Here is a 60,948-nt window from a genome sequence, read left to right on the forward strand (position 1 = left end):
AAGAACTGGAAGAGCTTGAAGGGGCTCGAGACCCCATATGTACAACAATGTCAAGCAACCAGAGCTTCCAGGGACTAAGCCACTACCTAAAGACTATACATGGACTGACCCTGGACTCTGACCTCATAGGTAGCAATGAATATCCTAGTAAGAGCACCAGTGGAAGGGGAAGCCCTGGGTCCTGCTAAGACTGAACCCCCAGTGAACTAGACTGGTGGGGGGAGGGTGGCAATGGGGGGAGGGTTGGGAGGGGAACACCCATAAGGAAGGGGAGGGGGGAGGGGGATGTTTGCCCGGATACCGGGAAAGGGAATAACACTCGAAATGTATATAAGAAATACTCAAGTTAATAAAAAAAAATTGTTTTTATTTATCTGTGTGCAGGTAGGGACATGCATGAGTTCAGGTCCTGGCAGAGCCCAGGAGAAGGTATCAAACTCCCTAGGGCTGGACTTCCAGGCAGTGTGAACCTTCTGAAGTGGGCACTCATGACCACTAAGCCATCTTTCCAGCACCAAAAATGATATATCCTTGCACAGGTCTGTTGCTATGGTCAGTCCCGTGCATCCTTTTCCTGAGGGTTCCAGAGATATAAGGTGCTAAAACTGCCTTGTGTATGAACTTCGGGTGATTGACCACATAGAATCAAGGCAGGGCACACAGTCAGCTCTTTATGAACTAGAGAAGGAACCAAGCTCCAGTGTGGAAACCATGCTGACCAGGAGTTATGGTCAAAGACTGTATAAAGTTGCACATTACAAGGTGTAGTCCAAGGGTGAAACACAATAAAGATAGAACTTGGATTTAATAGATGTTTGTATGCCATGCTCCCCACTAAGATACATTCATGATAGTGCACACAGTTTAAATCACACTAACTTATGAAAATACACTTTCAAGAGAACATGTTCAGAGATGTAATGTGTGAATCCCGGTGCCAGGACCAAGTCTCCGACCCTTTATCCTGTTTTGTCCTAACTCTGCTCTTACACAAACGAAGGGTATTTCTCCATTGCTACTTTTTGTTTGAGACAAAGCTGCTCACATGCCTTCCTTGATTTTAACACTCTAGTCATTTGTTTTGTTACTGAGTATCAGGAGGACAGGACTTCAGGAAACAGCAAGGACTAACTGCATTAGTGCACAGAGACTGTTAAGTATCGTTGATTGAAGACAAGCAGATCACAACTCGAAGTGACTAAGATATTCTCTTCTCTGAGCCAACATCCTAGAACTCCATTCAGTGCCTTGAGTGGGTGAAAATATGTTACGGTACCATGCTGTCAGATCTCTGGACAGGACATTCTGCTCGCCTGTCCCTGACCAAATGCCCACAACTGTCACAAGGCATGCATATGGATGTCATTCAGATACTTAAGGACAAATGAAGTACTGTGAGGAAGAAAGCAGAGTGGCTGGAAATGTTTTCATTCCTTTCTAAGGTTAAACTTCCACTCCCATGTTTAAGATGTACTATAGATGGCCCATGGCTTCACCACGAGGTAAGCTCTTCCCTTCTGCGGAGTCCTCAGAACATCGTCGGACACACTTGTTACTGCGGTGAATATGTTAAACAGGTAATGTCTCTACTCCAACACTTCTTGAAAAACGTATCCTCAGGTGGGGAAGACAAAAATCAAAGAAGCAAAAAGCCAAATGTAAACATACTCACCAGGACGTGATGATGAAAACTCAAATCACCAATAGGGGATTATGGGAAACCAGTATCTATCATGCAGCCTTCAAAATCTCACGATGACATGGAATGCATACATTACATTGGAATGCAAGCTTTCAAACATTATCAAGAGAAGTTCAATTGGATATAAACACACTTGCCTGCCTAGAAACAGTTTGGGGAGATATACACTAAAATGTTTCCAGTTGCAGGATTAAGACATATTTATTTTGCATTATGCTGAATGTTTTGTAGAGACTACTTTATAATTCCATTATTGAAACAATTTCTAAGCTAAAAAAAAAAAATCAAACCAGCTTCCCCCAAGCTGTTGCTTCTTTCTGAAAAATAAGCATTAAACTCCAAAACAAAACAAACAAACAACAAATTGTCTCCAACAATCTTGCCGGAAACACAAGAATTGACTCAATGTCCTCAGTGTGTACTTTCCAATCGGCCGATCTAATGATCAGTACAAAAGTATCACTGTAGGGATGAGAAGCCACAAGCCAAGTATCTTTGAAAGAAACATAGTGGGGAATGTCTAGCACACTTTAGATATGAGTGCCCCACAGGCTCATGTTTTAAAAGCTTGGTTAACAGTCCATGGTGCTACTGATAGGTGACAAAAATGAAGGAGGGAAGCCTCAAGGGGTGGATATGGTGTGAGTCTTGCTGGCAGAGGTAACTGCCGCCTGGTTATCAGCATGTGGGGCTTCCCTGGGCCTGTCACTACTGTACCGCCACAACCCTCAGGTAGCGCAGGAGGTCTTCCTTCTGTTGAGAACAGTGGGCAGCTCTCCACGTGTACATGGGCAGCAAGCTCACACCACAAAAGCCTGGTGTTACTAAAGGACAGGACTACTAGAAATTCCACTTCACTTCGGTGACACACCTGAATTCTTACTAAATTTGAGACAGACCATATACCAGTATCTAATGGCCTTTATATTTTCAGAAATTTGGGGAACCTCAACTGACAGCAGTGCAAAGGATAGTCAGAGCCTTTTCAATTTTCATAAGCACTTGGTGCCTGAAGTGGATGGCAACAGCAAGGTTCTACCTGCTTTTCAACGGCCAAGTAATCATCTGATTATCCATACAAAACCTTCTAAAATAATTAAGGATTACTAATTTCCAGTATGATGTCCAGCTTTAGGTAGAACTTCTCATTCATTTGAACTGAATTTCAATACACACAATATACCTACAATAGACACTTGGGGGGTTGGTTTTGTTTTAGATGGTTTTAGATACAGATTTTCTAAAGATGTCTCAGCCTGTGAATTCTCAGCAATCCTCCTGCCTGAGCTTCCACAAGTGCTGGGAAGAGATACCATATTCAACTTAATAGTACCTGCTGTTAACCTGCATAGAATCAATTTACTCCCTAGTTTCCATCCAAGTTATTGCTTGGGTTATTTCAGGTACCAAAGTAAATAAATCAAGCAAGGAAAACCAACTACTGAAAACGAGTAGCAGTTGGTGAAGGCCTACACATGGCCAGACATGTTTGTAGTTCAGACTAATTACAGTCCTGTAATTAGTCTCAGCCTTTTAGACATCTTAACTGATCTGCCCAGGGTCATAGTCAACATCAGTGCTGGAATTCACCCTGAGATCCTGTGTGCCCTTGTTTCTGTTTAAGGCTGTGCCTGATTCGGATGACTGTGCACGTTTTAATTCGAATCAACTAGGCTTTGAGTCACCATGACCGAACGCTCACAGCAGTGGCTTCCTGCTGTAGCTTTGCTTGTCCCTAGTATACACACAGTTTGTCTGTGCTCTAGGGTCCCTCTGGGGATTGGAGTATGAGATGTATCCTTCTGTACATCAGCCCCAGTGAGAACTTGTTATCCTAGACTGGGGCCAGACACCCAGCCCTTGCCTCTTCATGTAAGCAGATAAAAAGAAGGAATAAGGACATAGGCACAACTTTTAAAGACTAGTTCCTAAAGCCTCTCCGATCAGTAGCCAGAACTGATAGCGTGCTGCAAGACAGGCTAGGGAAGTAGTTTTACGTTCTGGACGGCTCTGTGCCCAACTACTAACCACACTTCTAAAGGGAAGAAGAAACATTAGAAGACAAGAGAGCCTCTGTCACAATGGACTTAATCTGCCAGGAACAGAAACAGTAACTTAGACCCTTTAAGTACATATAATTGCTACTAAAATGGCAATCTGATATTTTCCTGGACATCTATTTTTGTGAGAACCAGAGTAACAAGCCCTGACATAGCCAACACTAAACATTAGCAGATGCTTACAATCCTCTCAGACTAGAGGGCTCTACTGGCTTTTTGACAGCCTGCCCAATCCATTCCCTTCCTTCCACCTCCACAGGTAGTCACACTTCTGAATGTCTTTTTCACTGGTAGCAAACAGCCAACCACTTTAAAAAGCTGTGCACTGGGAATGTACACCATCTTGACAAGTTACATTCATTCCACCCAGAACAGATCAAGTGCATTCCTTCTCACCACCCAATCATCTGCCATCTTCTAAGATGCCACACTTTCTCCAGTTTCTTCTTCATGGCACCTTCTAACAATTCTTCTGAAGTGCAAACAATCCAATTGTGAGTTCCCTTGCACACCCTGTATAGGTACACAAGGCATATACTGAGAACCTTTTGGTCATAATGTTGCATGCCCCTGACTTCCTTAGATGCCACCTACTTGAATAACTTTGACTTCTTTAAAGTACCTTCCCATTTCACAACACTGAACACTTGATATTTCACGACTTTTACCTTTGCTCAAAGCACAAAGCAACTGTCACGGTAAGTGATGATGGTGTTTTGTTTATGCCTTTTACCATTTTCCTAATGGCATGGTCCTACCATCAATGGACTTTTCTTTTACGACATTATTGGAAATGTCACTAAGGGCTATAAGTGCTTTAAATCTTACGTATGAATAAACAGCTACTCATTTGAGTACTTAAAAATAAAACAGCTATAACTCCATTGACCAGAAGGCACATTCCAAGCGAATGAGTTTAAAGTTCCTCCCAAGAGTAATTTAAGGAATTGCCTATTTAATCTACTCTTGCACTTCTCTGGATGTAGATCACACACAGCAAGGATTCTCTGTATTTCACATGTACCACTGCTACAGAATAAATACATTAGCTTTATCTAAAAATGTTTCATTAAGAAAACTGTTTGGCTAGCTATGGTAGCACTTAAACCTAGCCACAGGAGGCAAAGGCACAAGGATCTGTAAGTCAGAGGCTAGATCCATCTACACAGCAGGTTCTGGGTCAGCATAGGCTACACAGTGAGAGCCTATCTCCAAACACACAGATACACACATACACACATACACACAGACACACAGACAGACAGACAGACAGACACACACACACACACACACACACACACACACACACACACACACAGAGACTTTTTTAAAAACTAAGCAGTATAGCTAAGCTTCTCATTCTAGCACTTGGGAGGCTGAAAAGCAGTCAGATTCTGAGCTACATAGCAAGACCTTGCATGGTTTTGTTGTGGTGGTGGTGGTTGTTGTTTTTAAAGGACTAAGGGAAAGCCCTGCCCCTAATGAATAAAGAGGGGAAAGCAAAACAAAAACCCTGTGAAAAGAGTGTGGGGGATGGGGCACACGAGGAGCACTTCCTGTGAGGAGTCATTCAAAGTGCCATTTCACCATGCCAGAGTCACCAGGTTAAGGAAGCACATCAACTAGATGCTTCCACCACCACAATTCCAACATTCCTATTGATTACCAGTATATCATACTACGTCAGCACAGCTAAACCACAGAGACACTGTTCTTGAACCAAACTATGCATGTCCAGTTAGCTCTACCTGAACTTAAGAAAAAACTAGCAGGGAAACAACTACTGGTCATTTATACAGAATTTTATATCAGAACTGGGGTTAAGTGTGAAAAGACATCCACGATGTTTGTAAAAGAGATCAGAGTATTTGAGAAATCATAAAACACAATGAAAATACCAGTAAATAAAGACACTGCAGAATTAAATAAAAGACTGAAACAGAAGGGCACATGTATGTGTCAAAATAATTTAATTTTCCCTGTACATTTCTGTTCACATGAGAAATCCCAATACACATTTATAATATTTACCTGTCAGGAAACATTCAAGTGAATTCAGATGGCAAAGTAGAATTCAATCACTAGTGAAATGTTTAAAAATATATATTAAAGAAAAATGTCTTTATAAGATAAAAATAATCTTCCACAATGCAATGAATTGCAGATCACTGAAATTTTAACTCTAGATTATTTCAGTTCAGTTTTTGGTTCCAGAATCTAGAGACAGTTTAAAAAAAAAAAAAAGAATGAACAGAATTCCTATCTATTTCTACGCTTCTCTTTCTTGTTTCGACTACTAGATACACTGTCTAAAGATGCTGCTGCTGAAGGTGCTCTTGCATGACCAGTAGCCTTTAGATGATCAAACAGTTTATTCCGGGATGGAAACTCACTGTGGCAAGTTGCACAGCTGATGAGGACATCACTCTGAGGAGAAAGCACATCAGAGCACATGGTAAGCTGATAAAAGTGTTTCATGATTCAATGTCAAGGTTAAACATCAAACCCGACAGCTACCAAAAGGTGGATTCCTCAGAAGATAAATCACCAAGCATTATCAACTCTGAAGGCCCAGAGACTGACTGTCAACAGCTTTCACTGCACGGACTACAAGAGTCTGCTTCACAACTGATCTTCACATTTAACACAAGTAACTCTTATCCCCAAGGTCTTTCTAAGGTTATAGTCATAGAAAATCAAATAGCAACTTTCCCAGTATCCAATATTTCCAATTTGCATATATTGCTATAGAATTTATATTTATAACTAGGTAGAGAGACAGAATTCCATACAAATTCCAGTTCTTTCTTGGAAAGCTCATGGACAGAGACGAACACTGTTGAGACATGGACAAGGCCACCGCAGAGCCTGTGAGTGTGGTCTGACTTACCACTGGTTGTGGCTCAGCAGGTACTTTGACAGATTTCTTCACATCTTTGGTTTTCTTTCCTTTGGATTTAGGAACACTGGAAAATAAATTATTTTATATAATACAAAACTAAAAAACTTTCTAGCTGTCATCTACTTCTAAAAATATTCAAAAGATTAAATGTATGAGTCAAACTGATTTGTTCATTTTAATAACTAATTTAGTTAATTTTCACATGTCAACAAAGAGCTTTAAAAAATACCTGAGAGATAAAAATTAAATTTGGCACAAAACTAAAGAATTTACTTAAAGCAAAAGCTAAAGTGATGCCCATAAACCCTCTTACGTATTTATTTATTTATGTTTTATGAAGAGAAGAGCACTTCACACTCCCTTTACAGCCAGTGCTGATCACACTAGTACATGACACTGAGTGCCCTATAATATTAACATCATTGTTTTTTCCTCCAGCCTATTGTTTTTGTAGAAGTTATTTTAGTTTTTAAAAGATATTATCGGGGTTGGGGATTTAGCTCATTGGTGGAGCGCTTGCCTAGGAAGTGCAAGGCCCTGGGTTCGGTCCCCAGCTCCGAAAAAAAAGAACCAAAAAAAAAAAAAAAAAAAGATTTTATCACACTATACCCAGGCTAGCCTGGGGCTACTATGTAGACCAGGTTGCCCAGAATTCACGACAACCCTGAGTCAACCTCCTGAAGGCTAGGATTTCTGGTGTTAGCTACCATGCCCAACTAACAACTTCCTGAATCTGATCAAGTCTATAGCAAACATCCAACAGTTGCACAGAAAAGTGAAAATAAAAACATTATAACACACTTTTCATAAAATTAATTCATTATGTACTAGGAAATTTGCTTTTATTAAAAATGGTTATCTGAGTGACTATGAAAAATTACAATGTGTGAAAATGTCATAAAACAAACTCATTTTATATGCTAGCAAAGAAATTAATAATACAAAAACAATGTCCTTCTGCTAATCTGGTGTTCTCCTAGTATCCTTCAAACCACAACCACAACACAGGCCACTGATGTCAGGCCCCTCCTACTCTGCTGGAATCCTGAACATTCTCTCAACCGCCTTCCTGTGAGTTCTAATTTGCTCTCTGCTGTGTGACATGCGCTCAGATTACAAGCAGGCATGGTGCACTTCATTAAAAACAAAGTGAGGGGTCCCACACCCCCGGATCCCGGCCTGCAGCAGCTCTCTGCTCCCAGACCCCGTGAGAGAGAGACCCAACCGCCTGGTCAGGTGGGCACTCCTGAGGCTGCAGAGCGGAAGAGACCACCAACACTGCCCACCCTGCCCACATCCCTGGCCCAAGAGGAATCTGTATAAGGCCTCTGGGCTCCCGTGGGGGAGGGCCCAGGAGCGGCAGGACCTCTGCCTGAGACACCGCCGGAACCTGAAGGAAACAGACCGGATAAACAGTTCTCTACACCCAAATCCCGTGGGAGGGAGAGCTAAACCTTCAGAGAGGCAGACAAGCCTGGGAAACCAGAAGAGACTGCTCTCTGCACACACATCTCGGACGCCAGAGGAAAACACCAAAGGCCATCTGGAACCCTGGTGCACTGAAGCTCCCGGAAACGGCTGCACAGATCTTCCTGGTTGCTGCCGCTGCAGAGAGCCCGCGGGCAGCACCCCACGAGCGAACTTGAGGCTCGGGACCACAGGTAAGACCAACTTTTCTGTTGCAAGAAAGCTGCCTGATGAACTCAAGACACAGGCCCACAGGAACAGCTGAAGACCTGTAGAGAGGAAAAACTACACGCCCGAAAGCAGAACACTCTGTCCCCATAACTGACTGAAAGAGAGGAAAACAGGTCTACAGCACTCCTGACACACAGGCTTATAGGACAGTCTAGCCACTGTCAGAAATAGCAGAACAAAGTAACACTAGAGATAATCTGATGGCGAGAGGCAAGCGCAGGAACCCAAGCAACAGAAACCAAGACTACATGGCATCATCGGAGCCCAATTCTCCCACCAAAACAAACATGGAATATCCAAACACACCAGAAAAGCAAGATCTAGTTTCAAAATCATATTTGATCATGATGCTGGAGGACTTCAAGAAAGACGTGAAGAACTCCCTTAGGGAAACACAGGAAAACATTAATAAACAAGTAGAAGCCTACAGAGAGGAATCGCAAAAATCCCTGAAAGAATTCCAGGAAAACACAATCAAACAGTTGAAGGAATTAAAAATGGATATAGAAGCAATCAAGAAAGAACACATGGAAACAACCCTGGATATAGAAAACCAAAAGAAGAGACAAGGAGCTGTAGATACAAGCTTCACCAACAGAATACAAGAGATGGAAGAGAGAATCTCAGGAGCAGAAGATTCCATAGAAATCATTGACTCAACTGTCAAAGATAATGTAAAGCGGAAAAAAGCTACTGGTCCGAAACATACAGGAAATCCAGGACTCAATGAGAAGATCAAACCTAAGGATAATAGGTATAGAAGAGAGTGAAGACTCCCAGCTCAAAGGACCAGTAAATATCTTCAACAAAATCATAGAAGAAAACTTCCCTAACCTAAAAAAAGAGATACCCATAGGCATACAAGAAGCCTACAGAACTCCAAATAGATTGGACCAGAAAAGAAACACCTCCCGTCACATAATAGTCAAAACACCAAACGCACAAAATAAAGGAAGAATATTAAAAGCAGTAAGGGAAAAAGGTCAAGTAACATATAAAGGCAGACCTATCAGAATCACACCAGACTTCACGCCAGAAACTATGAAGGCTAGAAGATCCTGGACTGCTGTAATACAGACCCTAAGAGAACAAAAATGCCAGCCCAGGTTACTGTATCCTGCAAAACTCCGAATTAACATAGATGGAGAAACCAAGATATTCCATGACAAAACCAAATTTACACAATATCTTTCTACAAATCCAGCACTACAAAGGATAATAAATGGTAAAGCCCAACATAAGGAGGCAAGCTATACCCTAGAAGAAGCAAGAAACTAATCGTCTTGGCAACAAAACAAAGAGAATGAAAGCACAAAAACATAACCTCACATCCAAATATGAATATAACGGGAAGCAATAATCACTATTCCTTAATATCTCTCAACATCAATGGCCTCAACTCCCCAATAAAAAGACATAGATTAACAAACTGGATACGCAACAAGGACCCTGCATTCTGCTGCCTACAGGAAACACACCTCAGAGACAAAGACAGACATTACCTCAGAGTGAAAGGCTGGAAAACAACTTTCCAAGCAAATGGTCAGAAGAAGCAAGCTGGAGTAGCCATTCTGATATCAAATGAAATCAATTTTCAACTAAAAGTCATCAAAAAACATAAGGAAGGACACTTCATATTCATCAAAGGAAAAATCCACCAAGATGAACTCTCAATCCTAAATATCTATGCCCCAAATACAAGGGCACCTACATACGTAAAAGAAACCTTACTAAAGCTCAAAACACACATTGCACCTCACACAATAATAGTGGGAGATTTCAACACCCCACTCTCATCAATGGACAGATCATGGAAACAGAAATTAAACAGAGATGTCGACAGACTAAGAGAAGTCATGAGCCAAATGGACTTAACGGATATTTATAGAACATTCTATCCTAAAGCAAAAGGATATACCTTCTTCACAGCTCCTCCTGGTACTTTCTCCAAAATTGACCATATAATTGGTCAAAAAACGGGCCTCAACAGGTACAGAAAGATAGAAATAATCCCATGCGTGCTATCGGACCACCACGGCCTAAAACTGGTCTTCAATAACAATAAGGGAAGAATACCCACATATACGTGGAAATTGAACAATGCTCTACTCAATGATAACCTGGTCAAGGAAGAAATAAAGAAAGAAATTAAAAACTTTTTAGAATTTAATGAAAATGAAGGTACAACATACCCAAACTTATGGGATACAATGAAAGCTGTGCTAAGAGGAAAACTCATAGCGCTGAGTGCCTGCAGAAAGAAACAGGAAAGAGCATATATCAGCAGCTTGACAGCACACCTAAAAGCTCTAGAACAAAAAGAAGCAAATACACCCAGGAGGAGTAGAAGGCAGCAAATAATCAAACTCAGAGCTGAAATCAACCAAGTAGAAACAAAAAGGACTATAGAAAGAATCAACAGAACCAAAAGTTGGTTCTTTGAGAAAATCAACAAGATAGATAAACCCTTAGCCAGACTAACGAGAGGACACAGAGAGTGCGTCCAAATTAACAAAATCAGAAATGAAAAGGGAGACATAACTACAGATTCAGAGGAAATTCAAAAAATCATCAGATCTTACTATAAAAGCCTATATTCAACAAAACTTGAAAATCTTCAGGAAATGGACAATTTCCTAGACAGATACCAGGTATCGAAGTTAAATCAGGAACAGATAAACCAGTTAAACAACCCCATAACTCCTAAGGAAATAGAAGCAGTCATTAAAGGTCTCCCAACCAAAAAGAGCCCAGGTCCAGACGGGTTTAGTGCAGAATTCTATCAAACCTTCATAGTAGACCTCATACCAATATTATCCAAACTATTCCACAAAATTGAAACAGATGGATCACTACCGAATACCTTCTATGAAGCCACAATTACTCTTATACCTAAACCACACAAAGACCCAACAAAGAAAGAGAATTTCAGACCAATTTCCCTTATGAATATCGATGCAAAAATACTCAATAAAATTCTGGCAAACCGAATTCAAGAGCACATCAAAACAATCATCCACCATGATCAAGTAGGCTTCATCCCAGGCATGCAGGGATAGTTTAATATATGGAAAACCATCAACGTGATCCATTATATAAACAAACTGAAAGAACAGAACCACATGATCATTTCATTAGATGCTGAGAAAGCATTTGACAAAATTCAACACCCCTTCATGATAAAAGTCCTGGAAAGAATAGGAATTCAAGGCCCATACCTAAACATAGTAAAAACCATATACAGCAAACCAGTTGCTAACATTAAACTAAATGGAGAGAAACTTGAAGCAATCCCACTAAAATCAGGGACTAGACAAGGCTGCCCACTCTCTCCCTACTTATTCAATATAGTTCTTGAAGTTCTAGCCAGAGCAATCAGACAACAAAAGGAGGTCAAGGGGTACAGATCGGAAAAGAAGAGGTCAAAATATCACTATTTGCAGATGATATGATAGTATATTTAAGTGATCCCAAAAGTTCCACCAGAGAACTACTAAAGCTGATAAACAACTTCAGCAAAGTGGCTGGGTATAAAATTAACTCAAATAAATCAGTTGCCTTCCTCTATACAAAAGAGAAACAAGCCGAGAAAGAAATTAGGGAAACGACACCCTTCATAATAGACCCAAATAATATAAAGTACCTCGGTGTGACTTTAACAAAGCAAGTAAAAGATCTGTACAATAAGAACTTCAAGACACTGAGGAAAGAAATTGAAGAAGACCTCAGAAGATGGAAAGATCTCCCATGCTCATGGATTGGCAGGATTAATTTAGTAAAAATGGCCATTTTACCAAAAGCAATCTACAGATTCAATGCAATTCCCATCAAAATACCAATCCAATTCTTCAAAGAGTTAGACAGAACAATTTGCAAATTCATCTGGAATAACAAAAAACCCAGGATAGCTAAAGCTATCCTCAACAATAAAAGGACTTCAGGGGGAATCACTATCCCTGAACTCAAGCAGTATTACAGAGCAATAGTGATAAAAACTGCATGGTATTGGTACAGAGACAGACAGATAGACCAATGGAATAGAATTGAAGACCCAGAAATGAACCCACACACCTATGGTCACTTGATTTTTGACAAAGGAGCCAAAACCATCCAATGGAAAAAAGATAGCATTTTCAGCAAATGGTGCTGGTTCAACTGGAGGTCAACATGTAGAAGAATGCAGATCGATCCATGCTTATCACCCTGTACAAAGCTTAAGTCCAAGTGGATCAAGGACCTCCACATCAAACCAGACACACTCAAACTAATAGAAGAAAAGCTAGGGAAGCATCTGGAACACATGGGCACTGGAAAAAATGTCCTGAACAAAACACCAATGGCTTACGCTCTAAGATCAAGAATCGACAAATGGGATCTCATAAAACTGCAAGGCTTCTGTAAGGCAAAGGACACTGTGGTTAGGACAAAACGGCAACCAACAGATTGGGAAAAGATCTTTATCAATCGTACAACAGATAGAGGCCTTATATCCAAAATATACAAAGAACTCAAGAAGTTAGACCGCAGGGAGACAAATATCCCTATTAAAAAATGGGGTTCAGTGCTAAACAAAGAATTCACAGCTGAGGAATGCCGAATGGCTGAGAAACACCTAAAGAAATGTTCAACATCTTTAGTCATAAGGGAAATGCAAATCAAAACAACCCTGAGATTTCACCTCACACCAGTGAGAATGGCTAAGATCAAAAACTCAGGGGACAGCAGATGCTGGCGAGGATGTGGAGAAAGAGGAACACTCCTCCATTGTTGGTGGGATTGCAGACTGGTAAAACCATTCTGGAAATCAGTCTGGAGGATCCTCAGAAAATTGGACATTGAACTGCCTGAGGATCCAGCTATACCTCTCTTGGGCATATACCCAAAAGATGCCTCAACATATAAAAGAGACACGTGCTCCACTATGTTCATCGCAGCCTTATTCATAATAGCCAGAAATTGGAAAGAACCCAGATGCCCTTCAACAGAGGAATGGATACAGAAAATGTGGTACATCTACACAATGGAATATTACTCAGCTATCAAAAACAACGAGTTTATGAAATTCGTAGGCAAATGGTTGGAACTGGAAAATATCATCCTGAGTGAGCTAACCCAATCACAGAAAGACATACATGGTATGCACTCATTGATAAGTGGCTATTAGCCCAAATGCTTGAATTACCCTAGATCCCTAGAACAAACGAAACTCAAGACGGATGATCAAAATGTGAATGCTTCACTCCTTCTTTAAATGAGGAAAAAGAATACCCTTGGCAGGGAAGGGAGAGGCAAAGATTAAAACAGAGACTGAAGGAACACCCATTCAGAGCCTGCCCCACATGTAGCCCATACATATACAGCCATCCAATTAGACAAGATGGATGAAGCAAAGAAGTACAGGCCGACAGGAGCCGGATGTAAATCGCTCCTGAGAGACACAGCCAGAATACAGCAAATACAGAGGCGAATGCCAGCAGCAAACCACTGAACTGAGAATAGGACCCCCGTTGAAGGAATCAGAGAAAGAACTGGAAGAGCTTGAAGGGGCTCGAGACCCCATATGTACAACAATGTCAGGCAACCAGAGCTTCCAGGGACTAAGCCACTACCTAAAGACTATACATGGACTGACCCTGGACTCTGACCTCATAGGTAGCAATGAATATCCTAGTAAGAGCACCAGTGGAAGGGGAAGCCCTGGGTCCTGCTAAGACTGAACCCCCAGTGAACTAGACTGTGGGGGGGAGGGCGGCAATGGGGGGGAGGGTTGGGAGGGGAACACCCATAAGGAAGGGGAGGGGGGAGGGGGATGTTTGCCCGGAAACCGGGAAAGGGAATAACACTCGAAATGTAAATAAGAAATACTCAAGTTAATAAAAAAAAAAACCAAAAAACAAAGTGAGGGTGCTGAGGAAGGAGGACTGCAAGTTTGAGACCAAGCTGACAAGAAAGAGAGTTAACCTGACTTCTTAACTGGAAAGGAACAGTAGAAGTAAAGCACTTATACAAACACCACTACAAGAGAAGGGCTGAAGGGCTAAACCAAAGTCTTATGTTTGAAAACCAACTGGAAGGTTATATGGAGCAAGGAGACATCTCAAGCCCTGCTATTCCTCAGCAGTTAAGAAATCAAATGAATTCTCCGAGTCCTTTTCTCACATCATTAAAATGAGAAAACTGAATTATTATCAGTGAATCCAAGAGTCTTTTATCATTCCCAAGTGAATATTCATGTAGAAGTCACACAGGAAGTAAAAATTACTTTTAGCTCTAGACACAGGAAGAGTTCAGGGACCTACAGTTCCACCTCTGACCCAGTCCTTATGTCCACTGTAGGCCCATGGAACTAGATTCTTCCCCTATTAATAACCATGGTGATATTATTGTTGCCATAGCGATAGCACAGTGTCACCTCATACATCTCTGTGTCTGTGTGGCTGTGTACACACAACTGCAGTTTACATCTAACTCAGGCATGGGAGGAGGTTGTGTGACCTACTCCTGATGACCTTACCACTAATTACTCAGTAGTTAGGAAATGACAGGAACTGTCTTACCTTTTAGCTTCACTTTTTGGATCCTCACAGGCTTCTGTGGTCTCTGTAATACAGATATTTTCTTGGGGCCTGTTTTCTAATTCTTTGGCATTGTCTTCATTTGACTTAGTCTCTTTTGGATCAATCTTTCCTCCTTCTTCAGTTCCATTTTCATTGAAATTGTCATCAAAGTTCTAGAGAACATATAAGCCATTATAAAACCAAATTAACAGTCATTGCTTTTAACTACTAAGACATCTCTCCAGCCCATTTTTTTCCTAAAGAAAAATCAATCTAAGAGTAATGGCTTCATTTTCGTACACGTGTGTCATATGTGTAGTGTGTGTGTGTATGTGCATGTGCACACCTTCGATGATCATCCTCTATCTTTTTGTGACAGAGTCTTTCATTGAACCCGATGCTGACTGAGGGCTGGGCTAGCTTACCTGCCAGTTCCAGAGCTGCTTGTCTCTGCCCTCCCAGTACTGACTACAGATATATGCAATCGTGATTTTTTTCTTCTTTAACAGGAGTGCAGGGAAGCCAAACCAAGGTCTTCACACTGTGTAGCCGGCACTTTACCAACTAGAGTATCCCCTTACTCCCTCCAGAATGGGTTGTGATATGTTTCTAAAACCTGCATTTATAAATCCCCAGATGCTCATTACAGAGATAATAGAGAAAATGTTAAGTGAATATGTGAATATGAGAAATAAATTAAACCTATATTTCCAATGATATTCATTTAATAATGTGAAAAAGACAGTATATTAGCAAAAAGAGAAAGGAAAAATTATACATATAGCCCAGTCAAAATTTAATTCAGTATTAGGTGATCTCTACAGGGGAATCCACGATGATTGTCTTGGATTGTAGTGAAACATTACTCTTAGTCAGGATAAGCAGGAAGAAGTGCAACTTTGGTTTATCCTGAGTAACAGCTCACCATGTTTACACATTCACACCCATTGTACTCTCCTTAACAGACACACTCGTCCTCTTGAACTCACACAAGTGACAGGGAGAGAGTCTCTGCCAGGCTTCTCTCAGAACAAAGCTAATCTCAGAGAAGTCCACATTTCAGGTCTTTGATTCAGGTCCACATTAAGATTTTTCATCCATTTTAAATGAGACTATTTCACCACAACAAAATTATTCTTTAAAATCAAAGATTAAAACATTCCATGATAAATAGATTAAATTTTCATATTTAATGACTAATACCCAAATTTTCCTATGTGCAAATTATAATTGTTATCTTGACTAAAAATCCTATCATTAGATATATCTAATTTAAAAATAATGGCACTCGGATAATTCCTATCAGATGAGAGTTCTACATGGAAAAAACCAAGTATGCAACACTAATTACAGGCATACAAGGAGGAAAATGTAATAAATCCTGAAAACATTTCACTTCCTTTTAAACAATTTTATAGGACTGAAGAGACTGTTCAGAGGGTGATAAGCACATGCTGAATCAACCTGAGGACCCCTGGCCACAGAACAAAATGGGCACTGTGTATGTGCACCTGGAAGGCCAGTGCTGTAAGTCCCATGGACTGGCTGGCTTCCAACCTACTCGAAAAATACAGCTTCAGGTTCAGTGGGAGACTCTGTCTAAAAGGAACAAAGCAGAAAGTGATTGCAGGACATACCCAACATCTCCCTGACATCCAGATGTGTATGTGAAAGCAGGCATTGTAATTATTACAATGTATTAATTACAGGAGTTAGATGTGTTTATAATATACTTATCGTAGGGCTATGATGTATAATAAAAGCTTTCAACACACCTGCACTGACTTCTGTTTCCTTTTCTTCTGTTTTTTAGAACGCCTAGAAGGAAACATAAATCAAAATGTCAAGTATTTGATTTTGTAAAGATTTTCTAAATAAAAATAAAATAAAAAACTGAAACAGAATGGTAAAGAAATACTAAAAGTGTGTACTATCTCATACAGCATTAGAATGACAGGAAAATGCTCACATTATTAGTTTAGAGATCACTGGACAAGTAATTAGCATGCCAACTGCAAAGTGAGGGAAGTGCTTTCAATACAGCTATAGCATAACCTATGAATCCACTCCTCACTTAGCCCCATACAGCTGCTGCTAACTAAGGAGTGCAGACGACGGCAGGGTAACAACTGCCTGCAGAAAGCACGTGAATACCACCCATCTCCAATGTGACCAGTGTCAGTGGCATTCAATACTGTCAATTACTTTTGCCTTGGTATATCTTCCGTTTCTTCCTCAGAATTAGCATTCAATAAATTTTCATCCATTTGAGCTCCTGAAAACTGTTCTTCCTCCTCCTCCAACTGCTGTTTCAACAAGGCAACCATTTCCCGATGCTTCTTGGACTTCTCGTGATTCTTCATGCTGAAAGAACAATCTGGTATGAGTGCTAGACTGTGGTAATCACACGTGCCCAGAACACTGTGGGAATCCTGCCAAGGGTTAGGATTTTACACAGAAGTCTGTCAGGATGGCCTGGAACAGTCATGAAGGAGTCCCTTCTTCCTGATACCAGCATTCCCCTCATTGCTTCCTTTTTATTGAAACACATTTTCCTGCCAAATTCTCCATTTTTTTTTATTTTTTTTCTATTCTAAAACTTATTCTTTACTAGGTTCCTTTTAATCACTAAGTATTTACTTAATCTGCCTATGTTGCAGGCCACAATACAGACATCTAGGGAGCTCTGGAAACTGTAAGGCACATCCTAGTTGCAAGATGGCCTAGAGAAGAGGTCATAGTGTCAAGTCTCAAAGAACAAGAGCAGTTCACTTCCTTTTGCTTTTTCAATAGCATATTGTCACCTCCTTCTTACTACTTTAATGTGAGTTCAGACATGTATCCCAAAACTCCACAGGCAGGATTAACTAATTTGATATACAAGAAACCAAAGGCATTCTACACACCAGGGCTAACAATATTAACCTGTGGGTTGTAGTCTCAGCTTAAGCTCATGGTAGAGTGGCTGACTAGCATTTAGACAGTCCTTGGGTTTGATTTTGAGTACCACAGAAACAGTAACAAAATTTTGCATGGGCACCAACCCTCTGTCACCATTTCATCTGTGTTCTGTTTAGATTTTTTGAATCTTCTTTCTGCTTATTTTGTTCCTTTCCACTAAAATTCTCCTTAGACCAAAATCCTCTGGGGAAATGAAGTTATCTTAAGTTACAAAATAAATGTTCAAAATGATAAGGGCATATTAAAAAGAAAAGAGTATTGGTGTGAAAGAATCCTTACTACACAGAGCTGGAAACATATGAACAGAAAATTATAAAACCCTGAAATACATGTCTAAGTTCAGTAACAGGAAACAGCACCATTCCATCACCACTACAAAGGCCGGTACAGGTAGCTTTCCCTTTTCCAAAATGCCTGCTACCTGAGTAGTTTAGATTTCAATTTTGGAAATATCTATTCAAATGCAGTGAGGTGTTTTGAGGCTCACTGCATTCTGAAGTATCAGCAATTCAATCCTAAGCACAAAAGCCATTCCTGTTTCATGTATGTCTTGAACATGTTCCTGGAAGGTCATTTTATGCAATATTTTAAATACACTTCATGTTGACTGATATCCTCACAGGAGGTTGGACACTGAATTTTCTGACATGTGGCACTCAAAAATGTTTAATGTCTCTAAGAAGAATTCACTACAAAAGAAAAAATTCTAACTCTACAGCACAAAACTGGATAGCACTTAGATTGAGTGGTCAAGCCGCTCAACACCAATAAGGACTTTAAGTGCCAGCGGACATAGGATGCTCAGAAACACAGCAGAGCTGCCACCCACATGTGGTTGGTTGCATACCTGAACTTAATCATAAATAAAGGGACAAACCCAGAAAGAGAAATACTCTTTTAAAAAGGTTGTTTATAGGACTAGTATATTGTAAATAGAATAAAAGATCAAGATAAAACAAACAAACAAAAAAATTCCAGATTAAAAGAAGCTAAATACACAAGCTTAGTCATATATCCCCAGAGTGGCTTTCCTACTAAAATGGGGAAATACGGTATACTACTAAAGAAAACATTGATGAAACTAGAATATGGACAATAAATTAGGTACAATTACCATATCAATGTTAGAATCTCTTAAAGTGATAACATGTCTTTGCTACTGAAAAACTATATTTAGATCTAAGAGATACTTAGATATAAAGAAGCATTATTATATGTAATTTTCAAATTTGAGGAAAAAAACTATGTGTGTGCAAAGAGCAAAACAAGCATGCAAAACACTGTGTGAGCCACAAGCTAGGGAGTGATTATGATATTCTAAATTTTCTTTAGGTATGATTATTTCCAAAATAAAAATAAATATAAAAATCTCTGACTGATGCCTTTGTATTCTTGATTCTAACTCTTCTGTGTTTCTTCCTACCCTGGTGCCTTTCCTTTGGTTATCTGGCACCCTCTCTTCTGACTCCCACAACCCCATTCTCATCTTTGTCCTTTCTTCTTGATGCAGGAATTTTGCTTCTTCTCCCTGGTGATTCGGTTCTCAGACGCTCCCATGCCCTTCCTTCCTCTACTGTGGTTCCCACAAGACGAAGCACTTCCCTGTGGAAGTGAGTTTCATCCCAGCAGTACAGAGCTAAGATTTGGTACCATTTCTCCCTCACCTTTGCCAACCATGATTTGTCATAGTTGACTTTCTAGAAATAGCACACAGGAATACTGAAATATGTTAATGGCTACAACAGGCTTAAAAGCACAAATCCCTCTTTCTTATTGTACCGAACAAAAACCCAGAGGGTGGGAGTACTGTTGATCAAACTGTGCCAACCATATTCTCCTCAACACCATAGCTTAACACCGAAGGCAAGTTCAAAGATGGAACCTACGCCTTTTCCGTCTTGAAGGATTTGTCACAAGCTGGGCAGTAAAGGTCACCGTAAAGCTCAGTCTCCTCAGCCTCCTCACTGTCTTTACCTGTGGAACGAAAGTAAAATATGAGCAAAGCAGCATCCTTAAGAAGAACTCAAGACACATACAACTTAGAAATCAATTGTTTTCCTTTACAAAAAAGCAAAACAAAACAAAACTGTTGTTGGTATTTGAATTGTCCCTTTTGAGCATCACTGTGTTTGAAGAATTCAAATTAATCACCTCATCCCTCAAGTTCTTTTCTTAAATCCTAAAATCACCAAGTACCACCGCCATGCCTTTACCGAGTTCTTTTTGAATCTTCTTCAGAAAAAATTTGCTTGAAACACACTGAGCTACCCCAACATACTCCAGCTTAGCTTATAGCACTCTCACATTGCCAAGGAAATCAGAAAAAGCTCATCACATATAAGTTCACTACTGTCTTTGCAGACCTTTTTATTATAAACTGAGGCTTATTTCGGCAAAGTTACTGCTGTCAACACCATCTATAACTCTAAATGACAAACCTTAAGTAGGACTCTTCATAGACTTAAAAAATAAGTAAAATGGGGGTTGGGGATTTAGCTCAGTGGTAGAGCACTTGCCTAGCAAGCGCAAGGCCCTGGGTTCGGTCCCCAGCTCCGGAAAAAAAAAAAAAGTAAAATGATTATTTTAGATTTATATCAATAAGGATGTCACAGTGTCTCATATTCCACATTTGGTTCTTCGCAGATAAAAATATGATTATGAAAGACAATCTGACTCAAATTTTTAACAGCCCACACACACATCCTATGTCTTTGGGCAATGCTAAGTTCAGCAAACCCCATAACAAAGGGTGCCTTGGACAGTACAGAACCGAATTAATTACTGCCTGTTCCACTTCAGCTCCATACTTATGAAATGTGTAGAGAGCTACAGCTTTACCGTCTGAAGCCCGACAGCAAAACAGGCAAAGGTTTCTTCACTCTCTGATAACCTTCATTCTTCCTGGACACTTCCACAACCTCAGCATATCATCTTTCCCTTTCTTCCCATTAAAGGAAGCACTTCATAGCTTCTCTTTGGCACATCCATGTCAGCATCCATACTTTCCTGTCTGGGGGCCATCATTACATAGAAGTTATTTGACCACAAGTTCTATGAGACCATCATAACTGAGCTGACATCTATTTGGCTAGTAAGGGACGAAGAGCTGCTAGGTGACTAGGGAGCTATGTACTGTGCAGACACTGGGGCAGTGCAAGATTTCATCACATTATACAGGCCAAGGCAGAACTTAAAATGTAGAGGACTTATTTCTGAATTATCCCATTTAACATTTCCAGATGACAGCTGACTGAAAGTCACTCAAAGTGCAAAGGTAAACTGGAGGGATAAGATAGGGTCATGATGTCATGTCATTTCTTCATTGCACAGCAACTTCCAACATTTCCTATGCATGGAATCATCTTTAATAGATCAAACAGTTAACAAAAATTCTGGCTTTAAAGCAGAAAATCCCTTTTCTACATGCAGACTGCCAGTTATTGAAGACCAGCAACATTATTGAAGATGCTCTCTTTTTTCCATTGTATACTTTTGGCTTCTTTGTCAAAGATCAAGTGTCCACACGTGTATGGGTTTATTTCTTGGTCTTCAATTCTATCCCACTGATCAATCTCTCTCTGTACCAATACTATGCAGTTTTTTATCAAATTGCTCTGCAGTACAGCTTGAAGTCAAGGGTGGTGATTTCCCCAGAAGTTCTTCTATTGTTAAGAATTCTTTTGGCTACCCTGTTTTGTTTTGTTTCATAGAAAATTGAGAATTGCTTTTTTCATGTCTCTGAAGGACTGAGTTGGAATTTTGATGGGGATTGCATGGAATCTATAGATTGCTTTTGGTAGGATGGCCATTTTTTCTACCAATCCATGAGCATGGGAGATCTCTCCATTTTCTGAGGTCTTCTTCAATTTCTTTCTTGAGAGACTTGAAGTTCTTGTCATATATGTCTTTCTCTTGTTTGGTTAGTTACACCAAGATATTTTATATTATTTATGATTATTGTGAAGAGTGTTGTTTCCCTATTTTCTTTCTCAGTCAGTTTACCATTTGTATAAAGGAAAGCCACTGATTTGTTTTAAGTTGTATCCAGCCACTCTGCTGAAGTTGTTTATCAGCTGTAGAGGTCTCTGGTAGAATTTCTGGGGTCACTTATGTATACTATCACACCATCTGCAAAGGGTGATGCCTTGATTTCTTCTTTGCCAATTTGTATCCCCTTGATCTCCTTTTGCTGTCTTCTTGCTTTAGCTAGAACTTCAAGCACTATATTGAATAGATATGGGGAACAACCCATACATGAGCTGGTCAAAGGCCCCTGACACACATACAGCAGAGGACTGCCTGGTCTAACCTCAGTGGGAGAAGGTGCATCTAACCCTTGAGAGACTTAAACCCAGGGAGTTGGAAGACCTGGAGAGGGTTGGGAGGGTGCATCTTCCTGGAGATAGGGGAAGAGGAATGGGATGATGAACTATGGAAGGGCAGAATGGGAACGGACCAAGACTGGACTATAAAAAAATTAAAAAAAGAAAAGGAAAACTCTGGATTTTTAAAAAGTACTCATATGGGGCTGGAGAGATGGCTCAGCGGTGAAGAGCACTGACTGCTCTTCCAGAGGTCCTGAGTTCAATTCCCAGCAACCACATGGTGTCTCACAGCCATCTGTAATGAGATCTGATGCCCTCTTCTGCTGTGTCTGGAGACAGCTACAGTGTACTCATATACATAAATAAATAATTACAAAAAAGTACTCATATGTTCTCAGACATATCCCATAACTTCTGACTCTTACTTTTCTCACCGGTTAAATGAAGAGAATTCCATTAGCAAAATCTCAATTTAAGGAATATTTTCTGAAGACCAGGCAAGGTCTTGTATGTAAAAGGACTTCATAAATTATAGAAATGCAATAGATCATTTCACATTTATAGAGTGTTCTATACTTTTCAAAGTATATATTGCATGACTCATTAATAAATCATTAATACTCTTTTTTAAAAAAAAAGATCATCACTTGAGTTACTTGTCTGAAAATCTACAATTTATAAGTAAGTAAAATCAGGGAACTCTATTCAGATCAGTTTTTTGGATGGAGGAGCTGGTAACCATGAGAAAATCAGGATTGCAGGAGTGCGGTTCTCAGAGGCCTAACCCTTACCTGCTGAACTACACACTCAGCGTCTGCACTCCAATAACATAGGCAGAGAAAAGAAATATTCTAGTACTGCAAGTACCTTCCCTAAGTCGTAAGTGGGAGGAGTAAGACAAATACAACACACACTCCCATACTGCTGTTCTCAAAGAGGCATTAAAACTACTGGGCATGGTATGCACATCTTTAATCCCAGGACTGTAGAGGCGGAAACAGGCAGATCCCTGAGTCTGAGGCCAGCTGGTCTACAGACCTAGTTAGTTCCAGGACAGCCAGGTCTATACAGGAAAAACCTATGTGGAAAAACAAACAAAACAGCAAACAAACGCTTAACAGAATGTTCTTCGATTGCCCGTTAGAACGCCCAATTTCTAGTTCGGTCTAGAAAGCAGGACTGCGGCCCTGTGCCATGACATTAAGTCAGGGCTCTCTAGGTTTTCATTTGCCCTTCTGTTTTCTAGTTGCTTGCACTTGGGCCACGCTGTAGGCATCTAAGTACACACAATAACATTTATTTTCCAAAATTACTTAACCTAAAAAGAAACATTACCATCTACTGCGTCTTTGGCCTCCTGCTCCTCCACTTCGTTTTCATCTGACCCATCTCCAAACTCCTTTTCGTACCTCGCTTCCATCTCCCGGAGCTCCTTCTCCAAATTGGCCATAGTCATCCAGCTCTGCTCTCTGTACTGCTCTGCCAGCCTAGATAACACAGCAGAGCCTCAGTTTCACTGGAAAGCACACCTCTGTAAGGCTCTAAAACTAGCCCTACAGAGAATCCCCGACGCTGGCAATGAGTGGAAACCAACCGCCCACGCTCAGCTAGGGTGGGGCAAGGTCACTGGCACCGAGCTGGTTTTAACTGCTCTACTAAGAAATAGGACTTGAAATACAACCCTCAGAAGCTCAGTCAATGTCTTCAGGTGACTTTAAGCGTTAAGTATCAAAACCAGTACAAGATATTGTATGGCAGCCAATCACAGGACTCTGCGGTTTGGTAGAGAGCTCAGCAGGAGAACTTGCTGTCAGGCCTGAGAATCTGAAGCCCACATAGCAGAAGGAAAGAACTGGTCTATGCAAGCTGCCCTCTCCACAGGAGTGGCCCACACATACAAGATGAATTTTTTAAAGTTAAAAAAAAAAATGTTTTAAAGATCAGGGCTCTGGGTTAGACTTCTTGAACTCCATTCCCAGGTGTGAGTTAACAGCTACAAGGCCTCATTTCCTCACAAGAAAAAAGAGAAAAGCAGTTGAACAGACTTCTACAGAGTAAGAATTCAATTAACACTAGTTGCTAACAAACTTTAGTAGAGATAAAAGATCTAAGTACAAAGGGCCTCTGAAGGAAAATATGTAAACAGATACCTAGATGTTTACATAGTAGGTAAAGAAACAATGCCAGAATTCAGAGATTTTAAAAAGAAGAAAAACTATGTTATAAGCTATAACCAAACTTAACATGGAAGCTTCCTGCTGGCTCCCTTTGGACATGCTCTACCATGCTGGCCACCCTACTGACAACCACACAGACCCACATCAGCCAAGACCAGCTAGCTCCAGATTGCATACTTGGCTTGCTTCAACTTCTGCTGCCTCCTCATCTCCTCTGCCTTCCTCGCCTTCTCTGCGTTCTGCTCCTCCACAAGCTTCCGATGTGCCTGCACTCTCTTATCTCGTTTACGAATAAAGGCTACCAGCTGGCGCACCAGTTCATTTTTCTCTTTCCTTGCTTTGTCTCGAATTTTTTTGTTTTCTTTTTCCATTGCTCGTTTCTCCCAACGGTTCGAGGCTTGCCGAGTATCATATTCTTCCTTCCAGGCAAAATTCTTCTGAGTACAGAAACTCTGCCAGTAAGCGTAGAAAGGGTGTACCACCTAGTGTCAAAGAAAATGGATAAAATTATCTTGTTTTTACTTAAATTTCTTTAAAAAGGCAGTAAATATTAAGGAATAAAATAACTTCTATAGCTTTCTTTTTATGTATTAAGACTACTTCTGTTATGTGTTTTTTTTAAACTTTTGAAGTGCTGGGAACTGAACCTAGGGCCTCTGTGAATGTTCTATCACTAAACCACAACTCAGACCTCCAGACCCTAACATTATTAAACACTGGACACGATAGTCAGTCTCTTAAAGACTTTCCAGGAAAAGACATTTATTCTCCTACGCATATTTAGAGAAGAAAAACCGTCTCACTGGCCACACAAAGAGACTACTACAATCACAGAGAGAACAAGTCAAGACTTGGCACTACAAGACAGGTACAAGCTCCAGCAAAAGTTAGGGAGAAAGACAGGTCAGGAGACAAAAGATGATTCCTTGTAAAACTAGAAAACCCCAAGAGAGAAGCCCAGGAAAGTGAGATGCAGAGCAGTTTTTCTTTTACCGTGTCATAGTCGCTCTGGGAGTCACCGAAGGTCGGAAAATCCTCAGCACCTCCCTCTGACATACACTCCAGTTCTTCTTTTGCAATCAGCGCAAAGACGTCACGATACACTGCATAGAAACCCTAAAACACAATAAAGCACAGCCCAAAACTCAGTGAAGCAAGAAAAACAGGATTGAGTGCTAAGGCGGTGCAAGGCCCAGCTCTCAGTACCTCAAGGGCCCTTCATCCAGCCACATGAGCCTACAGCTCAAACATGAACAGAGGTGCGGTCACTTCCTATACAATTTTAAGACAGCTCCACATTGAGTGTTACCTAACCTCTTGAGGAAAAATTACAAGTTTTCCCATCTTACCTTTTCATCGTCTCCATAACCAGAATAACAGGTAACCGTGAAGTAATGAAGCAAATCCAAGCTGTCGTCTTGATATTCCCCATCAAGGCCTCCTTTAAGTAAGGCCTCTCTGTGGTTATCATACCTAAAATTCAAGCAAAAAAAGAGCTGAGCAAATAATGACTTATTTAAATGCAATCATATAAACTTTCACAAGGACTCTGTCCTCAATCAGCTATCATAACAGTGCATGTCTCAACATGTGCAACCCATAACCTCACGGCTTTAAAGAAATCTAAAAATTAAAATACTTGGAAGTCTTTCAGGATCTGAGGATTAAAATCATGCCTGCAACTTCTAAGACCATTTATAATAGTAGCCCCTATCAACTAGGAATTCTAGGCTCTCTCTCAACAGGTAACCGAAATCCATAGGAAAGAGAACTACTAAACGGTACAGTATTGAATATAATATGGCGCACACACACACAACACACACACACACACACACACACACACACACACGCACGCACGCACACACACACTGCAATTTGCTCTTCATAAAAAGTCTGCAATAGTATTATCATCCTTGCTTGATACTGCAAGAAACTAAAGCTCATAATATTAATACTGGCTGTTCATCATCATAAAGTCTGTAAGCAGCAAGACCAGAATTCAAAGTCAGGCTGCTCCTACTGCAAAGGCTGGGCGCCTCACACTGGAATGGTAGTAAGACCAGGCAACAGGAAAACAAGCAGGCGGGAGCTTTAAGGGAAACGAGAAGATCTAAGCTTTAGAGGAGTACTAAATAGAGTACCAATACTGTAAAGGAAGACAAATGAATTTGTTTTGGGTTCTGGAGAGAGGCTGTCCCTATGCAGCCCAAGGTGGCTTGAAACTCCCTCTCTATGTAGCCAAGGTGACTCTCTTGAGGACAGGGACCATAGGCAGAGACAATAGGCATGTGCATATATCTGGCTTTAGTTCAGAATTTCAAAGTCCTTAGTCAGAGAAAAGTTTAAGCTCTTCTATGAGGTTTAAGACAATTTGTATAAAATTTCCTTTTAATCCTTTCTCTTTTGAGATCAGTATGCTGTACAGAGTTTAAGCAGATTACTTTCACAGCAACAACATGTTAGGGGCAGGATTTTACACTTTTACATCTGAGTTCAAAACCTATTCATTTGCAGCAGGGCTGAGACGCTGAAAATTCAGAACTTCCAACATACAAATTCCTATTACAAAATGAAACTGTATTATGAGCTCATCTTTGTTAAAAGGACCTATTTGTACAATAAAATTTATCCAAACACTCTATAGAAACATATTATAATTTTTACATTAAAATAATTAAAATAAGAATTGCTACAAAAAACAAACATCCAATGCCATACAGTAAAGGAACCCCAAATGAGAAACTGCTTGTGGCCTCCGAGTTAAAGCTATGTAACATCACAGACTTGCTTCCTGGATAACAGCAGACAGTTGGGATAATCATCCCTAAGTTCCTTCCTGCCCACATACTGCACTTTACATAACGAAGAGGTGACAGATGCTTCAGAGCGCTCCCCACCACTCCATGTGCTAAGCTGTCAAGAAGCCGACAACCTCATGCTGACCATCTCTGCTAACAAACTAGACACGCAATACCTACCACGCTCTCTCCTGAGGGTCGCTTAGGACATCGTACGCAGCTTGGATTAATTTAAACTGTTCAGCTGCTTCTGCGGCATTATCCAGGTTTTTATCTGTTAAAATAAAGTCACAGAAATTTAGTCATGAACAAAGTAGACTCCTAGGCCATCAAAATGGCTAAGTGGGAAAGGTGCTTGCTTGTTTCCTGAATCAACTCCGGAATCCATATGGCAGTGATAAAGTGTCCTTCCTCTGGCCTACACATGATCTCCATGTACCTGCCATGGCATGCCTGTACGTGTGCCATATACCCACATGTACACAGATATGTATGTGTATGGAGGGGTGTGTATATGTGTGTATATACACGTACACACACATATACATACATATATACTTTTCTTTGAATAAGCTTGACATGGTGCATGTCTTTAACCTCAGCACTAGTACAGCACATGCTCTATCAACATGTGTATCAGGATATATATATATATAAATTTTAAATAGCAGAAGCTGCCAACAGGGTACAAGAGATAAAGGATAAAGATGCTCCCATCAGGCTGGACAGTCTGAGTTCAATCACTGAGACCCACGCAGTAGGAAAGAAAGAATCCACTCCTACCATTTGATCTCTGCTTCATTCTTGTTCCTCTTCGGCTGCTGGTCTGACCAACAGCAGGTACAGAAGGAAAGCAAATGTGTATGAGATGAGACTGGACAGACAGCAGCCTCCATTCTGGGCTCTTGCTGTCTCCAGGAATACTCATGTGACAGTGTGAAGAACTCAGATAGCTTCAAGGGATGAAGAACAGAGGGTAGGAAGGAGGGAACAAGTGGAGATCGGCCAACAATCATGTCTGTGAGTCTGGAAGCAGGTCCTCCCAACAGAGATGAGACAGCCTTAGCAGAAGCTATAAGCTAAGCCACTCCCACATTCTATGCTTCAGAACCCTCAGAGTCTGAATAATGAACTGATACACACCAGTTTTTTTGTTTTAAACCCTAAGGCTTTGGTAATTTTGTTCCACCATAAATGGCTAATACATTCATAAATTAAACCTTTGAATTTAACATAAAAGATATCAAGTTCATTAAGCTACTACTACTACTCAATACTTGTCTTCTAAGGTTAAGATATAACAGAATATGTTGCCTCCAAACAGCCATGCAGCCTTACTATCTCTCTCCACGGCTGAGGAGGATATGTGCCTCCTCTGACTTGTCAGTCAGCACCTGATCCCAAACCCTTCAAGTGGCTTTCTACCAAATATCTAACACTAATATTTTTTCCAAGCATAGCAGTTTGCCATGACCCTTTTATCCTGTGAAACTAAAAATAGTCTTACATTAACTAAAAATAATTCCCAACTGCTATCTATACCTTTGTATATACCTCACTTTCCATGAGGAATAACAACATAATTCTAATGAACCTTTCAGAGTGCACCCATTTGAAGACAGCCAGCAATAGCCAATCAGCTGTGTTCTGACTGAGAATGCCCCCAATGGGCTCAAATGTTTGAATACTTGGCCCCAGTTGGTGGAATTGTTTGGGAAGGATTAGTAGGTGTGGCCTTGTTGGAGGAACTGTTACTTGGGGTAAGTTTTGAGGTTTTAGAAGACTAGCATCATTTTGAGTTAGTTCTCTCTGCCTCCTACTTGCAGATCTAAATGTAAGCTCTTAGCTGCTGCTCCAGCCACTGCCACACCTAGCTCTGCTCAGCCATCATGGACTAATAACCCTCTAAATCCATACACACAATATGAACTCTTTTCTGTAAGCATGATGGTCTTAGCATGTTATTATAGCAATAGAAAAGTAACTAAAATAAGATACAAAGACAAGTTTACTAAGTGATGCTTTCCAGAAAAACCACTGTTCTCCTGTGAAAAAGTGTGGGCCTGGGTGGTCCTTATTACAGAGTGCCCTTAGCCCACCTGCTGTATACTCCTCCAGCTTTAGCTCTCAAGTACAAGAATTATAGCAGACAAATGTACTGTTCCTTTCTTCCAAATAACAATTGAACCTTGCTCTTATGGTGGGTAACTGGCCCTTGAGGTAAAGATTCTGTTCTTCACCCTTAAAAGTTGAGGTGTAACCACATGACTAAGTTAATAAAATCTACAGAAGTATGCTACAGTGGGTTTTAAAAATCTTCCTTAAAAGACAACTAGCACAAACCCTTGTCTCTTCTTTACACATTCCTTCTCCTGTGACTAGCATCATGAACTGTCACTGTGGACGACGAATGAGGGCCCATTTAGGAGAGAACTGCTACCTTACACTGCCCCAGCTGAGAAAGCAATTCCGCCTTGGAGACTCACTGCTTGATTCAAGTGTCCCGCACACATGGTGAGGACGATAGAGCAAGTCTCCAATGGATTCATGAAACATGGGAGCTATCACAACTAGCCACCTCTGATTTCTCCTGAGGTGAGAAAAAAAGAAGTTGGTTTCTGCATTAGCTACAACACCCAGCTTCCTTCCACATTCAGCTGCATACAACCCTCATACCCTTTCGAGGGGAAGCTCTCATGACAGGTGTTAAGATTTCTGTCTCCATCAACTCAATCATAAACAGATCCAAGGAGAAAAGGATGAGGACAGATCCCTAAGGCACTGTTTTCCAAAGTCCATCTTAGCATTCAAACTGGGGCCGCCTAACAGCTTCAGCATCACCAACAGTCTACACCGCCTCTTTTTGGGGGGTGTGGGGGGGAGGTCTCCTAGAAAAATGGGAGAAACTTTAAGCCTCAAACATTTCTGTAAAGCCACAATAGTGCAGTTCAAATTAAATAACCTAAAAGCTAAAAGACAAAAACAAAAAAGAGCTGGAAACTGATTCTTCTTATATTAAAAAAGGAAAAAATGGTCGCTGTGTGTGCGTGCGTGTGCGTGTGTGTGCGTGTGCGCGCATGTGTGTGCACATGTTCGTGTTCCTTTTTATCAGTACTGCACCTAGTCCAACTTCTTCCCATTTCCTCCCTCCCCCAAAGAAGTTTGTAGAGAGCTATAAAGCTTTTAAACACACAAAACCTAAACATATATCATCTAATAACAAGATATAGCTTCTGAGTCGAACTTTTTTCTTAATGTTTTCAGCCAGTCACATGGCTTCTACTTCACGTAAATGCATCTGAGCGAGATGACTGTGTGGAACTGAGATTAACAGCTGAGGTCTAACAAAGGAGCAATAAAGGAGTCTACATTTTGGCACAGGTATTGCAGTCAGTCACTGAGGTTTACCAGGCATCCATTCCCGTACTATTCTATGAGGTTTTCTCTAGACATAAGCCCTTACTCTGCTGTTATTTCCTAAACCTTCTTACAATGCCTTCTGGAAGACTGATTTTGTTGGGCTGTCCCTTGCAAAAGCTTGCTTTGAGAAAGCATCACTTCTTTACAGTCTCTACTCCTCTTGATACAGCACTCCTATGGCAGCCCCATGGTGACATAAGTCCTGGTCACTGACCCTTTATCACTACTCATTCTAATGGTCGCCTCTCTACCACTATCTCCTTCTCTCCTGTGTGTGCTCTTGGCTTCTAGCCACTCCTCCCAACCACTGAGAAACTAGCATCTTGCTCATTATTTCCACTTGGGTACTCCTGGCCTCATCTCCAGGCTGACCTCCCTCCCTGGAGCGCACACACACACTCCCATTACAACCAGAGAGAAATTTGAAAAACTGGCATTTATCGCCCTGGTGTTTCCAGTTCTTCTATGTTCTACCAAAGCTCTTAGGCTAAAACCCTACTCCAGAATTCAGCACATCCCTCCTGGTTGGTTATACTAGCCTCTCTCCTATGCTCCTTCCTCCTCTCTCCAACAGGTGCACTGCCACCCTATCATTTATTACCTACAAGTCACTTCTTCACAGCCAAGCTTCTGGGGCGGCCTTTCCCATCTCTCACCCACATACACAAAGCTGGCCAGGCAAGGACTTGAATTTGCCCTCACAGACCTTCTCTTCTAGGATGAAAACTGCCCGTTTCCTTCCCACTCTGGGTCCCACTCCAGTCTTCCATTCTTCCAAACCATTCTATAGCCTTCCTTGTAAGTACTGCCCTCCATCCCCCTGAACATCTTTTGCCCACCACTGTGCTCTTCCCGAAACAGGATACAGTCCAAGGTCCTCCCTGTGGAGTCGCCTCTGCATCTCTAGGTACACAGAAGAACCCAGCCCCCATTACATGGGTGCTTACTAGTTGTTGTATTAACCCAAACAGCAATATCACTGTTTTGCTCAAACAAGTAATTAGCTTCCATGTGTGCAAAGCATGTTTTCCTAACAAGACTCTGAAGTCCCCGTTGTAGCATTTCAAAATCTACATATCATATACCCTTGTGCAAGTGACTTGCTTCTTCTGGATAGGTATGAGAAAAAACTGAGCTCAAACATGGTTGCATTATATGGCGTATTTTTTTTTCTCTTTTAAGCAAAAAAGAGAGAAAGAAAGAAGAAAAACAGCCATATATACCCTTCCAAACCTATTAGTCATCTACATGTTTATATCCATCTTCCATCGATGAACAGTTTAAAGGTAAAGCGAAACTATTAAGGCAAAACCACAACAAAACAGATAAACCCGCCACGAAGAAAAAAAAACGCGTGAAATAACCCACGCCTGGTGGCGATGGACAGTAATCCCTATTACTTGTGAAGCTGAGCCAGAAAGATCACATGTTCAAAGGCTGCCTGGGCAACATAGCGAGACCCCATCTCAAAATGATTCGTTAAAAACTGGGGCGGGTGTACTGGATGGAGAGCGCTTGCCAGCAGGTGCGCGGCGCTGGCTTTAATTCCCAGTATCCAGAGGGGCAGAAGAGAGACTCAAACAGACCGGATTCAACTACTAAGTTTCGTAGCCTGGAAGATGAGACTTCGTCAAAGTCACGCAGACCCGTTTTACAGCAACAGAAACCATCCCGGGAAAGCAAACTCCACTCCTAAGTAACCTTGCCCAGTTCGCTGGGCTGTCCCCCTAACTAGAACGCGCCGTGGGAAACTCGTGTCCTTTGCGGGGCCGGGTCTGCGGGAGCCTGGGAACTCCGAAGGCGGGCGCGAGCAGGCCTGTTTAAAAGCCAGTCCCCGGCCAGGCGGCGTGAGGGGCCGGCAGCCCGGCCGCAGGAGTCGGGGGTGGCTGCACGCCGACTCCGCTTCTCCTCGGCGGTGCGGGCAGGGCCGCGCCGTCCCCACAGCTTGCGCCCCGCCAGGCCCGGCGGCTGGCGGCGCCGGCCCGGCTTGGGTCTCGCGGTCGCCCGGGGGCTCCCCGCTTGCCGGTCACCTACCCGGGTGCCACCTCAGGGCCAGCTTCCGATAGGCCTTCTTGAGCTCCTCCTCGCTGGCGTCGCGCCGCACCCCCAGTGCCTCGTAGTGACACTTCATGGCGGGGCTCGACACCGGGCCGGGGCCCGGGGCGGGGCCGACGCCCGGGCCCGGGCAGAAGCGGCAGCGGCGGCGCTGGCTGTCCTCTCCTCCGGTGGGAGCCCGGCGCCAGCAGCCCGCCAGCCAGCGAGCCCGGCGGCGGCGGCGGCAGCGGCGCGGGACGGAGGAGGCGCGCGGCGGTGGACAACGCGGGCTGCGGCACGCGGACGCGCGGAGGGGGCGGCGCCGACGGCTCCGCATGGGCGGGGGCTGGGCTGGGTTCCGGGGGAGCCTCGCGCTGCGGAGGCGGGGCCTGGGCGGGGGACGGTGGGCGGGGAGCCACGCCGAGAGTCATTGTGAGGAGCACAGTGGGCTGTTTGAGTGGCACTACTTGCCTCCCTGAATGGAGGGCAAGGTAGGCTTGGCATGGGAAGTAGTCTGGGAAATACTGCCCGGCTTTGGATTATTTATTTCTCTACAGAAGGGGCAACTCGAGCTTCAAGTAGTCAAGCGCTTAGTTTTAGAAGTTCTTGGTGGGAACACTTGGGTTCACTAACCTTTCAATTCTCTTCAGCTACCACTTCCTAGGATCTCTCATTTTTTTTCCTCTCCTCTTGACTGATAATGCATGATAAAGGACAGTAAATAAGATGATTGCTTAAATCAGTTTTTAAACATTTTAAGATAGCATAACAAAAGCCGGGATGAGTGCGTATGAAGAACACAGCTTTAATCCCCGCCCCCACCCAGGAGGCAGAGGCCAGTATTCAGGAGTTCCAAACCACAACTTCAATTACCTGTGAATTCAAGGTCTGCTTGTTCCACAGGAGTTAAATTTGTGATTCTGTCTCTGCTTCCCAAGTGCTGGGCTTACTGGTCTCCACTGCCAGACTAGTTCTTTTACACATATATGAAGCAGAAAATGTCCACATCATAGCAATTACTCTTCCTAAGAATAAGTCAGTCAGGGCTGGAGAGATGGCTCAGCGGTTCAGAACCCTGACTGCTCTTCCAGAGATCCTGAGTTCACATCCCAGTAACCAGGTGGTGGCTCACAACCATCTGTAATGAGATCTGATTCCCTCCTCTGGTGTGTCTGAAGACAGCTACAGTGTTCTTATATATAATAAATAAATCTTTAAAGAAAAAAAGAATAGATCAATGAGTGTCGTGAAATGTCTTAAACAACACCCAGCCTTGCTAAGACCTCAAAACAACAACAAAATGTTTATAGAGCATTTCCTCTCTGGAGAACTTTCCTTATTGGGGGGGGGGGGGGGCAACACATTTTTTTTTCTCCCTCCCTGTATGCTTTTGTTTGCAAGCTCTAGAAGACTGAGTTGCCTGACTAGAGATGGTGGATCATGCCTGTGATTGCCAGCAATTGGGAGACCAAAGAGAAATGATTGCCATGAGTTCAAAACCAACCTTCCAATTTAAAATAATAATTATTATAAAGATGTCTTTTTTGCAATCCACAAAAACCCTTTCCTCTACATGGAAATATTAAATAAAAGTTAAAATATTTATATGACCTAAGAGAAACCTGAGTACTGAATGAAAAATACATACATACATACATACATACATACATACATACATATATAAAAGGACATGACTGCTCCTAGGTTTGCTGGAGGAGAAAGTTTATTGTGGATAAAACGGAGAGCATAGCCAGAGCATATGGGAGAGCCCAGTGTGAAGTGCGGAGGGGATGGGGGGGGGGGGTAAGACCAGAAGTCGGGTAACTGAAATGGCTGGGTTATACAGGGAAGTGCCTCAGGGGTGTGCAGCCCCTGGGCTGGGGAGTCTTTGGTAGACGGCAAAGGGCAGGCTATGCCTGTAACAGGTAGGGACTGAGGTATGCTGGGAGAACCTGGAGGAGAACCTGCTTTTGATAAGGCACTCTGCCTTTCATCCCAGTGTTTAAGACTTAACCAGCTTAATAAGTACCATGCATCTCTCTCTTTTTTTTTTTTCTATTTTTTTTTTTTCCGGAGCTGGGGATCGAACCCAGGGCCTTGCGCTTGCTAGGCAAGCGCTCTACCACTGAGCCAAATCCCCAACCCCTATGCATCTCTCTTGAAGCCTAACTTTTTGTATGCTATTAAGTTGATTGGCTTGAGAATGCAGTTTTGGGATAGTATTTAGCCAACAGGTTTTGGCGGGATTTGAGTAGTCATATTAATTATATTACATACATAAGAGATCTGTACATTTATGTCAAAATGGTATCCTAAAGTCTATGAAAACACATTCATAACTTTAAGATGGAATATTTACGGGGCTGGGGATTTAGCTCAGTGGTAGAGCGCTTACCTAGGAAGCGCAAGGCCCTGGGTTCGGTCCCCAGCTCCGGGGGGGGAAAAAAAAAAAAAAAAAAAAGATGGAATATTTACATACATCAGGTAGCTGTAGATTCTATTCAATAATATATGGCTAAAAAGACATTCATTGCTAGCATCTTGTGTACAGGGTTGGAGCAACCAAATGGTAAGGGTGACCATCCCTTCCTTAATATTCTGCCCCCAACACAATCACAAAACCCAACCGAGCCTCAGCGTTTTCTCTATTAGATGGCTAAGTTACTGTTTGAACACTTGCCTATTTTTTCAATCATTTGTTAATGGTAATGGATAAGGCTGGAAAAGTTTGAGTTCCCAAGATACCTAGGATCTTTCTTCTCCTGAGAACCATGTAGGCGTGGGGGATATGGGGTGAATACACTTGTTCACCTTTAGCCACGTGGTTGGTTGTAAACTCTGCAAATTGCTTTACTGCTTTGGGGTGAGCATCATTTATTTTGGTCCATGACAATGGAGTAGAGTTAAACTGGATGTTATTTGGGTCATCTTTGGTTGGTTGGTTGGTTTTGAGACTATGTAGTCCAAATTGGTCTGGATGCAGGTCTATAGATGCAGCCTCTCAAGAGCTAGGGAATCACATGAGTCACTGTATTGTTTCAAGAGTATTCTGATTTAAGCATACTGATTTTATATAAGCTACCTGTGCAACTTGGGGGATAAAAATTTGCACAAATTAACTCTTAATTTGAAATTATGACTGGAAAAACTAAGAGGAAAAAAATTACGAGAGAAAAATTGTGAAATTGGAAATTCTACCAAAACCTCACAATGCAAGAATCCAAAGTTCATGTTTTTCAAAACTGGCAACTTTTTATAAATTGTAGTTTGTTCACAGCATATATTCACTAGTAAACTCTTCCTCATGTTTAACACCCTACTTTCATTCAAGGCTTTACTCAACTGACTAAATAACCAATGGCCATTTAGTCCTCTGTATTTAACCAGCTATGGCCATGTCAAACTAGCTAGACAAGTGAATCTCAGATCTGAATCACTTGTATAATTTAAATAACTTCAAGTAGTCTTACTTAAAACTATTTCAAGAACAGTAGCACAATTAACAACTTAACTGAACCCAGGTCTTCTCAAAGAGCAGCCAGTGCTCTTAACCCTCACCATCTCTCCAGCCGGTACACACAGGTTTTAAGTGACTTCGTGCTGATTTTGGTCAACTTGACAAACTATAGTCACTTGGGTAGATGGAACAATTGAGGAAATACTTTCAGAGTGGCCGGTGGGCCACTGATGTAGGAGGGACAAGCCCCCCACAGGCAGTGCCATCCTTAGGCAGGTGATTGGTAGGAAAAGCAGCCAAGCAAACCAGGAGCAGCCACTAATCTGTGTTCTCCTGGATCTCTGCTTCACTTCCTGACTCTATTTCCCTCAGTGATGAGCCTGGAAGTTTAAGATAAATTATTTCCAATCAAGTTGCATTTGGGTAAGGATGTTTATCACAGAATTAAAAAAAAAGAAAAAGAAAAAAGAAACTAGAAATTAAATCTAAAAACCAGTAATCACATAAAACTAGAAATAAGTGAAAGATAACCACACCACACTACAAGATTACAGGATATCAAGATTAGTCCAATCCCACTCCCACAAAAGCATAATTTCCCCTCAAAAATAATATATCTACTTTGCAACTGGTATTCTCATAGGCAAGAGCACAAGAATGATTGTTCTAATGTCTGGTAAGGTACAACTTTGGATCTTACAAAAGAGATTAGAAAGCCTTATTACTAAAAACCTTTGACCAGTTTTATTTAACAAGTGTTGTACAAAGAGATTTCTGTACCGAAATGTTTACCACAGGCACCATACTAGAAACACTAGAAACATTTAGAAATCTTTGAATGGAGAAAGCATACATGTTTAGTCAGTAAACATGCTGCAGGTGTGGGGAAACACACCATGTTAAGTGAAAAGGTGTGACAAAACCATCTGATACAATTTAACATATATATGTATGTATAAAAAACATCTATGTCCATGCATCTCACCAGCCAGCCAGCCCCATCACCACTGGTGGATCAGGTTGCTGCTTTCCCTATTGCTACTGCTATCTAGAATCTGAAGTTGTCTAAAATTAAAGTTGCTTACAAACAGGTATTAGTTGTTTTTTAAAGCCTAAGAATTAAATGGTACAGGTACTAAAATGTAAAAGTAACTTATTCTCCTGATGTAATTGTTGTCTCCGAGGCTTACTGCCTCAGACTAGCCTAGGCCTAGTCCTGGAAGCTTCTAGCCTCTGTACAATCAAATCTAGGCCTAGAATGCTTTCAGCCTCAAGACACCGAATAAACTCACCCTTTCTAGTTCTGTCACCCCTTCTAGTTCTTTCTGATCTCAGATAGCTGACTCAATTCAACTCAGGTGTTCTGCCTCAAACTCTTCTCAAAGCTGATCAATCTTTTCTCTTGGCCTCTTTGCTGTGCTTAGCCTTAAATTAACCCTGACTATCTGTTCTAATCTTCTGGCTTGTTCTTTCAACATGTCTCCGTACAATTGTCCCAGTACAACTTCCTTTTCTCTGCTGCTCCCAGAACTTTGTTCTCTGTTCTTTGTTTTCTTTGTTCTCTGGTCTGTATTCCAGTCAGGGGGATTAAAGGTGTGTGCTAAGGCTGAGCCACAACTAAAAACAGGGTTTTCCAGTAAACACCACAATTTTGGGATTCACTGCAATCAAATATCCTATAACGATCAGAAGTCTGCTTCCTAAGGCTTCGTGAATTAGTGACCTCAGCAGAGAAAGCTCAGTGAAATGACCTCCACCCTCCCATCCAGTCTCTAACATCTTTGTAAGTAATTACAGACCCAACTAGTTCTTTTGAATTTCAGCTTAACCAAACTATAATTCTAAGCAAACAAGGCAAGATAACTGTTAAGTGTGCTAAAGACTCAATACTAAGTGAGGCTCTGAAAAGAATAAAGTAGCTGGTGAGTTCTGAAGATGCTTTATTTAGAAAAATACCAATACTGACTTAAAGATTTTTAATTTTTTAAAATAGCGCCCTAATCAGACAGCTAATTCTGTATACTAAAAGTATTTACACATGGAATACGAAATAAATACACAGTAACTAAAAGAGATAGTTATCCATGGATTCATTTGGCACCCCCTCTGCTCATCTTCTGCTGCAGTTTCCGATGCCTTTTGTAAATCCTTCTCTTTCTCGCTTTCAGATCCACTTTTGGCTCTGGTTTCACCCATTGTACTTCTATTGGTTTCTCCTCTGCTGGTGTAACAAACACATCTGCAGTGGGATCGTGTGGAAGAATAGTCTTTGGTTCTTTCTTCCTTAATTTCTGAACATCTTTGACTTGCTGTTTCTCTCTGTACTTGGCAGCTGTGATGGACCTTACGACGCGCCGATGCTAGACACAACAAAGTGTAGACGTTTGAATTAAGGCATTCACTTATGTACCTGCACCCAAAATCATTAAAAAAAAAAAAGAAACATGTGCAGCAGGACAAATTCAGTCATTCAGTGACACCAGTGATTACAGTGGCTAAAGCACTATAGTATAGATAAACCGAAAACAAAACAGAACCAACTGAAACACGCAGCTTACCATGTTTGGAGACTGGTAATGAGGATTTTCATATAAGGTTGGTCCTCCAAAGCTTCCCTGAAAAATCTTTATGAGATTTAAGACAAAACGAGGTCCAATTTCCACTAGAGCAGCGTCTTCTTCTATAATCTTCAATAGAAAAGAAACACTCCTTGTGGTTTGGGTATATTGCCAAAAGGTAAACCAGCCACAACTTCATTACAAGTATACTCTAAGAATTGATAAAACAAGCCTGGCACACTGTGAATCTCAGCACCGAGGCAAAGGCAGGTGGATTAATGCCTTGTCTACATGAGTTCCTGGCCAGTCAGGGATACATAAAGGGACCCTGTCTCAAAATAATACAAACCAAAACCAAAATAAATCACAAAACCAGAATTGATAATTTCAAAGTAAGAAGGTACGAACTTGGGAAGTGGTAAATCACAATGCTTCCTATAATCTGTTACTAGCTCAAAGAAGTTATACAAACACCATGATTTTATTTTTCAGTGTTCATGTGCATGTGTGAAGGCTAGAGAGCAAAGCAACCACAAATGCTGTTCTTCAGGAGCTGCCCACATGTCTCTTTCTTTATATCCATTTATATTGTAAATGGGCGTTTGTGTTTTGGTGAGCATGCGCAGAATCCATAGGACAGCTACAGGCTCAGTTCTCTCCTACCTACCACATGTGTCCTAGAAAACAAGCTCAGGCTGCCAGGCTCAGTGAGGAGCCTTTACCTGCTGAGCCATCTCCTGTCCCACTTTGCTTTCTGAGATGGCCTCTCACTAGTAGCTGGAACTTGCAAATTAAACTTGATGGGCCAGCCAACAAGCCACAGGGATCTCCCTGTCTCTACCACTCCAGATCTAGGATCACAAACACATGCCATTTACACCTCAGGTCTTCATGCTTACACACATGTACCTTACCTGTGTTTTTCTAAAAACTGTGAATCTGAATTAGTTTAACAAACACAAACATTCTTTTCATTTGTCCATTGAACAGCGTCTCTCTACACAGCCCGGGCTGTTCTAGAACTCAGAGATCCACCTGCCTCCGGCTCCCGAGTGTTGGGAAAGCACTCTTATAACACTCTCAGGAGATCCACTCTTCCAAGTAAGGAGATTTAACTGATACTCAAAGGATTCTTCTATAAAACATGGAGCCAGGAGAGACAGGAGCCCATCTCCTGTGTTTCTCACCTACAGCTGAATGAAACCTTGTTCTTGCTGCTCTCTACTTTTCTGCACATTATGACAAATTCTAGATTTCTAGAAGATTTCTAGAAGCCCCACTTCCCCTGGATGAGTCATTTCATGACTCACCTAAAAGTTGTCACTATAGCAATTGTTTTCCTAAGCCTTAACGGCCTCCCACCCTCTAGTGCTATAGTCTAACCTTTCAGGAAGAGAAATAACAAACTGTCCTTTACAGGACTCAGGAAAGGCTGGAGCCAATCAGCAGAGTTCCAGTCTATGTCCTCTGTTTAAATGAGTGTAGCAGCTTGTTAACAAATGTCATCTGTCACATCAACTGACAACCAGTGAAAGAAGCAAGTAGAGATCTCTTCAGGTATGTGGCAGCAATCATTTGCCACAAATACCTGGAGGAGAAATGGAGCGACTTAAAAGAATATACGTCTTCATTGTCAGTAATGTATATCCCAAAATATTCCAAGCATGAAACATGAAGTACAGCCAACCTGGAAGTTCCGAAACCAGATCCGGTTATCCAGAATGGTGAACGTAAACACGTGGTCCACAAACGGCTGACTCTTGGGATGGTACCGTGGTGTACTAAAGATCTTTAAAAAAAAAAAAAAGTTTGTTAGTTTTTCATTCCAAGGCACACCATGTGCCTTGATGTCTAAGTTAATAAGCACATTCCAAGGAAGACATTATATATTCCTAAAACTACTTTCTAAGAAAGATATTTACCTGAATTAAGAATTCTTTTAACAAAGCATAATGTGGCAAGTCATCAAAAGCCTAAAAATAAAAATATGAAGACATTACTTAAAAACAAGAGTACCTTCTTTAAAATGTCTTTATATTAGTGGTTATTATATCAACCACTTAGAATAAGAGAATTAGACCACACACTGAATGAGAAACTTACAGGGTCAAAAGATAAAAGGGGCCGAGAACCTTTCAAACAGTTCCCAGTCATCTTTAGTTCAGCCAGGGTATGAACTAAAAAAAAAAAAATTGTAATGAAAAAGTTAAAAATTTGCTGAAATTATCCCCAAATATTTCTTTTTTTTTTTTTCAGAGCTGGGGACCAAACCCAGGGCCTTGCGTTTGCTAGGCAAGCGCTCTACCACTGAGCTAAATCCCCAACCCCCCCAAATGTTTCTAAAATGTTCACTAAGAAATATTAAGTCAAACTTACTATTTTGAACCAAGAATTTGGCAGATGGCCCATGAGGTGAATTTGAAAGCCTGAAATATATGAAAGAAGCTTTTCAACAGATTAGAATGTACAATACAGTGAATGCTCACCCATACTAGCAGATTATCAAACAGCACATGTCTCTAGTACAAGACAGGACATCTATGGTATAAGATACAAGTATCTATAATGTAAAATAGCCCACGCCTACAATATTCATGCCAAATGTTCTTTAACGGCTTCAAATATTGCGCAATTAAATGAGTTCTCTCCATTCCTTTTACATAAACATTACATCCTGTTATATTTATCAATTCTATCAATATATTCTCTTACCACATATAGAGATCCTGCTTTTTCTTAGCTTCAAAGTAGATGCATTTGTTGCAATTTTTCATTTCACAGACCTAAAAAAAGAAAAAAGATAATATAACAAGAACTAAAGGAATAAGTAACCAGATTTCTTTTTAAAAACAACCTGTGTATATTTATTCACAGAATTTTATTTCCTCTCTGGCATTCTACTCAAGTTAAACTTGATGTTCTACGCCTCTGGTAGAAGGATCCTCCACTCAAATCTCTTTCATCTGTGGTATTATATGGTGGGTTTTTTTGTTTTTTTTTTTTTGCATCTTTATTAAATTGGGTATTTCTTATTTACATTTCAAATGTTATTCCTTTTTCCAGTTTCCAGGCCAACATCCCCCTAACCTCTCCCCTTCCCGTTCTATGTGGGTGTTCCCCTCCCTATCCTCCCATTACCGCCCTCCCCCGAACAATCCCATTCACTGGGGGTTCAGTCTTGGGAGGACCAAGGGCTTCCCCTTCCACTGGTGCTCTTACTAGGCTATTCATTGCTACCTATGAGGTCAGAGTCCAGGGTCAGTCCATGTATAGTCTTTGGGTAGTGGCTTAGTCCCTGGAAGCTCTGGTTGGTTGGCATTGTTGTACATATGGGGTCTCAAGCCCCTTCAGCTCTTTCAGTCCTTTCTCTGATTCCTTCAACGGGAGTCCCGTTCTCAGTTCAGTGGTTTGCTGCTGGCAATCGCCTATATATTTGCCATATTCCAGTTGTGTCTCTCAGGAGAGATCTACATCTGGTTCCTGTCAGCCTGCACCTCTTTGCTTCATCCATGTTATCTAGTTTGGTGGCTGTATATGTATGGGCCACATGTGGGGCACCAAGTATCATGCAGCCTAAGCTACCCTTATCTCGGTACTCTTCCTCCTCCTGAGTGTTGGACTGCAGGTTCACTAGTCTAATATCTTAAGAGTAACTGGTGTTCTTGCTGTTACTGAAGATCTCTTCCAACTATATTCCCATGCACAAACTCCAATGACTGAAAACAACATAGAAAATATGCGATACTAGAACTGTATCACAAAATACAGCTCTAAGAAAACTAAAGAGGATATCTGATTACATTACAGATGGTTGTGAGCCACCATGCGGTTGCTGGGAATTGAACTCAGGACCTCTGGAAGAACAGTCAATTCTCTTCGTCGCTGAGTCAACTCTTCAGCCCCAATATCCTTTATTTCAGTCATCAACGTTTTACTTTAATTTTATAACATTTAAATTTTTAAATTTTATTTACACAGGCAAGACATTTATTCATGAATTAAGGGATTGGTAAGAGGCAAAAGTAAACAAAACCTACTTCAAAGTGATTTGATCAACATCTGAAGTCTTTTGTTTTATTTTGTTTATCTGTGTGTCACTGGCTGTCCTGAAACTTACTCTGTATCTATAGCCCAGGCTGGCCTCAAACTCAAGAGATCTGCTTACTTCTGCCTTCTGAGTGCTGAGATTAAAGGCAAGCAGCACCATGGCCAGCAACATGGTCAAAAACTATCCTTAAGAAACACAAAAGCATCCTTAGAATATATTCCCATGTTATAGTAGACTCAAACTACTCAAGATAATGAAACTTGCCAAATTAAAAAACATTTTCCTTTGATTTTGTTGCTTTTTTTTTAAAGTACTTACTGGGACTACTTTTTGTACTTGACTTCCCTACTGGAATGTTCTTCCACCATTTTCTTTTTAAGTCTAAGAGTGAACTGACAATTCCCCTTCAAGACAACTCCTCTCAGAAATGCTTTTCTAGTCTAGCTCAGGAATGAAAAATACATACTGCTTTATTTCTTGTATCCTTACTGGAAAGTATAATCTTGTTATGTCCTGCCTCCCTCATTGAGGCTTCCTGACAAAGAGGGCATTGTTCTAGTTCTGGTCAACACTGTTGTCACAGCTTGTACAATAATGTCAACATCTGTGCCAAACTACCAAATAGAAACCTTTCAGTAACCAAATAACCTTAGAACTGCTTAGAAAATTTTGTTTTGAAACATAATCTTAGTATCTTCCACAGTACTTTCAAATTTTAACTATTATTAATTTGTAATACCCAGAGAACAATTTTCCCTGCTCAGTTAATAATGAGTACTTTTTACTGCATGGGTATAAATAGCTAGCATTCTTTGAAATTGTTTTATATATTTTGGTTAATCATCCTTTCGCTGTAAGTTTCAAGTAATAACAGATACCATGAAAGAAAAAAACTGACAAATTAGTGAAACTAATAAAATTGGAATTATTCCCAAAATGACTTTTATAAGTCACTAACTTGTTAAGACATTTTTAAGAGTTGATAAAATACTTGTAATTAACTTTAAAATTACCTCATTTATCACAAATAACTTATCTTTACGATCCATTTTAGTATCTATAAAAAGAAAAAGAGAAAGCCAGTAAATAATAGATTTCAAGACTGCCTGACTTTGACTACATCTGCTATCTAGATAATTTAAGACTGATCAAAACTAAAAACACTCAACCTCTTCATAAACTAAACAAGTAGAGAGCAGATAGTGCAGTGCCTACTTACCACTGTAGTGGAGACTGGAACCCCAGGACAGGACAGGCACAAGCCAGGCAAGCACTCTACCACTGAGCTACAGCCAAGCCCTCTTCACTTTTACTTTCAGGCTGGTCTCACTAATTTGCTCAGGCAGGCCTTGAACTTTCAATCTTCCAACTTCCAAGTAGTTGGAATTATGGGCCTGTGCCACCTGGCCAGGCTCAAAACAATTATTTTTAAAGACTGGCTCTCATGTAGTTTAGGCTGACCTCAAAGTGCCTATGTACTTCAGTTCCTGATACTCCCACCACCATCTCCTATCAGTGATAGTCCAGGTAAGTACCACAATGCCCAGCTCCTGGAAGGAAAATGAGACCAACTACAAAGTCCTAGCTGGCCTTGAACTCAAGAGATCAGCCTCCCAAATGCTGGCGCTAAAAGTGTGTGGCACTACACCTGACCAAACTTATATTTTAACTTATGAAAATATTATTTTGAATCAAAGGCAATTTTAAAATTGTTTTTGAATAACCTTAGAAATGAAGTACATCAATAAAGAATTTCAGTTACTTTCAGGGATTGAGGACAGTACAGACAAGTTTGGCTTGAGAAAGACTAAAAAACTAAGCCATTCCATAAAACATAATCCAAAACCATCTCAGGAAACAGCCATACACTATACACACGGCAGTGACAGATGTCTGAAATCAAAAGCAAACATTTCTCAGTAGCCTCTAAGGCAGAAAAGAACACTGTTAAGCCAAGGGTAGTGGTACACACACTTTCAGTCCCAACACGGGGCTCAAATAAGCAGATCCTTATGAGTAAAAGGCAAGGGAAGACTAGGCTATATAAAGTGACCCTGTCTCAAAAATGAAAGTTTTTAAATGTTTAGGAAGCAATGCACGCCAGTCCTTCCTCCATATCCCATCCATCTTCTGACCACTAGAAGCTACTGTAATGTAAGTGCTCTTGAATTTTTAGGAAACCCTTCTATATTAAGATGGATATTTTTAAAAGTAAATAACATGTGGACTTTTGTCAATAACTTCTAATAATTTAAGAATTTCTTTTAAAATGTGGTACTTGAGTGAACTTTTGAAGTGAATGAGTGTGTGTGTGTGTGTGTGTGTGTGTGTGTGTGTGTGTTTTCATCAGTCCAGAGGTCACCCTAGGGTGTCTTCCTTCAGGTGCTGCTCACCTTGTTTTTGAGTCAGGGTCCTTAAACTGGCAGAGGTTGCCCACCTGGCAAAACTGGCTCGCCATCAAGCCCCAAGTATTCATCTGCCTCCACCTTCTCAGAGCTGGAGTAGTAGTCCTGTGCCACCACACCCAGACCCTTTCTGCCAATTCTGGGGACTAACCTCAGCTCCTCTACTTAACTGACTAGACTGTACCAGCAACCTGTAGTAGTGTACTGTGGTTCTTTACCTGACAAAGCCGAGCAAACAGGTAAATATGTAAATATGTTAGTCAGGTCTATACACACAGTGTAAAGCACAATGCTAGCGTACCTGCTTTAGAATGAGGCATCAACATTCTCAAGTCTTGCATCAAGTGTCTTGTTCTGAAATTTATTCCTCTGGAAGAAAAGATGAGGATCCGCTCTTTATTTTTCCATTTGCCCTAAAGAAAAGAAAACGGTAGATTTTAACATTTTGTGCTGAACTTACTTCGTGTGTTTTTGACAGTTTTTCAAGTTTCCAGTATCAGGCATCATTGATATACTTCCTTAGTCCCAGTACTGAGGCTGAAGCAGGAGGACTTGGACCAGGACTTTAAGGCTGTCCTGGGAACATAGGCCAAGGTCTTAAAACGAAACGGACTACTTCACCACCCTCACCACTGCAAGGATCTTTCCTTAGCCCCCTAACATCTTTAACTTTTTATTCTCCCCATTACAGTTCCTATGTTCATTTCCAGTTTAACTGTACAGAAAGGCAAGACTCTTTCTAGCTTTAATTATACATGTATCAGACAGAGTAAAGCTTCAAACTCAACTCTAACACTAAACTTTACCAAGCCTAAACCTGCATATTTCCTTACCAATATTTCTTCCCCCCTTCTTTAGCCCTTCCCTCCTTCTGCTACCTCACTTCAGGGGCTCATACTCTGAAGATCCCATTTGCCTCTGGTTTCTCACAGACATCATAAGCACCACTGACCACTATCAGTTCCTCTTTACAACAGTTTGTAAAGCCTACAGTGTCCTTAAATCCCTATAACTGATTATCAACAGCTGCAAAGCTCTTGAATGCCTGGCTTTCCCAGACAGAATCACTGTGACAGCTAACTAGCACCAATTTAATCTTGGTTTCCAAACTTCAACATGGACTATAAAATGCATTTTCACTGTTTACAACACCACTGCCCAACACTGACCCTGCACATTCTCAGCTAATCAGCTGAGTTTTTAGATTTTCTCCACCAACCCTTACCCCCCATTTAATGCCTTTGATGAATTTTTTTCATCTCCCCCCCAATATATAAATTGAACCCTTTCTTTGAAATCCAGCTAAAAGGCTAAGTCCTACATGTTTCCTTACCACCCTAAAAGTAGTAATTGCCTCATTAACTTCAATTAATGTATCATAGTGTGACTCAGATTACAGTTCCCAACATGTTTCTGTCTGACTCCTAAAAGAGAGCACTGACTTTTATTGAAAACCTTATGAGTCCAGCTTATTTTTCGAAAAAGTCACTTTTATCCTTTCAGACAAGGGTATGAGATTTAGCTGTTAATTAAAACTGGGGTACAATATACACTGGCCTTTCACATTTACTTTTTACTTAGTACTAGAGTACTACACTAAGCACAAAGGTCAGAAAAGTCTGAGGCAAGATTTCCTCCATAAATATACCTTGCTTAAGGAGTTTTCAGGTGACGGAAAGTAACTCTAACAAGAACCTGCTCGCCTTTAGAATAAACCCAGTTTTCTATGAAGCCTTCTTTCCTGCTAAACTCCAGTATTTCTGGAGGAAAGAAATCTTGTTCATCGTCTCCTAGATGCCAAGGCCAGGAAAGCTCATCTTGGTATAAGTGTGACGCACTGTTGAGCACAGTAAAATTAATGGTCTAAGTTTATTATTATTGATAATATTATTATCCCGGGGTTGAGGATTTAGCTCAGTGGTAGAGAGCTTGCCTAGCAAGCGCAAGGCCCTGGGTTCAGTCCCCAGCTCCGAAAAAAAAAAAAAAAATACTATTATCCTTTGAATTAAAGATCTAACCAAACAAGTTGGACTCACAGGGACAGTAACTTTAAAGGCTTGGCAAACAAACTTTGGTAACCCCGTGTGATATGGACCAAGATGGAAGGAATTTATTGATACACCATAAAGACTTTGAGGAAAAAAAGAAAAAGAAAAAACATTACTCTGGGGAGGCGGGGGACCAGTAACCGGAAGGCAGAATATTAGAACTAAATACTCATTAAATTACCTCCCTGTTAGTTGGCTAAGGGTCTACGAACAGCGGTTTCCAGGAATACGGCCATCTGCACGAAAACTAGACATAACACTGTCCTGTCCAGTCAAGGGAACCTTAAGCTCATAATCCAGTCAAGTTTTGGTTGAAGTCACTTCGGTAGCTCAAAGGCGGGTCAGGAAGCCGACTCCAACTCCAGGAGTCGGGCCTCTTACCTTGCAAACAGGACCTGGAATACGATCTTTTTCTTCCTCCGCCTCTTTTGCCACATCGGCCTGCTTAGCTGGCTGCCCGGCATCTTTCCGGTTCTTTTTTGGCTTCTTTGCTTGAACCTCCAGGTCCCCACGCCGCTTTCTCTTAGTCGCCGCCATCCTGCCTCGCCGCGTTAGTTGCTGTCCACACTTCCGGTTCCGCCGCTCGCTCCTTCTTCCGATCTCTATGGTAGTGCACGCTGAGCCCTGAGTTAGTCATCCAGCTCTCAGACGCTTTCTTCCGGTCTTGTGGTAGACTATCTAGGCACCCGGCGGCTCGGTGGTGACGGTGGCCTGGTTGGCTGCGGGTCTGAACAGTGGCGGGAGCTGTTTGCCAGGCTTGCTGGCTTCTGGATTCTCAGGGTGTTCTTCTTGGGGCTAGGCTGACAAGGGCTTTACGGGATCGGACGTCACCTCAAAGGCAGGGGCCTGGCGCCCGGGGCTCCCCTTAGTGGCCGCTGTGCGGCGAGCGGGCTGGTGAGCTGGGTGACGGTCGGCGCCGCGGTCTAAGGTGTCTGTGGCGGGCTAAGGTTGGTGGCGCTCAGAGGGGCTAAGCAGGCCTCGTGCTCTTGTTACCCTGTAGGAACCCGCGCCAATTAGAACTACCCAGTGAATTGCATTTTCCGGCTGTATCAGACAAGGAAACCGTAGTTTTGAGACATGGAGATAGAATGTTCCCGATTTCGGCTCGGGTTGAGATCGCCAGTCCTGTTAGCACTGATCGCGGGGTTTGTTGTTCCGTGTCTCAGGTTTTCGGAGATCTTCCGGAAGAGGAGCATCCTTCTCTCTGAGCTGAACGTACAGTGGTCCACCCATGCCTCTCCTAACCCAGTACAATGAGGATGAGTACGAACAGTACTGCTTAGTGGCCAGCCTTGACAACGTTAGGAATCTCTCCACTGTCTTGAAAGCCATTCACTTCAAAGAACACGCCACGTGTTTTGCTACTAAAAATGGAATCAAGGTTACCGTGGAAAATGCAAAGTGTGTGCAAGCCAATGCCTTTATTCAGGTATGGGGGAGTGGAGACATTTTTAAGCATTCCCTAACGAGTTTAACTTGAAGGACTTATTCCATAAAACTCAAGTTAGAGAACAAAATGCCTACTTTTTTCTTTCCTGCCAACAAATACTTTCCCCATCTTGTCTCACACAGATGAACGATTACTAGTGACAGTTTATTAATGAGACACTCATCACCATTTACCTTTTATAGACACTTTATCTTTCCTATTTGACATAAGTGGCACCAGACTTAATTTTCAATAGTCTTATTTAGTTAGGATAACAACCGAGAATGTTTACTCTTTACAATATAATTATTGAAATGCATGTTTTAGTTTTTCCTCTTACTGGCTGTAATAGCATTTTTCCCCCCGAGGCAGTCTAACATATGGCCCTGGTTACCTGGAACTTGCTTTTGTAGACTAGATCGACTTCAAGTTCTTGGAGATCAGCCTGCTTCTGCCTTGTATTGAAGTACTGGCATCAAAGCCCCACCATCACCCACAGCTATAATCTATTCTTATGTAGTATTTGTATGAGTCAGGTCGGAGCTCAATGTTCAATTCATGTTTTTGAACGCTTGAGTATAGTATCAACTCACAATTATGTAGGAATAAATAAAACATGGTTTCTGTTTTCAAAAGAAATTGGAAATAATTATCATGCATGCATTATTAAATTGTCCTATCCTGAAGTGACTTTAGCTTTAACTGATAGGCACAAAAGACAAAGTTAGGATAAACTTAGTGGATTTAGATCCAGAAATGAAAATGAAGGACCCTTGCTGAGAGGGGTTGTCTTTGTGGTTTTTTATTTGGTTTTGGTTTTTACTTTTTAATTTTATGTGTAAGAATGTTTTATCTGCATGAATGTCTGCAAAAGGCATGTGCCTGGTTCCTGCCCAACCCAGAAGAGGGTGTTGGGTCACCATGGTGAACTATATTACTACTACTACTATTACTATTACTGCTATTACTACTACTACTACTATTACTACTACTACTATTACTACTACTATTGTTGTGGCATAAACATTTATTATGGTTAAATTGGTTACAGATGGTTTTGAGTCACCATGTGGGTGCTGGAAATCAAACGTGTTTTCTGGAAGTGTAGCAAGTGTACTTAACTGATGAGCCATCTCTCCTACTCCCTTTTAACCAAAAAAAAAATTCATACAATATATTTTCATCATATCCTACCCCTACCCCCTTCAGGAGCTTCTAAATGGGGCCTTAGTGTTACACCTTTAATGATTAAACCATCAAGTAGTATTCAAGTGATAAACATTGCAAAGTTAGCATGCCTTAGTTGGGAATGAGAAATAGTCTCATGGAGTTGGCACAGTATGGTTACTTTCTAAGCATAAAGTGAAATGTAAACTCTCATGTGTGAATTTTTCATTCCTTACTATGACCTCACTTTCATGTTTGCATGTTTGTTCTTTCCTAGGCTGATGTATTTCAAGAATTTATCATTCAGGAAGAATCCGTTACTTTTCGAATTAACTTAACTATCCTTTTAGACTGTTTATCTATTTTTGGATCAAGTCCTACACCAGGTGAACTATATTTCTACTACTACTACTATTATTACTACTACTACTACTGTTGTTGTGGCATAAACATTTATTATGGTTAAAAGCATAGAAAATACAGTAAGACTTCTGGGATATGAGCTTTTCTATGTTTTATTTATTTTTGGAGGCAGTCTTATGTATCCCAGCCTGGCCTTGAGCAGTCTGTATAACTGAGGATGACCTTGAACTTACCTTCCAGCCTTTGCCTCGACTGAGGAGATGATAAAGATAGGCAGCCACCTGTAGTTTTATGTGGTATTGGGGATTGAAACTAGCACTTAGTACATGTTAGCCAAGCTCTCTACTATAGCTGAGCTACAGCCCCAAGCCAGCCAATCCTTTGTTAGAAATCTAATTGCTCAGGGAAGACCTGGGGTCCCACTCCTAGTGGAGCTTTTGGCAGCTGGGAGCAGAGGAGAAAATCATTTCTTTGGAGGTCCTAGGGAGGGAACATTAACCTTAACCCTAACCCTAATAAGTAGACCCTAATAATTAGGGTGTGGATTTGTTTACATGGATTAAAATTTCAAAGAATAAAGGGAAACTAATTCTCAGCTCATTTTCCTCCCACTGATGACAATCATAAACATAAATATTCAGACTGCCAGATGAGTATTTGTTTACAGTTCTTTACATATTCGTGAAGGCATTCATTCATCTTAGTTCATCTTACTATGCAGGGTAAGTTGTTACCTTCCTTGTTGCTGTAGAAAAAAATGACCTACAAAGCAGTTTAGGTTTATATCAGCTCACAGTTGGAGTGTTTAGGCCATGTGGCAAGGAAGGGCTTGGAAGCAAGGAAAGAGCGTGAGGCAAATGCTCACATTGTCCACAGTCAGGAAGCTGGCTCTCTTATTCAGTCTAAGAGGGAAGCCCTTAAAGTGGTGCTACCTACATTTAGGGTGGGGCTCCTACAACCTCATCCTGATCAGGAAACTCCCTCATCACAGATGTGCCTGGGGGCTTGTTTCCTAGATGATGCTAGAGCCTGCCAAGTTAACAGTATTAGTTATCACAGTGCTCTGAGAGTTGGCTCAGTGGTTAAGAGCACTGACTGCTCTACCAGAGGTCCTGAGTTCAATTCCCAGCAACCACATGGTGGCTCACTACCACCTATAATGGAATCTGATGCCCTCTTCTGGTGTGTCTGAAGATAGCGACAGTGTACTCATAAATAACTTGAAAGAATTTTTTTGTAAAAATTTTAAATCAAAAGACTTTAAAGTCTTAAAATATCTTTAGCAATGTGAAATATGTTTTAATTACATATTTATTCTAACTTACTCAGAATTACTTAGAGGCAAAGAGAAGCAAATTTTTGCTGACTCCCAGTTGACCGTTGACTAGGAAATTCAGTTACCCTGTATATAAGTCCAGAAGGATCCCAAAAGAATCCGAGAATTGCTTTATTTCATTGGGAAGTAACTCATGGCTTTGCACTGGCAGGTCCATAATTAAGTTTTGGTTTTGCAGGGTCCTGAGTATAACTCAGGTTGGCCTTAAACTTGAGGTATGCCTGTCTTAACTTCTGAGTGTTGGGATTACAGTGTACTCTGCCATACAATGTACCCTAGATGACCTGGAACTTGCTGTGACCCCCTAGGATTGCAAGTCTTAGTCGTGATCTGTAGCTGGGTCCAATTTCACACTTTGAGCAGATGAGATAACTTATTAAAGTGCTTACCAAGGGAGCTCAACAAAACCTGAGTTTGATTCCTAGGTCCAATGGTAGAGAGGACCAATTCTCAAGAGATTTTCTATGACATCCATGAGCATGTATGTCATGTATATATGTATTCACACTCATAGCCATCATACACATATAGTAAATACATGTTTTTAATTATGCATTTACAAATGCAATGTTCCTCAGCTCAGTTTTTCCTGAGAATATTTGATTTCCCATATCCCTGACTTGCTCTCTAACCAGTAGGAAGGAGCAGGATATTTTATATCCCTCCTCTGTAGGGATTTGACGTGTTAAATTACATCACCAATGACTACCCTCTATTGCTATCAAGTTGATTTAAAATAATACTGTATCTCAATAAGAGGCATTGTGTATAAGAAGTGGGAAAATCATTTCGTCAAGTTGGGTTTTGCTCAGATTCCCAGTTTCCTTGGCATTATTGGAATTAGGTATCTTTAAGAAGAGTCAGACATGCTAGAAGCTTGGGAGATAAATTATTCTTGAGGTAGCATGTGTGGCATTTGGAGGGAACGCTAGCCCCAGAGCCACGGAGCTAAGCCCCACATGATTTATTTTACTGCAGGGACTTTAACTGCACTTCGGATGTGTTACCAAGGTTATGGTCACCCACTGATGCTATTTCTAGAAGAAGGAGGAGTAGTGACGGTCTGCAAAATTACCACTCAGGAGCCTGAGGACACACTGGATTTTGATTTCTGCAGCACCAATGTTATGAATAAAATTATCCTGCAGTCCGAGGGACTCCGGGAAGCCTTTTCTGAGTTGGACATGACAGGTGATGTCCTACAGATCACCGTGTCTCCTGACAAGCCCTACTTCAGGTACGACAGTGCAATTACCCCTGATGTGGTCTGGCATGGACCCAACCTCCATGCAACATTGAGTTGCGTTGAGTTGAGGTTTTTTTTTTTAACTCATTCTAGAATTTTCAGAAGCATTTGATTATTCCATAATTTTACAACCTCAAGATAGGAAACTTAAGACATACAAAGAGTAACCCAAAAGCATTTATGCTGGAAGTTGATTTCGTAGTCTACAAACCAGTGGTATTTAAATGGCTGTCTGTGATGCACATGAGGTTCCATCTTAAGGAAAATTGGATTTCAACCTTTAAACAGCATGTACATGGTATCCGTTTTTCTTTTACGACAGTTCAGGATATAAAAGGAAGTAGGTATTTCTGATTTGCTGATAGCTTTTTTTTTTTTTTTACTTAGTAGCTATTGATGATCTAAGGTACATATCTATCTTAACACTGGTGAGGGGAAAAATGGGAATCAGCAGAGAAAGAACAAAATTGCAAACCATTTAGAATACTACTCCACGCCCTGGCAATGGGCAAAGAGACACCTGGTTTGTGGTGTGTTCTTGTATCAGTCAGGGCAGGCCTTTGTTCATCCTAGCTTGATGCCTAGCTTGGTGACCAAAGCTCTCATGCCTAGGGCACATAAAATCCTGAAGGAAAAAAGAAAGAATAATAATACTCACAGGAACTTGGGAAACAGTTCTCAAGTACTTGGAGTATTGGAAACCATGGACCTCATTGAGTCAGGCATTTTTCAGCAGAAATACAATGTCAAAACTGTTCTGATATTTTGTCCCAGCAAAATTTCTGAGTGTTTTTTTTTTCAGAGCTAAATTAATTTTATAGAACTTAACATTTTTGAAGATTTGCAGAGAATATAAGTTGTGGGGTTTTGTTTTCTTTTGTTTTTGACTTAGGAACAATTATGGGGAGCCCTCTCCTGTGATTAGTCAGATAAGACTTTTTTACTCATGATATACTAAAAGTTAACCAAAATGGAAAGCACTGACACCCAGTCAATCCTTTAAATCAAGTATCAGAGGATCCTCTTCCACATCAGCTCTCGGAAGAAGTACCCAGATGGGCCCTGCGTCCCATTCCAGGATGGGAAGCAATTTGACATGTGGAAGTGGCTGGGAATTGTTTTTACAGATATGTTAGAATTTGAAGTTCATGTGGCTCTGGTGGGGTAGTTGGGTATGTGTGTGGTGCTGAGGAAATGAGCCTAGGCTGGAAATGGAGACCTGATGACAGTCATCCTGCATGAGAGCCGAGCAGAAGGAACTCAGAAGTTACACCAGAGCAGGGAATATAGACTGACTGGGAACATGGAGGGTAGACCCCGAGCTTTAGGAAGATCTTCCAGGACTGATCACTGCTTGTCAGCGTGCTTCTCCCATAGCAAATGCTTAGGCAGTTCTTGGAGACTAAACTCAGAACTGTGTACATTTGCTGACAGTACAAAGTTGGAAAGGCCATTAAACTTCTAAGATCAGTCTAACACAGAGAAACTGTAATAGTAAAGCACAATTTAAAGGCACAAATTGCATGTAAATGGTTCAGCTGTATAAGCTAGGAATGGACCTTACAATTCATTTAAACCAAGGCCTTCTATTATGCACAGTTCTCTGAAATATAGTTCTAGATTTAAAGATAAGGAAAGTTAACTGTTCTTATCCAGCTGAACAGAGTACAAACTATATAATCTGATATGATGTTTTCTTCAAAGCTGTAGAAAAGTTTCAGACTTTTAAGAGTATGCTCTTTCAGAGGACCCAAGTTTGATTCTTAGCACCATGTCAACCAGCTCACAACTGCCTGTAACTCCAGCTCCAAAGAGAAGTTCTGGAGAGTATGGACTCTCATACACAGACAGACAGACAGACAGACAGACAGACAGACAGACAGACAGACATCCGACCGACTGACCGACCAATAAAGGTAGAAAGTAAAAAGTTTTAAGCTTGTTATTAGATACTCTTTGCCTCTACAGCATCCTGTGGAAACGTCATTATGATGCTTGATAAGGTGTCTATAGCTGTGAGTGGTGCTATCAGCTTGAGCCTGTTACATGGTGACAATGTTGTGTGTGGTCCTGTGTATGTAGTGTATTTGCATGAATGTGCAGTTGCATGTGGTCTTATGTATACATACGAGGCCAGAAAAGGACATGGGGTGCTTTCCTCCATTGCCTTCCACCTTACTGCCTTGAATCACAAGCTCCCCGTTATGGCTAAGCACCTGCTACTGCGTTATGAGGACTGCTAATCTCCATCCCTGAGTGGTAGGGTTACAGGCATGCATGGTCATACCTGGCCTTTCATGTGAGATCTAGGATTTGAACTGAGGTTCTGAAGCTTGCAGTGCAAATGCACTTACCTGCTGGATAGAATCCCTATAACTTGGATTTTAATATGTCATTTCTTAAGGCAGTATGGATTCTGATATTGCTTATTATTGAATCTGTGAATAAATGAGTCACTTTCAACCTTAGGTTGTCTACTTTTGGAAATGCAGGAAACTCCCATCTTGACTATCCCAAAGATTCGGATTTGGTGGAAGCATTTCACTGTAATAAGACCCAGATCAACAGGTCAGTACTTACTATGAAGGTTACATTGTTGAGTACCAGATTTCCATATAAATACAAAACAGGTAATTTTTAATCTGTTAAATGCATCACATTAAAGAGAGTAGATGGTTGGACACTAGATTACTTAGGGATATTGCGTTGTAGTCTCAGGCTGTAAAGCAAGAAGTCCAGCACCTTGGTTAAGAATTTGCTACTCAGTAGTTCCTGGCTAACGTTTGTCCTTTACTTTGTGGAATGCATTGCATTTAATGGATCCAAATAACAGCTTTTCATTTACTCTCCCACAGATACAAACTTTCTTTACTGAAACCTTCTACAAAGGCATTAGCTTTATCTTGTAAAGTGTCTATTCGGACAGATAATCGAGGATTCCTCTCATTACAGTACATGATTAGAAATGAGGATGGGCAAATATGCTTTGTGGAATATTACTGCTGCCCTGATGAAGAAGTCCCTGAGTCTTGAATAATTCACTGTGAATATTTGTGTCTCTGTAGTTGGTGTTGTCACTCTGACTGTATAATCCTGATGATTTCATATTGGATTATATACAGAGATGCATGGAGAAGATAGGGCCAAGGTCCCATTCTGTAAATAGTGTTTATTTTGTGAATAAATTTTTCATGTGGCCAGAAATTATCTGGCTTATTGTACTGTCCTGTGATTAGCGTTCTTTTCTTCCTTTTAAAAAATGTGTTCAGTGTGTGTGTGTGTGTGTGTGTGTGTGTGTGTGTGTGTGTGTGTGCCTATCTTGATGCCCTAGAACTAGAAGCACAGATGGTTTCAAGCTGCCATGTAGGTTCTGGGAACCAAAGCCTTTTCTCTGCAATGACGACTGCACCATATCCCCAGCATTCTCCTCTCCCATGATGACTGCGCCACATCCCCAGCATTCTCCTCTCCCCATGACTAGCTTCCCAACTTAGGGAATCAGTGAATCAAGATGGATAAATTATGGTTTTCCACTTCAGTAGACTTTTGTTTTTCGGTTTTTCAAGATGGTTTCTCTGTGTAATAGCCCTGGCTATCCTAGCTACCACCAGGCTGGCATCAAACTCAGAGGTCCCCGATCTCTGGATATGCACCACCATGCTGGATCTAACATAGACTATCTTAAGAATCTATACAAAGTTGGATGGAGTCATATCTGACGTGTTCTTTTATTTATATCTTAGTGTACATTCCAGACACTAGATCTTAAAGCTGAGTGGCTCACCATCATCACACCAATGTCAGAATCATCTAGAGACTTGGTGGTGGGGACAGCACTGTTTTTTATCAAACTTCCTCCAGAAAATTTAGATGTTCGCCAAAGTGTTGAACCACTATTTGAGAGAATCTTCTTGATTTTGTAACATTCTAACATTCACCTGTATTGCTCCCCACCTCCAGGGACTCTTTGCATAACTGTTCTAGAACTTACTATGTAGACCAGGCTGGCCTCGAACTCAGAGACCCACCTGCCTCTGACTCCCAAGTACTGGGATTAAAAGTGTACTGCCCTGGCCTCAGTTCCTTTTTGCAGTCTCACTGGTGTTCCAGGAACCGTCTTAGGTCAAATGCCCTCACACTCGGTACTCTCAGGACTCTTAAAGGACTCACAGGACCCTGTGGCATCTGGCTCTCCATCCTACTTTTTCCTTCACAAGAAAGGATTGACTTCCACATTGCCCAAAAAAAATGAGCCATGTTTGTATTTTTCTGGGTAGTTTTATTTTTCTAAAATAGTTTTTGTGGCAACAGATTTTTTTTTTTGTCATTAACAAAATACAATACTAAAATCATAAGATTAGCCTTCTCAATAGAAAAAATACAAATCTAAAATTCTTTTCTGTGCTAGGTGATAACAATTGTAAACAGGCACTGATAGTTTGGGGCATGATATTTTATCATGGGAAAATGATGTCATTCTACTACAAGATTCATGCTCTCCCAACTCCGGACCGGCAAGTTACAGGCTGAGGCCTGACAGACCTTACCCGGTACCTCAAGTCAGACCGCCGGAAGGAGCGCTCCTGGAAGCTGCCTGCCTGCAGGTGGCTTGAAAAGCTATGGCTGCCGCTGTGATGCTGTGTGCTGCGCGGGTTCTGGGAGCTGGATCCCAGGAACCTGCCAGGCACAGGTCAGACACACCCACCAGAGAGCTTCTTTGCTGTCCTTCTGGGAGCTCATCTCCATGAGAGCCGAACCTCTACGGAAGAAGAAGGTAAACTCTAGAAAGGATCAAGCAGCAAAGGATCGCTTGAAAAAGAGAATCTGAAAACTGGAAAGAGCCACCCAAGAACTGGTTCCTATTGAAGATTTTATTACCCCTGTGAGGTTCTTGGATACATCAAGACAGCGACCTCAGGAGGAGCATTCTTTTGAGGAGAGTGAGCAGAGAGCTCTTCTGCTGAAGAGGTGGGCACTGTATAAGCAGCAGGAGCAGAAGATGGAGAGGGACGCCATCAGAGCCATGCTGGAAGCCGAGCAGGAAGCCCTGGAACAGCTGAAACTTGAGTCTACAGAGCTCTATGCCGAAGCCATTAAGTGCAACACCAGCCTATTCCCCTTGGAGAAAGAAGGGGTACATTACACACCACCTGTCTCTAACTACCAGGCCCCTGAAGGCAGGTACAATGATCTCACCAAGGTGTACACACAAGGAGAATTCAAAAGATAGAACTGAAAACTGCTATCCTCAGAACATGCTGGCCCTAAGAGTCTGGACAAGCAATCTAAAGTCTACTTTTCACAGATAAGTCACCCCAAGAACAAATAAAGGGTAATCAAAAGTAAAAAAAAAAAAAAAAAAGATTCACTTAACATTCCTAAAATTATCTCTTCCAGTCATTCTGACTCCTATCCCCAAATAAAAGAAGTGCCCAAGACTACTGATGGTTGAGAACAATTTGGTGATATCCACCAAAACCTATGGGTGCTTTTAGAATGCCCCACCCTAGAATAGCACACAGAGCAGCAGAGAAAGCCAGCTTAGCAATGAAGGTGACTAGGGGCCAGCTTAGTAGTGACGACTCGTGAGTGTCCCAGACAAGCTCAGTGTCCAGTGACTACCAAGGAGGTAAATGTTTATGAACTGCAGTGAGGGTTTTGAGAAGGAAATGAATAAATTACTATGTTTGAATATTTTCCTGTTTCTGTAAACACTAAGAATAGAACAACCTTAAAATATAATTACAAAAGGTAATCAGTTGTCAATTGAGGGGCTGCAGTTTTCCTTTATATTTAAGGAAAGCAATATTATAACACTTAGAATTTATCTAACTGCTTTCTATTAACTCCCCTGCCCCAACACACACAATACATAAAAGTTGGATACATATGTAGGTTGATGTCAAGGTGATAAATACATGATTGAACAGTAGAGAGTGGGGCAGGGACAAAGTTTTTGTAAGGTGGGAGAGAGGAGGGAGGAGGGGGATCAAGATGAAGTCTCCGGAGGAGGACAGTTGAGAGTTAGGTGAACTAGACTCATTTTATCTTGTCTAGGTGGGCGGTTTAAATCGTTTATCAATTGGCAGTGAATTTATTGTGTGGATGAACTGTGGATTGAGAATTTAACATGTAAATCTAATTGCTAAATTACAAGTTTCTGGAACTTTGACTTTACTGGGCTAAAGAGGACAGTGTGTGAAAGAAATGGCTGAGAGGCAGTTGGAGCGTGCGGATCTGGTTCTGTTGCCTGAGCAGAGAGAGATCGCACAGGGCCCACAGAATGAGATGTGCATGTGCCAGGGGTGGTAACCATTGCCCAGAGGGACAGCACAGAGAGGGCAGCTAAAAGGGAGACAGCTTGCGGACCGCATGGCAGAGTAGCAGCCTGAATGAGCAGATCCAGCTTGCAGGAACTGATAGAAAACGTTCCTCTTTTAATTGTCACCACAACATACATAAGATTTGGGGGTTTTGCTCATTACTGTTTTATGTACTTAGAACAGTACCTAGGCATTCATTAATATGTGTTAAATGGGAGAATCTGCTTTGAGATTGTGTTACTTATGAAAACTTTTAAATTTGTATATTGATAGACTTAATTAAAGATAGAGATTTGTACATTTAAAACTATCTTTATAGGTACATACGGTTGGGGATTTATTTTTCATTATATGTGCAGGTGTATGTACTTGAGTGCAGCTCTCCACAGAGGACTCTGTGGGGCTGGGGACAGTCATGAGGCGCCCTATGTGGGTGCTGGGCACCAAACTCAGGTCTTCTACAAGGGTATTACATGCTCTTAAGTACTGAGCTGCCTCTTCAGCCCCAAATCATTATAACATTGAGGTACTGATTCATTAAAGAATTTTTATGTATGTTCCCCTTGATTTAGGGATTGTTTTTTAAATGAGCTTACCTTTGTTTAACATCCAGTGAGAGACCACCCAGAGGAGTGCTTCCTCAGGCAGAGCTGGGGACACTTGGGGGCCCACTAAACTTATATCACACACAGCCCATGGGTTTTATAAGTTTTAGTTTTGTGTTTTTGAAGTTTATATCATTTTCTTTTTGGAAAATTTTGCTTGCCACAAATAGGTAAATAGCCCTTTTCCCCCCTTTTCCCTTGTGTATTCCCCATTTTATGTTTCTACCTAGAGGTTGACTACTAAAAATAAGAGACTAAATAATTTCTTAAATTATATTTTTTATAAATCACAGGATTTCTGATGTAAGCTATCCCTGTAAGACATAGTTGCAATTGCCTGAAGGGGTGGGCTGTGCTGCTCTCAACAGATTGGAGCGGGGCTCTTTCAGAGCTATATGGAGAGCAACAAGGTGGCTCAGTAGGTTAAGCATTGCCTGTTCAGACCTGACACCTTGCGTTCAGTCCTTAGGAAAGAAAAAGCTGGATGAGGTGGCATGAATCTGTTATCCCAGCACTCTAGGGCCAGATGGGAGGTGAACAGAATCAGCCCAGAGAAAGACCTGCCTCAAAAATGGGCAGAGGGATAGCCCAAACTCCTGAAAAATTTGCGGACCTTCACACATGACCTACACTCAGTTTACTACAGTTTTTTAATAATATAGACTCCTTCCCTTCCTGCTTTCACGTTTCCTGTTCCTCTTTACTGGAAATAAAAATTAGGGGATTGAGCACGTTCTGAGCTTGGTCTTCACTTTCCAGTGTTACTTTTAAACATGTCAGGTTATATGCACTTACGCATGCTCACAGATACTGCAACACACTTCCCTCTGGGGAATAGACAGTGCTGTAGTTAGAAACATTAGGAGTACTTGAACATGCAAATCTATTATGGAGAGGAGTTCTGATAACCTTTGAAATGCTTTCCTTGTGAAATTAATAGCTTATTGATTAATATAAGATAGTTATAGATGTCCTTGGTAGAGCTAAAGAGATTCAGGATTGTAAACTGACTAAATTAACTCAGAGAAGCTCCTTAGCCTTTCCTGAAAAAGAATAATCTTGTTAGGGCTGTGCCCTGTCCCTTTAGGAATTGGTATAGAAGTTCGGTTCCTAAATAGTCTTCCTTCCCACTGTTCCTGTCCCAGAGGTTTTGGTTACTGTTATTATCTGAGAGCTTTGGTTGCTGTTACTAACTGGGTTAGTAACTGTCTGGTCTCTGGTCAGGTGGAACTTTGATATGAAGGTTGGTTTGATGGCTCAAACCATAAGTACAGCTGAGCCTATGGACCGGTTGCAGAAACTTTGCTAAAGCTGCTTAAACGTCTC

General features: G+C 41.2%; 3 protein-coding genes and 2 pseudogenes across 7 annotated transcripts; 3 read left to right on the top strand and 2 right to left on the bottom strand.

Annotated features, from left to right (window-relative positions):
* Positions 1-5,715: 5,715 nt before the first annotated feature.
* Dnajc21 (DnaJ heat shock protein family (Hsp40) member C21) lies at positions 5,716-32,955 on the bottom strand. The gene is made up of 12 exons (NM_138856.3): positions 32,638-32,955; positions 27,364-27,457; positions 25,732-25,855; positions 25,376-25,498; positions 24,560-24,864; positions 23,541-23,692; positions 19,767-19,854; positions 17,125-17,283; positions 16,695-16,737; positions 14,920-15,092; positions 6,653-6,728; positions 5,716-6,189 (listed from the first exon to the last, which is right to left on the bottom strand). The coding sequence occupies exons 1-12, from the start codon at positions 32,732-32,734 to the stop codon at positions 6,022-6,024; spliced, it is 1,602 nt and encodes a 533-aa protein (NP_620211.3). The 5' UTR covers positions 32,735-32,955; the 3' UTR covers positions 5,716-6,021.
* A 3,860-nt stretch (positions 32,956-36,815) lies between these two features.
* Positions 36,816-47,694, bottom strand: Brix1 (biogenesis of ribosomes BRX1). The gene is given in 10 exon segments (NM_001029915.1): positions 36,816-38,454; positions 38,653-38,781; positions 40,340-40,441; positions 40,575-40,625; positions 40,756-40,829; positions 41,029-41,078; positions 41,365-41,435; positions 43,714-43,757; positions 45,407-45,518; positions 47,535-47,694. Coding segments are annotated over 10 exon segments (1,059 nt in total). The 5' UTR covers positions 47,691-47,694; the 3' UTR covers positions 36,816-38,184.
* Positions 47,695-47,801: 107 nt separating this feature from the next.
* Rad1 (RAD1 checkpoint DNA exonuclease) lies at positions 47,802-55,915 on the top strand. 5 transcript variants are annotated; one of them, XR_010063590.1, is made up of 6 exons: positions 47,802-47,991; positions 48,320-48,582; positions 50,027-50,135; positions 52,427-52,685; positions 55,187-55,262; positions 55,550-55,583. XR_010063590.1 is itself a non-coding variant. In XM_006232058.5 (6 exons), exons 2-6 carry the CDS (start codon positions 48,385-48,387, stop codon positions 55,725-55,727), a joined length of 843 nt encoding a protein of 280 aa, XP_006232120.1. In that variant the 5' UTR covers positions 47,804-48,047; positions 48,320-48,384; the 3' UTR covers positions 55,728-55,915. The 5 variants fall into 5 exon arrangements, 3 of the variants coding, with proteins under 3 accessions (XP_006232120.1, XP_006232121.1, NP_001099889.1); XR_005500255.2 differs by having other exon boundaries at positions 47,803-48,100; positions 55,550-55,567; XM_006232058.5 differs by having other exon boundaries at positions 47,804-48,047; positions 55,164-55,262; positions 55,550-55,915.
* LOC120101260 (small nucleolar RNA SNORA48) lies at positions 53,188-53,315 on the top strand (annotated as a pseudogene).
* A 134-nt stretch (positions 55,916-56,049) lies between the features above and the next one.
* On the top strand, positions 56,050-58,058 carry Mrpl40-ps1 (mitochondrial ribosomal protein L40, pseudogene 1; annotated as a pseudogene).
* Positions 58,059-60,948: the final 2,890 nt, after the last annotated feature.

Source organism: Rattus norvegicus, chromosome 2 (genome assembly GCF_036323735.1).
Source record: "Rattus norvegicus strain BN/NHsdMcwi chromosome 2, GRCr8, whole genome shotgun sequence".
In the NCBI taxonomy this organism is placed as follows: domain Eukaryota; kingdom Metazoa; phylum Chordata; class Mammalia; order Rodentia; family Muridae; genus Rattus; species Rattus norvegicus.

Excerpts from the sequence above, each read along its gene's own strand:
- Dnajc21 (NM_138856.3), bottom strand. The coding sequence starts at position 32,734 with ATGAAGTGTCACTACGAGGCACTGGGGGTGCGGCGCGACGCCAGCGAG. Across the intron at positions 16,738-17,124 it reads GAAGATATACCAAGGCAAAA|GCGTTCTAAAAAACAGAAGA; the intron begins GTAATTGACAGT and ends GTTTCCTTCTAG. Across the intron at positions 6,190-6,652 it reads CTGCTGAGCCACAACCAGTG|AGTGATGTCCTCATCAGCTG; the intron begins GTAAGTCAGACC and ends CTTTCTCCTCAG.
- Rad1 (XM_006232058.5), top strand. The coding sequence starts at position 48,385 with ATGCCTCTCCTAACCCAGTACAATGAGGATGAGTACGAACAGTACTGC. Across the intron at positions 48,583-50,026 it reads AAGCCAATGCCTTTATTCAG|GCTGATGTATTTCAAGAATT; the intron begins GTATGGGGGAGT and ends GTTCTTTCCTAG. Across the intron at positions 50,136-52,426 it reads TGGATCAAGTCCTACACCAG|GGACTTTAACTGCACTTCGG; the intron begins GTGAACTATATT and ends ATTTTACTGCAG.